This window comes from Aquarana catesbeiana, linkage group LG06 (assembly GCF_042186555.1).
Source record: "Aquarana catesbeiana isolate 2022-GZ linkage group LG06, ASM4218655v1, whole genome shotgun sequence".
Lineage (NCBI taxonomy): Eukaryota > Metazoa > Chordata > Amphibia > Anura > Ranidae > Aquarana > Aquarana catesbeiana.
This window is the reverse complement of record NC_133329.1, coordinates 178724543-178796631: the sequence shown is the minus strand read 5'-3', so window position 1 is coordinate 178796631 and position 72089 is coordinate 178724543.

The window sequence follows — 72089 nt, the reverse complement described above, 5'->3', positions numbered from 1 at the left end:
CCTTCCTTTGAGTAGGTACAACAGGAGTAGGTGTAGTGGACGCAGAAATCAAAGTAATGTCCCCTGACGAGATGACAGCAGCAGTGTTTCTTTCCGGAACATTATCATCAACAACAGGAAAAGTGGTGGCCCGTCGTTCTCTCTCCGTAGCGGTAGCAGCTTCTACTGTGGCGATACCTGTTGCCCAATCTATCCGATAAGCACAGGGTAATGTGGTAGGTTGCTCCACCACAAACAAGTACTCTCCACATTGCGAACATCGGCCAAATGGACGGAGATGTATGGCCAATCTTTCACATTGGTGGCAGATCATACCCAGTCCCTCAATATCTCCTGAGGTATACAGGACAAACCTCCCCTGCGGCTTCAAACGAACTCCAGTATCTGTAAGCAGAGTTCCAGATAGCACAGCATTCATCACGGTGCTTGTAGGGAACATTCTCGGTCCCATGATTGGCTGCATCGCCGGAAAAGACATGGCCACACTCTGATCTTCTTAGCACGATCACGAGGCCTTTCCTCTCCTCTGGCGCCAAACACATACACGCGTCCCACACGGTAACAAGTCAGGTAGGCTCCTCCCACTTGTTCTTCTGGTCACCTAGCTCCCGGGCCTTCATTGGCACCCACCGTCTACGCATTTAGAAATAAAGTCCTGCAGTTTAGCCTTTTCTCTTCCTGAAGAATTTTTTTCAAAGTCCAGCTCTCTCCGTAAACTCCCGGTAAAACACCTCTCTGGGTTGCGAGAATTGACGGTCAACAAATCCCGGATGACGCCCCCACATGTAGCACTAACTCTCGGTGGAGCTGCTGGTTTAAGCAGGCTTGTTACCTTCACTCTCCTTCCCTCTGTTTTACCGACACCGGGTCTAGGGTTCCGTTGAGTTTACTTCTGGACGATACACGCACCAAAACTTGAATACGTTTTCAATGCTTTATTAAACGATTTACAAAGGAAGTAGCAGGAAAGAGGCAGAAGGGAAACTGCAGAAGAAACTTAAATATCTTCTTATAAGACTCTTGACAAATGTCCTGGTAGAATTTGGATATTACAATAGGATGCGCTCACCTTGTGGGACACACTCTTTGCTCGCCTGGATAGGCCTCTTTCACCGGCCTAGCAGCCAGTACGCAACACGAACAAAAGTCTCTGCCACAGACTTATTTGGGATAAACCTGTACGATCCTCTGCCACGGGATGTATTGGTTATCTGAAATGAACGTCAGTCGCAGTGGTTGAATCTTTAAGCCAACCCGGCAACACCATGCTGTATAGTTATTTTTAAGGATACGTCCTCCAACTGAGTCACCAGGCCCCTCTCCAGACCAGCACGCTGCATGATCCTTCCATGACGGGTCCTCCCCTGGGATCTCCTCAGTTGTCCAGCTTCTTCCCTTCTGGATAGACAGCTTAGGACCATTCCTCGGCTGCTGTGGTAGGCCCCAGACAAGCTTCTGGGCCCACCCCTGTGCCGCAGCGGCTTGGGCCTCTGGAACGGAGGACCACGAGATTGCTCTCTAACACATACCTGTCGGCCAGGAGGGCCAGCGGGTGGCTGTAAAACGAACCCCACAATATGGCGTCTGTCCCATAAATACCCTCGCCCAGAATGCAACTCGGAGGACCACCTCCACCGAATTGTCTCCGGGACAGAAGAGCATCCATACGCTTCGACATGTTGCCTTTCCAACACTGGCCAGTGATAACAGCGACACCCACTGGTCAGTATGGAAACGCACACAACGTCAGCCAAGCTGAAACAGAGGCAAACCTAACCTATTTAACGAACAAGTTACTAAATTTACCTAACATATGGTAGATCGCAAATCTACCAGCGCTACATACAGTTGGCCCTATATTCCTGCCCAGCTGTCCAAGTATATACATCTAATGTTTTTTACATAGTTACATAGTTGGTGAGGTTGAAAAAAGACACAAATCTATCAAGTCCAACCTGTGTGTGTGCTTTTATGTCAGTATTACATTTTATATCGCTGTATGTTAAGGTCGTTTAGGTGCCTATCTAATAGTTTTTTGAAATTATCTATGCACCCTGCTGAAAATGCTGCTTGTGGAAGAGAATTCCACATTATTAGCGCTCTTACAGTAAAGAACCCTCTACGCAGTTTAAGGTTAAACCGCTTCTCTTCTAATTTTAGTGAATGGCTGCTTTTTAATTTCTCTTTCATGGATAAGTTTTATCCCTATTGTAGGGTCACCAGTACGATATTTGTACATTGAAATCATATCCCCTCTCAAGCATCTCCTCTCCAGAGAGAATAAGTTCAATGCTTGAAATCTTTCCTCATAACTAAGGTCCTTTCCCTTTATTAACTTTGTTGCCCTTCTCTGGACTCTCCAGTTCCAGCACATCCTTCCTGAGGACTGGTACCCAGAACTGAACGGCATACTCCAGGTGCGGCCAGACCAGAGTCTTGTAGAGTGGGAGAATTATTGTTTTATCTCTGGAGTTAATCCCCTTTTTAATGCATGCCAATGTTCTGTTGGCTTTGCTTGCAGCAGCCTAGTATTGCATGCCATTGCTAAAACCTGTCATCTACTAGGACCCCCAGGTCTCTTTCCATCCTAGATTCCCCCAGAGGTTCTCACCCTAATGAGTAGATTGCATTCATATTTTTGCCTCCCATATGCATATTTCACATTTTTCTATATTAAACCTCATTTGCCATGTACTTGCCATGTAGTTGCCCACCCCATTAATTTGTTACATAGTTACATAGTAGGTGAGTTTAAAAATAGACACAAGTCCATCAAGTCCAACCTTGTTCAGATCTTCTTGCAAGGTTTCCCACATCCTGCGGAGAAATTATTGCCCTGCTTAGCTTAGTATTGTCCGCAAATACCAAGACTGAGCTGTTTATCCCATCCTCCAGGTCGTTTATGAATAAATTAAGTAGGTTTGATCCCAGGACAGAACCCTGAGGGACCCCATTTTCCACACCTGACCATTCTGAGTACTCCCCATTTATCACAACCCTCTGAACTCGCCCCTGCAGCCAGTTTTCAATCCATGTACTCACCCTTTGGTCCATGCTGACAGACCTTAGTTTGTACAGTAAACATTTATGGGGAACTGTACCAAATGCCTTTGCAAAATCCAGATACACCATGTCTACAGGCCTTCCTTTATCTAGATGGCTGCTCACCTCCTCATAGAAGGTTGATAGATTGATTTAGCATGCTGATTTCTGCCAATGATAAAGTTTTCTTTACTAAAGTCTTGTATATAATCCTTGATGCCGCGTACACACGACCAGACTTTAAGGCATACTTGGTCCGGCGAACTGGAGTCCATCGGACAATTCGATCGTGTGTGGGCTCCAGCGAATTTTTTTTCCCCAAAAGTTTGACAGACCTAGAAATGAAACATGTTTCAAATCTTTTTGACAGACTCGAGTCCGGTTGAAAAGTCCGCTCGTCTGTATGCTAGTCCGAAGGACAAAAACCGACACTAAGGCAGCTATTGGCTACTGGCTATGAACTTCCTTGTTTTAGTCCGGTCATACGTCATCACGTACGAATCCGTCGTACTTTGGTTGATCGTGTGTAGGCAAGTCCGTTTATTCGGAAAGTCCGTCGTAAATTCCGTCAAAAGGTCCGTTGAAAAGTCCGCAGGACAAAGTATGCCGTAAAGTCCGGTCGTGTGTACGCAGCATTATCGTCCCTTCCAAATGCTTACAAACTATTGACGTTACACTAACTGGTCTGTAGTTCCCAGGGATATGTCTTGGTCCTGTTTTAATTATTGGTGCTACATTCTCTTTTCTCCAATCAGCTGGTACCATTCCAGTCAGTAGACTGTTCGTAAAAATTAGGAACAATGGTCTGGCAATTACTTGACTGAGTTCCTTAACCACTTCAGCCCTGGAAGGTTTTACCCCGTTCCTGACCAGAGCACTTTTTACAATTTGGCACTGCATCGCTTTAACTGCTAATTGCGCGGTCATGCAATGTTGTACCAAACAAAATTTGTGTCCTTTTTTCCCACAAATAGAGCTTTCTTTTGATGGTATTTGATCACCTCTGCGTTTTTTTTTTGCGCTATAAATGGAAAAAGACCGAAAATTTTGAAATATTTTCTACTTTTTGTTATAAAAAAAATCCAATAAGCTCAATTTTAGTCATACATTTAGGCCAAAATGTATTCAGCCACATCTCTTTGGTAAAAAAAGTCAATAAGCGTATATTTATTGGTTTGCGCAAAAGTTATAGCGTCTACAAACTAGGGTACATTTTCTGGAATTTACACAGCTTTTAGTTTATGACTGCCTATCTCATTTCTTGAGGTGCTAAAATGGCAGGGTAGTACAAACCCCCCCCCCCAAATGACCCCATTTTGGAAAGTAGACACCCCAAGGAAATTGCAGAGAGGCATGTTAAGCCCATTGAGTATTTTATTTTTTGTCCCAAGTGATTGAATAATGACAAAAAAAAAAAAAATTTACAAAAAGTTGTCACTAAATGATATATTTCTCACACATGCCATGGTTATATGAGGAATTGCACCCCAAAATACATTTTGATGCTTCTCTGGAGTACGGGGATACCACATGTGTGGGACTTTTTGGGAGCCTAGCCGCGTACGGGGCCCCCCGAAAAACCAATCACCGCCTTCAGGATTTCTAAGGGCGTAAAATTTTGATTTCATTCCTCACTACCTATCACAGTTTTGAAGGCCATAAAATGCCAAGATGGCACAAAACCCCCCAAATGACCCCATTTTGGAAAGTAGACACCCCAAGCTATTTGCTGAGAGGCATGTTGAGTCCATGGAATATTTTATATTTTGCCACAAGTTGCGGGAAAATGACAAACTTTTTTTGCACAAAGTTGTCACTAAATGATATATTGCTCGAACATGCCATGGGCATATGTGGAATTGCACCCCAAAATACATTCTGCTGCTTCTCCTGAGTAGAAAACCAAGCACCGCCTTCCGGATTTCTAAGGGCGTAAATTTTTGATTTCACTCCTTACTACCTATCACAGTTTTGAAGGCCATAAAATGCCAAGATGGCACAAAACCCCCCAAATGACCCCATTTTGGAAAGTAGACACCCCAAGCTATTTGCTGAGAGGCATGTTGAGTCCATGGAATATTTTATATTTTGCCACAAGTTGCGGGAAAATGACAAACTTTTTTTTTTCCTTGCACAAAGTTGTCACTAAATGATATATTGCTCAAACATGCCATGGGCATATGTGGAATTACACTCCAAAATACATTCTGCTGCTTCTCCTTAGTATGGGGATACCACATGTGTGAGACTTCTTGGGAGCCTAGCTGCATACGGGGCCCCAAAAACCAAGCACCGCCTTCCGGATTTCTAAGGGCGTAAATTTTTTACTTCACTCCTCACTACCTATTACAGTTTTGAAGGCCATAAAATGTTAAGATGGCACAACCCCCCCTCCCCCCCAAATGACCCCATTTTGGAAAGTAGACACCCCAAGTTATTTGCTGAGAGGCATGTTGAGTCCATGGAATATTTTAGATTTTGCCACAAGTTGCGGGAAAATTACAAACCTTTTTTTTTCTTTGCACAAAGTTGTCACTAAATGATATATTGCTCAAACATGCCATGGGCATATATGGAATTACACTCCAAAATACATTCTGCTGCTTCTCCTTAGTATGGGGATACCACATGTGTGGGACTTCTTGGGAGCCTAGCTGCATACGGGGCCCCAAAAACCAAGCACCGCCTTCCGGATTTCTAAGAGCGTAAATTTTTTATTTCACTCCTCACTACCTATCACAGTTTTGAAGGCCATAAAATGCCAAGATGGCACAAACCCCCCCAAATGACCCCATTTTGGAAAGTAGACACCCCAAGCTATTTGCTCAGAGGCATGGTGCTCTCATTTGTTTTTGAAAATGAAGAAAGAAAAGAAAAATGTATTATTTTTTCTTTTTTCAATTTTCAAAACTTTGTGATAAAAATTGAGGTCTGCAAAATACTCAAGATACCTCTCAGCAAATAGCTTGGGGTGTCTACTTTCCAAAATGGGGTCATTTGGGGGGGGTTGTGCCATCTGGGCATTCCATGGCCTCTGAAACTGTGATAGGCAGTGAGGAGTGAAATCAAAAATTTACACCCTTAGAAACCCTGAAAGTGGTGCTTGGTTTTCGGGGTCCCGTATGCGGCTAGGTTCCCAAAAAGTCTCACACATGTGGTATCCCTGTACTCAGAAGCAACAGAATGTATTTTGGGGTGTAATTTCACATATGCCCATGGCATGTTTGAGCAATATATCATTTAGTGACAACTTGTGCAAAAAAAAAAAAAAAAATTTGTCTTTTTCCCGCAACTTGTGTCACAAGATATAATATTCCATGGACTCGACATGCCTCTCAGCAAATAGCTTGGGGTGTCTACTTTCCAAAATGGGGTCATTTGGGGGTTTTGAACTGTCCTGGCATTTTATGCGCAACATTTAGAAGCTTATGTCACACATCACCCACTGTTCTAACCACTTGAAGACAAAGCCCTTTCTGACACTTTTTGTTTACATGAAAAAATATTTTTTTTTTGCAAGAAAATTACTTTGAACCCCAAAACATTATATATTTTTTAAAGCAAAGGCCCTACAGAATAAAATGGTGGGTGTTTTTTTTCACACTGTATTTGTGCAGCGATTTTTCAAACGCATTTTTTGGGCAAAAAACACACTTTTTTAAAATGTAATGCACTAAAACACACTATATTGCCCATATGTTTGATGAGATAAAAAAGATGATCTTAGGCTGAGTACATGGATACCAAACATGACATGCTTTAAAATTGCGCACAAACGTGCAGTGGCGACAAACTACATATATTTTTAAAAGCCTTTAAAAGCCTTTACAGGTTACCACTTTAGATTTACAGAGGAGGTCTACTGCTAAAATTACTTCCCTCGATCTGACTTTCGTGGCGATACCTCACATGCATGGTGCAATTGCTGTTTACATTTGACGCCAGACCGACAGAGGGGTGCTTTTTTTTTTTTTTCTTTATTATTTTTTTTACTTTTTTATCTTATTTTTAAACTGTTCCTTTCATTTTTTTTTTTTTTTAATCATTTTTATTGTTATCTCAGGGAATGTAAATATCCCCTATGATAGCAATAGGTAGTGACAGGTACTCTTTTTTGAAAAAATTGGGGTCTATTAGACCCTAGATCTCTCCTCTGCCCTCAAAGCATCTGACCACACCAAGATCGGTGTGATAAAATGCTTTCCCAATTTCCCAATGGCGCTGTTTACATCCGTGGAAATCTAAGTCATGAAACGCTCGTAGCTTCCGGTTATTTAGGCCATAGAGATGATTGGAGCCATTCTAGTCTCTGATCAGCTCTATGGTCAGCTGGCCGAATCACCGGCTGCATTCTCGGCTTCCCTGTTGGGACAGAAGAACCAGAGAAAAACATGGAAGACGGTAGGAGGGGGGGGACATTCTCTCCCACTGCTTGTAAAAGCAGTCTAGAGGCTAATTAGCCACTAGGATTGCTTTTACATGAAAGCCAACAGCTGGCTGAAAAGAATGATACCAAGATGACACCTAAACCTGCAGGCATCATTCTGGTATAACCACTCAAAGTCCAGCAACATACCAGTACGTTGCTGGTTCTTGTATAGCATATATTGTAATCTTTTTTTTTTCATGCAGCCTGTGGGCTGAACGAAAAAAAGAGATTGATTGGTTGGGTATGCCCACCATTAGAATACCTCCCTTCATCCACCCACTTCTAATGATGGGCATACATGCACCATTTATATATGCCGAAGCATGGGGGCATCCGCCCCAAAAGTTAGGAGCAAATCGCTCCTCCGCCCCTGCTGCCCCCATGCTTTGGCATATATGATTTTTTTTTTAACTGTGGTGGTGAAATCACCTCCGACGGCGCTGGAGTCACGGCTTTATGTATCGTGGGAGCAAACGCTGTTGCTGTCAAGATAAATAAATCCACGCTGCAACTGAATGGCGTACCTGCTAAGCAAATGATGGTTAACAATAAAACAAAGTAACATTACAGTATAACAGTAATGCCCTGTACACACGGTCGGATTTTCTGATGGAAAATGTGCGATCGGAGCTTGTTGTCAGAAATTCCGACTGTGTGTGGGCTCCATCAGACTTTTTCCATCTGATTTTCTGACACACAAAGTTTGAGAGCAGGCTATTAAATTTTCCGACAACAAAATCCGATAGCGTCAATTCCGACCGTGTGTGGATAATTCCGACAAAGTGCCACGCATGCTCAGAATAAATTCCAAGAAGGAACTGCGCTGTCTTTTAATTCGTTCGGAATGGATATAACACTTTCATCACGCTGCAATGTTTTAAATTGTTTAATGCAGCGCACTCTGTTCTTCTTTATAATGCTAGAAGAATGAAGTAGTTTTTCTGCTCATATTCACACAGAGTTCTCACAAACTTCTTTCTTTATTATTTCTCGTGATTTCATCAATATAATATTTTTATTTGTCACATCTCCCGAAAAAATAATCTTTTTGGGATGTTTTTAGATTTAGATTTTTTTTAGGATTTTTTTAAAGCCTGATCTTGTGTTTTATTTATCTTTTTTTTTTTTTACTCCAGAATATTTTTGGGTGTGTTTTGTGTGTCAAGTTACCACAACACCATTATTATCTTGTATTATTTATTAATCTCGAGGAGGTTGCTTGGTGTTGGTGTCTCTTGTTAATTTGACATTGTATTTTTGAAATGTACCTGCCTTCTCACAAACAAACTGTCCTTTTTGAAGGAAAATACACATAGGCGAGTATAATAAAACAAACCAAAAATTTATTAAGGGCTCATAACCAAAGAAAGAGGGAGGCAACGCTGGAGAAACAGCAGAAATTGGCAAAGTCTTTGGCCCCCAGGGGACACATCAATTATTTCCTGGCAAAATTGGTGGCCTGAGGAGTCCTTATCTAAGGGAGTACAATCCGGTCCAGAAGTCCAAGAGATCAGGAACAGCAGCAGATGACATGTATTGTCCCCAGGCTGTTGTCATACAAGAGCCTGCATCTTTTGTCACACCAGACTGAACCCAGGCCATCACTCTCTGGTCTTCCTTCCACGTTTCCTTCCACACTGTGTCTGTGGTGGTGGAGTTGTGGCAGGAGGAGGAGGAGAAGGAGGAGGAGGATGATGCAACTTACTCAGGTGGGTATTGGGTGTGATTTCTCCCCTCAACCCCTTATTTAATGTTTGATAAATGAGTTCCTCACACATGAGGCGTTGGCCCTCCTGCATGCCCTGCAGTTTGGTGGCAGCCATGCAGGCAAAGGCCTCTTCAGGAGTGGGGGTGGCTCTCAGGGACGCAGAAGCCTCCTGAATCAGCCTGAGTGCTGAATCCTGCATGGTACTCTCCTTTCTGGGTCTTTTGTTTGGAAGGCGGAGGGGAGGGACCTGCGATTCTGCCTGGCTCCTACTGGGCCCGGCCTTCTCCTGGCTGCCACTTAGCCCCGCCTCCTCCTGGCTGCCACTAACCCCCGCCTCCTCCTGTGTGCCACATTCCACAGCCTCCTCCTGTGTGCCACATTCCACAGCCTCCTCCTGGCTGAGGTCTTCCTGTGTATGAAAAAGGGACATAGTTTTAGTTTTTTCTTCATCAATCACACACAATTTTCATCTCATGACTGTTGCAAATTGAATGTTAACAAATATAACAGACTATCATTCTGAGCCCAGCATTTTTCATTCTTGTCCCAATTATTTTTGCCCACTACTGTCTATTGATATGTAAAACACTTTATTAAATCAGCAATTAGTGATCAATAATAACATCTAGGAAACATCATTAATTTCTTGACCAGAAATCTGTAGATTAATGCTATACCTGGCTCCAGCTGGGCTCCTCCACTTCTTCCTGGCTGGAAGTCCCAGGTTGGACATCAGAAGCCTCAGCTGGGGTGGAAGATTGGGTGGAAGGAAGAGTGGAAGGAAGGGTTGAGAGGGATTCCCTGACTTCACTCTGGTCTGACAGAAATCGCAGTCTCTCATAGTACCACAGCCTGGGGACATCATCTACTGCAACTCCTGATCTCTGGGAATCCTGGACCTTCTTGCGCTCCCTAAGATAAGTGCTCCTCAGGCCACCAATTTTGGCTTTTAAATAGGGGATGGTTGCTGTGGGGACCACCGGCTTCACCAACTCCAGCAGCTTCTCCAGCGCTGCCTTCCGCTTTTGTTTATGATTATACTGTGGATGTTTCACCTGCCACAGACAGGGACAGCTCCCTGTATTTGTCTATGAACAGGGGGAGGAAGTTGTGGTCATTGAAGCCATCCATTTTATCTGCAATACACAAGACAAACCCTAATGTCAGGCTAAAGTTTACTAATCTTGTCCCAATATAGGCCTCAATCTATAAGAAGTATAGGCCCAAGTTTAAATGTTACCTTCGTTATCACGATCGGCGCTTCCTATACTCTTTCCTCCGCTCACAGATCGTACGTACGACGCACGTGTGTTACGCTTTATATACACTGCGCATGCGTGAAACTCTGCCCGCCTCTGACGTTCTTTCTAGTCTATTCCCCACCCCTTCTCGTTTGGCGCAGTGGGGAACAGCACATGGCGGAGACAGAGCAGGTGCATGCTGTCACGGAACGTCCCACACTCCGTTTGAGTGCTTCCGTCAGTATACCGCTTCCTAAGTTCTGGAACACAAGCTCAATGGATCTGGCTATAGGAACCCCCAAGAACTAGACAACACCAGTCTTGGAGTACATCAGAACTGTTTTTTATTTGAGATATCACACACATTTATACACCAGGCTGACTCAAAGCTAACCTAATTAACATGAGCTAATTATCTCATCCTTTATACAGCCTAGGTGGCTGAGACATGACCTTTCGCCCAGACTTGTGGTCACCGAGCTTCACACAGGAATATAAACACAATAGCTGGAGCTAATTACAATTAACAATACAAACATAACCTAATTAACCTAATTAACATGAGCTCCAATAGGAGTCGTCCCGTCTCCTACATTGTATAGAGGACAATGTGATCAGCTCATTCAATTAACACACATTACCATAAACATCAACACAGGGTTAATTAGAACAAACAACAATGAGTTGAATACCTTTAGAACCTAGACTAAACTTATTTACATTAAACCCATTATAGCTGACATCAGACAGGTGAATGGAGATGATGACATTAGCATCTCCTCACAGGATGTGTCCCAACAGTATAATTCAGTCCTATCATTCTAATATGGCATATAACGGGTTCCAGAGTCTGTGTGTTTTGGGGGGACATGGAGCTGAATCCAAAGTAACACCAACCCCAGGGTCCCCAGGCATACAGCTCACAGAGAGCACCATTCCCCCAAATGATAGGGCCCATAATCGGTAGGCAACAGGCTTGCATACAGTCCTCTCCAACAGCCTCTGTTCTGGCTAGGTCTGTGACATTTCTCCCCTTTCGGCAGGAGACTAACACGGGAGGAGACCCCAGACGGGTTGACTCCGAAGTTAGTAAACAGCTCCAGTCCTCTACTGCCTGTACCCACACAGTACCCCAAATAAATTGTTCCAAACAAAGCATTACTCACCCAGCCAACCTCTGCCTCTCTCAGAGAACATATCTGCCGCTGGGGAGAGGCCTGGACTGGCCTTTCTCCCTGGAATCCTTTCTGCCGCTGGAGAGAGGACAGGGTGTCTGGGCTCACTCTGTCATGCTGTTGGGGATCTGGGCCCACTGCCCAGCATCCCTGGAGTATACAGGTGGAGACTGAAGTCCCATCCACCTTCACAGGAAATCCATCCTCTGTTAGTTGAGGGCAGAGTCCAGCAGTCCTCGGCCCTGTTGCCAGCCCTTCTGCTGGAAACCCCACACCATCTGTTCCGGCTAACTGTTGGAGAGGGAGGCCGACTGCCCCACCTCCCTGGAACTCTGTAGTTGTTTCCGGTGCTGGGCAGAGGTTGGTAGCACTCTGCCCTGTTGCCAGCACTTCTGCTGGGGACTCCGCATCCTCTGCTCCGGCTAACTGTTGGGGCAGGAGGCTGGCTTCCTCCGCTCCCAAACTGTGTAGCTGCCATTGGGGAGGTGAGCCGGCTGCTTCCTTTTCCATTCCCTCATCTGGCTGCTGGGACGACATGTCGATGGTACTGTCTCCCAGGTACACGGATCTTTGCTGGGGAGGAAAGCCCACTTCCTCCACCCTGGCCAACTGTTGGGGAGGGACAACACACACCTCCTCTCCCTTCTCCCCCTGTATCTGCTGCTGGGAAGTGATTGCCATCTTCTCAGCCTGAGCCTCCACAATTGCTGCAGGTGTGGGGCAGAGGTCTTGGACCCTCTGTCCGGTTGCCAGCACTTCTGCTGGGGGTTTGCCAGGTGGTTCCTCCTCTACAGAAACGTCTATTAAATCCCCAGTCTCTGGAATTGGTAAAAGTGTGGGACAGAGGTCTTGGACCCTCTGTTCAGTTACCAGATCTTCAGCTGGTATTTCCTGATAGTCCCAGGCAAAGGGAGCCCAGCCCTGGCACTGAGCAATGTCTAGCAGCCGTCTGTAGGCGATCTCTAGCTCCCATTCCTGAACGGCCAGAAACTCCAAATCTTCCTGTGCCCAGTGCACTTCCGAAATGTTCAGTAGCCCTTCTCTGAAATCCATGATTTCGTCCACCCGCCGCTCCAAATCACTCCCAAAGTTAGGGTCCCCTGTCAGCTTCACAAACAACAGTCCCAAGCCGCCATAGCTTAAGCCTTCCGTTGGGCTGTCATCCGCTATCCAGGGACATGCTTGGGATACATGCCACCGGAGGGCTCTGTAGCTCTCATCCAGCTTTATCTCTGCCCAGACCAGCCTGCTTAATTCAGCTGTCTGCTTCTTGTGTGGTTTTTCTCCCAAAAACTGCACCCGCAGTCCGTACTGTGACCAGTACCTTTCCTCGATGGAGGGGAGAACTTTTCCCTGGTGTCGCTGCTCACGGGCTAGCGCTTCCTTCCAGAGTTTGCAGCGAATAGAATCACACCATCCCAGCAGGACCTGCTCCGATACTGGTCCTCTGTGCTGTATCTGCATCTCTCGCAACCTCCTTCTGAATTTCTCATCCATGGCGGCTGGTATCTGTACCTCTCCTCTCCTGCTATCTGGATCCTGACCTTGGATCCAGATGGAAGTTTGGATGTCCCAGACTGTAGGAAGCTTTCCCGCTGCTTGCCACCAATGTCACGGAACGTCCCACACTCCGTTTGAGTGCTTCCGTCAGTATACCGCTTCCTAAGTTTTGGAACACAAGCTCAATGGATCTGGCTATAGGAACCCCCAAGAACTAGACAACACCAGTCTTGGAGTACATCAGAACTGTTTTTTATTTGAGATATCACACACATTTATACACCAGGCTGACTCAAAGCTAACCTAATTAACATGCGCTAATTATCTCATCCTTTATACAGCCTAGGTGGCTGAGACATGACCTTTCGCCCAGACTTGTGGTCACCGAGCTTCACACAGGAATATAAACACAATAGCTGGAGCTAATTACAATTAACAATACAAACATAACCTAATTAACCTAATTAACATGAGCTCCAATAGTAGTCGTCCCGTCTCCTACATTGTATAGAGGACAATGTGATCAGCTCATTCAATTAACACACATTACCATAAACATCAACACAGGGTTAATTAGAACAAACAACAATGAGTTGAATACCTTTAGAACCTAGACTAAACTTATTTACATTAAACCCATTATAGCTGACATCAGACAGGTGAGTGGAGATGATGACATTAGCATCTCCTCACAGGATGTGTCCCAACAGTATAATTCAGTCTTATCATTCTAATATGGCATATAACGGGTTCCAGAGTCTGTGTGTTTTGGGGGGACATGGAGCTGAATCCAAAGTAACACCAACCCCAGGGTCCCCAGGCATACAGCTCACAGAGAGCACCATTCCCCCAAATGCTAGGGCCCATAATCGGTGGGCAACAGGCTTGCATACAGTCCTCTCCAACAGCCTCTGTTCTGGCTAGGTCTGTGACACATGCTAATTACAGTAACGAGGAGGGGGAGTAAAGACCGGAGCCAGAAACGTCCCAATCCCGGAGGAGATGATTTAATTAATCAAATATGGCCTTTGTTGAGATGGTGGAGATGGTCGACATACTGAAGAGGGCCGACTATGATGGGAAGTATGGACCGTACCCCAACCTCAATGTCAGAAAGGCCAAGATCAAGGCAAATGTTGTGAAGATTCTGCACAGGAATGTTGGGGTACGACAATCCAAGGATCAACTGAGGAAGCGGTGGTCGGACCTCAATTTAGGGGGGCACGATCAGTACAGAAGGATCAGGAAAGTGCTGCAAAAAAGTAAGTAGTTGTCCTGTGTTCCTATTCTTTTTTTTAATTAGGTTCGTGGTGCTCCATGTGCTTTTCTTTACTGTTGTACAGTTTAAAATGGCAACTTTCATGTTCATGGACACATTATTCGTTTGTAGGGAACATTGTTCGTTCGGCCTATAAAACACCATGTTTTGTCCAGATGCAGTTCAATACATTTTTTCTGGCCTACTTCTCTTAAAATAATTTTGGTGTCTAGATGGGTTTGTAACTAGAATGAAATGCAAACTAGCTTCTGTGTAAGGAGAGGGCACTCAGCAGCTGTTTACACTTCTGAACGCTGGAGCACTAGTGTGGGACACCAGAACACCCTTTTTATTAGGGGGCCCACACAGGTGCTCCCGTGTATACTATAGGGGTGTCTCCATCTGTGAAGCTTGTACAAAACAGGTAAGTATTCAAGCTTGACAAAGGTAAACAATATTTCTTCATCTTGGAACTCTGCCAAAACAGACAATTGTACCCCACTTCCAAGCAATGTTTCATATTCCTATTTCTGCCATCATATATCTGTGTGCTAAGTATACCTATTTTTTTTACATGGGGCAAAAAGACTCAGAGGACACCACTCATCAGAGGAGACAACAGACCCCCCACCTCATGAAGAAGTGGAAATGCCACAAAGCCAACCAGAGGAGGAGGAGGAGGGAGATGTTATCGAAATTGTCACCACAACAGGTGAGTGTCTGTGACCACAGGCTCAGGTAAGAGATGGATGCTGGCATATTTTTAATACATGGTGTGTTTTTGTTTCTATACTTTAGGTGATCGTGATGTTGTGGATGAAGGTCATTTCACCAGTGAAAGTGCCCAAATCCTGATCGGGGAGATCATGGGGTGTAATAGGGACTTGGAAAACATCATGCAAAACATCAATGATGTTCAAAACAAAATGAAGAACATCATTGATGTTTTATGGAGAGTTTGAAACCACTTGAAATCCCTCATTTTTTAGGCTTTTTTCCAGAAAACTTTTTTTACATTTAACATATTCTCGAAAAGCCTAATTTTGAACATGCACACAGTGTGTCAACATGTGCTAAATGCCATCATGGGAGATCAATGTATGCATTTTGGGGGTGCAACACCTTCCTCAATAATAAAGTAGCTGAGAGGAAGGGGTTGCACCCACACAACACGTCCATTGATCCCCCATGATGGCACCTAGCACATGTTGACATTCAGCAATTTGTGTGCATCTTCAAAATTGACCTTTTCCAGGGGTGACATCACCCCATCTGAACGCAATATCAAACACAGTTTATAAATACTCATGTCTGATATTGCCTTCAATTTCTACAAAAGTTGAATTTTGTAAGTTCCAGAGTTGTGTATTTATTGTTGGTTTTAAACATGCCTGTTTTACCTTAAAAGGACATTTCTACTTTTATTAATGTGACCTAAAAATTTGTTATACAACAAACATGTTGGTTTGTTTTAAAAACCTTTTATAAATGCACATGTGATTGTGCTTGTATTAAAAAGATTGATAATCAACAATGTGTGGCTTCTTCTTTCAATGCTCATAAACATTTTTTTGTGGTAAAATTGTTGTGTTCAGTGACAATGGGGGTTATATAAGAGCAAATCCACTTTGCACTACAAGTGCAGTTTCTGTGCAGTCTCAAGTGCACTTGTAGTGCAAAGTGTCTTTGCCTTTAGTAAATAACACCCAACAATGCTTTTTAAATTTACACAATCACGCCATTTTCAGGACTCCCCAAATTGCAGTCATGGTCAGCTAAAAGAAACACAAGCAGTAAATGTAAGCAAATATTTGTTCAGTTTTAAAAAATGTTTTATTGAAAAATGTCTCAGACATTGTCTGGTATATTGATGGCCCCCCTACCCGCAAAGTATTCCATGTATCTTATACGGACCTCGCGGGCACTCTGAGGGGGCAAGCCAGGACGGCCGGCTTCTCAGGGTTGGTTCACTGAGATTAATTCCGGCTTCAGGCCCAACTGAGCCAGCATAGTTCACAGAATTTCTCCTTAAAAAGTTGTGGAGAACACAGCAAGTCAGGATGATGTGATTGAGTTTATATACCGCCATGTGTATCGTGTGTAAGGAATAGGCGGAACCGGCTGGCCATTATTCCAAACGTGTTCTCCACCACTCTTCTGGCTCTGGCCAGCCGGTAATTAAAAACCCTCTCGTCCGGGGTGAGGGTCCTCATAGGGAATGGCCGCATAAGATGGTCCCCCAGTGCAAACGCTTCATCCGCAACGAAGACTAATGGGAGTCCATCTGCATTGTCTTCTGGAGGTGGCAAGTCCAAGCTGCCATTCTGGAGATGTCTGTAGAACTCCGTGTGGGCGATGACTCCACCATCTGAAATCCGGTCATTCTTCCCCACGTCCACATACAGGAACTCGTAAGTAGCCGACACCACGAAGACGAATGGGAGTCCATCTGCATTGTCTTCTGGAGGTGGCAAGTCCAAGCTGCCATTCTGGAGATGCCTGTAGAACTCCGTGTGGGCGATGACTCCACCATCTGAAATCCGGCCATTCTTCCCCACGTCCACATACAGGAACTCGTAAGTAGCCGACACCACCGCCAACATCACAATACTATTGAACCCCTTGTAGTTGTAATAGGATGACCCCGAGTTGGGTGGTGGAATGATGTGGACGTGTTTCCCATCAATTGCCCCTCCGCAGTTAGGAAAGTCCCACCGCTGGGCAAAGTGGGAGGCCACAGTCTGCCATTCCTGTGGCGTGGTAGGAAAATGTGGAGTCAAACAAGAAAAAAAAATAATCATTTTGCACATAAATATGGAAAGCAGATTAGACACAAACATTCTTGGCCAACATCAGTATAACATTTATTTTAGGGAGTATTTAAAGACAAAGGTATAAGGTCCACCTAGCAGATTCCTCCCCCTTCCTCTCATGGGCCATTTAAAAAAATTTATGGGGGTGGATGTTTTGGACAGGTAACCCTCTCCACTTCATTGAGAGATGAATGCCTAAATAATGTGTATTCCTTTGGCCAGCCCCTCCTTACTTACACTATTGGCAGCCCACTGGACAGGTAAGAAGTGTCTGAATACAAAGATATAAATACACATTGTACACATTTGAGCACATTATTACATTCTGCTATTACCTATCAAGATAATAATAGGATACAAAAACTTTAAACAGAACCATTTGAAAGTATTCAGGCAGGCCCTTGCACTACATGCTTTGGTGAATTCATCCATAAATCTGACCACAAAAGAGGTGGGTATAGTGTGTATGGGTTTGGCAAAGTCAGCAGATAGAGGATTGGTATCAGCTGAGTTAGCAGTTGGGGGGAGGGAGGGTTCCAAAAGATTTTGGGACCCAAAAAAAAAAATCCTCTAGCACTTTGCCTGAATTTAAAGCACACAACTCAATTTTCAACATTTTAGGGGGTATTTAGGGTAAAGCACTACTATGGAGCTGACAAAATACATTGTTAAGTGACTACACGAGGTGAATATAGGCCCAGGAGTGCATGCTGGGGAGGTAAGTGAAGGCAAATATGTATGAAGGACAAAATAAAAATTACATAAAAATCCAGCATGCATGAGGACAAAGGGGACATTCACAGTATATTACAATCATGGTAATTAGGGAATGAGGAAAGAAATACAATAACATGTGATGTTAGAGGATAAAAATCTTACCTTCATATAATCCTTCTGCAGGACCTTTATGAACAGGTCTCTGGGATAATGATCCCCAGAGCCTGGGGGGAGATGCCTATTGAGAACTTAAGGTCCTGCAGGCTTCTCCCCGTCACCAAGTACAGCAGGGTGGCGACTAGCCTCTGCTCCGGAGTGATGGCTTGCCTCATGCAGGTATCCTGCCTGCTTATATAGGGGGTCAGCAAAGCCAACAAACGGTGAAATACGGGGTCCGTCATTCGGAGAATGTTCCTGAAATCATCAGGATTATTCTCACAGGTCTCACGGAGCAAAGGTATGTGACAGAACTGGTCACGCTGGAGCAACCAATTCTTGGTCTATGAACTCCTCCCCACCCTGTTCATGGACTGGGCTTGTGTCAATGTAAGAATCCCAACACCAAGCCCCCGCATAGCACAAACTCTACAATGAGTACGTATATGCAACATGGCTAGAAAACGGTCAGCTGGTCAGAACGAAGTAACAGAACGCACTGAAGAACAGCAAGGCCTGTGAAGAGCGACCTGAAAATCAGTAATGAACGAACAAGAACATAATGACAAATCAATGGTAACTCGCTGCAAGCACTGAAGACCAGATACAAACCCACAAGCACAAACTGAATACCAGAAAAATGATCTGAAAACCACGAGTCTGAAAAAGCACAAATTTTCTCTCACCAAACTTTTACTAATACGAGATTAGCAAAAGGAGCCCAAAGGGTGCCGCGCTTAGTACTGAACTGCCCTTTTATAGTCTCGTCATACGTGGTGTACGTGACCGCGTTCTTGGCGTTCAGAAATTCCGACAACTTTGTGCGACCGTGTGTATGTAAAACAAGTTTGAGCCAACATCCGTCGGAAAAAATCCATGGATTTTGTTGTCGGAATGTCCGATCAATGTCCGACCGTGTGTACGGGGCATAAGACTTACCATACCTGCAAAGCAAATAAAAAAAAATAGTAAAAAATAAAACATTTTTTAACGCAACCTGTGACTAAAATATATATATGCAGAAGCATGGGGGCAATCACCCGCAAAAGGTAGGAGCAAATCGCTCCTCCGCCCCTGCTGCCCCATGCTTCGGCATATATGCTCTTTTTTTTAACTGTGGTGGTGAAATCACCTCCGACAGTGCTGGAGTCACGGCTTTATGTATCGTGGGAGCAAACGCTGTTGCTGTCAAGATAAATAAATCCGCGCTGCAGCTGAATGGAGTACCTGAAAACAAAAAAATGGTTAACAATAAAACACAGTAAACAGTAAAGTATAAAAAAATTACATACCTGAAAAGCAAACATGATAAAATATAACAATAAAACATTGCAGAATAGAATACAGTAAAAAAGAGCAGAACAATAGAGAGAGAATAGAGAGAGAGAGAACAATAAAACAACAGCTACTTTTGTTTTTTTTAATTTATATTTTTTTGTGTATTTTTTTTTGTGTATTTTTTTTTTACATTTTTTTATAACTGTAACTTTTGTAACTGTAATAGGTTCCAGGTTCGGGTCTCAAAAAATGCAATGGCATCTTGGTAGACCCTGTGAAAGTGTGCCTAATCTGTGCAAAGCTGTACCCTATACTAAAACTCAACTAGTGTATGGTAGCGCTCAAAACATTCACCAATGCAAAGACCAGGATTGTCAGGACAGCGGATGTCACGCCTATATCCACGCTTTCTACAGACACAATATTTTCTTTGGGGGGCTCGTTGTGTAGGGGTACTCGGGAGGACATAAGGAAAATGCCTCTCATGCAGTCGGCTTACTGCATTTGGTTGGGGAAGGTGAGGTGGAGCACCGTCTGGAAACAGAAGGGCTCTGACGATCTCTTCCTGGAATTTAAGGAAGGATCCAGTCCATCCTGAAGCTCTGTATAGCACATGAGCGTTCAGCAAAGCCAATTGAAATAAGTATACAGGAGGGGGCAGGAGGCGGAGCCTAGCAGAGCAGACATGCATTGTTAGAGCTCCACACCGCTGAGGAGAGAAGAGAAGGACAAAGTGGAGCCTGCAGGCTCAAAAGGTATCCATTTGAACCTTTTTGCCCCAGGGAACAAACTGTGAAAGTTTGGGCAGGAAATATGGTACTGGGAGGAAACCGTGGCAGAAATAAAAATCACCTCACAAAGAGCTCACAGGCACTCACTGCAGCTGAAGCAGCTCCAGTCACCTCACAAGATACAGCATCAGGGCGCTCTCACAGACAGAAAATGTCACAGCAAGACTCTCCATTTGAGTCAGATACAGAACAAATCCTCTCACAAACTTCTCCACAAGCCTCCTCAACATCCCCAGTAATATTATTACAATTTGAAAAGATGCTTCATAAGGCTTTAAAACAAACCTCAGACCAAATAACAAACAGCCTAACCAAAGAAATAAGAGAGCTGGGAAACCGCACCGCAGCCTTAGAAATAAAAATGGATGAAATTGAAATTACAACCCAAGAAAATATAACAGAATTGGAACAATTAAAAAAAGAGAATTTAATACTTCAAACTAAGCTCGAAGATTACGAAAATAGAGCCAGACGTTCAAACTTGCGCATAAGGGGAATACCTGAAACTGTGACAGACCTGCAATCTACTATTACTGCTCTATTACAAGAACTAAAGCCAGATATCCCTATTGAACGTTTAGAACTGGACAGAGTACACAGAGCCCTCACAGCCAAAAAAGAAAGATGGACCCCCACGTGATATAATCACAAAATTTCATTATTACAGAACGAAAGAACAAATACTAATTGCTGCAAGAGAAAAAAAGGAACTTAATTTTCAAGGACACAATTATCAAATTTTTGCTGACCTATCCCAACTTACTATTACTAAAAGACGATCCATGAAACCCCAACTAATGGAACTGCAACGCCACAACATTATGTATCAATGGGGCTTCCCCTTTTCAGTCAGATTTAACTACCAAGGTACAATTTACAGAAGCAGATCGGCAGATGAACTACAACAAACCCTTTTAAAATTAAATCTGACAGAACCCACAAGCAGCAACACTCCCACACGCAGAAGAATGGCATCATCTACACCTTCAGGCAGCACCCAGAAAATTTCAGAACAAAATGGGAATCATCATTCTCACAAAAGAGGCCGTTATGCCACATCATCCATGGACCAAGAAGATTCAATGGACTGACATCCTAATTCCTGATATCTCTTCATTTATTATGCTAAGAGATGGTTCTCTATAAAAAACCTGTATTTATAACTGAATGTAACTGCATTCTGATAGTCACACACTGTGTGGGATCATGTTACATTCCAGTTATATTTCTTATTACTTCTGATTCATATAGCCTTAGAATATATAAGTGAAATAAGGAAATTCTTGTTCAGTTATATATTATCAGGTAATAACAATAGATTTATTACTTTTTAGGACAAATATGTTCAATAATCCAGAAGTAATGGAAGCTTTTTCTTTCTTTTCTTAAAACAAATATATTATTACCTAACTAGTTCCTAGAATTATGTTTTTGTTTATTCTAATCTGAAGCAATACAACCTCAATTTTATGAGTTAACATATCTAAACAGTTACATATGAATAAAATATGTAATTGTTTACTCTAAAAGGGTTAAAATCCCAAAATAATTCAAACTATCTTCATCAATACCAAAGTTATTAACAGTACCTTTCTATCTGAATTATTTAGCCTAGGGCAAGACTAACCATATACAACCACCCTGGAATAAATAATTTCAACAAAAACTATATTCTGCACTCCAATTAATGAAACATCATTTTGATGTCTTTTGACATAGCACTTCTCTCCTGTAAGCGGAAGATCCGTGTACCCCCATTAGCCCTCCTCATTCTCCCAACCATATTATGTGGGAGTGTGACGAAGGCACTTATTCCCCTGAGAGAGATATTTATTCTCTTTCACGGGTAAATTGTGATTACTTGCAAAAAATAATTTATACAATGTATCATCTAATCTCATATGTTTTTTGTTTACTCTTTACTCCAGAATTCACTGGTTTCTTTTCTATCTATTCATCTCTTCAGTCCACACAGGTTGATCTGCGCAGTCAGCTCTGCATAACAAAAAGTAAGTCAAAACTATTTGATCTGTTGCCATGGCACCACTGAATATACTTTCCCTGAATGTTCAGGGAATAAATGTCCCTCAAAAAAGGACCAAAGCCTTCCGTACTTTCCATAACAAGAAGGCTCACATAGTATGCCTCCAAGAAACACACTTCACCAAAGATTCTACTCCAAAATATATTTCTCCTTTTTATCAACAAATATACACGGCTTCTGCCTGTACCAAGCAAAGGGGAACTCTAATTGCATTTCACCGATCCACACCATTCACCTTATCATCAGAAATTAAAGACCCAGAAGGTAGATACCTGATACTCATGGGTTATATAATGGATACAGCAATCACAGTGATTTCCTACTACGCTCCTAACAAACAACCTACACCATTCCTCTCACATATATTACAAGTGATTAATACACACAAAATAGGAACAGTGATAATGTGTGGGGATTCGAACCAGGTCCTCCTCCCATTTCTAGATAAATCACCTTTTACACCATCCAAAATAACCTCTAGATTACCTTTTTCTCAACTTCTTTCCAAATACAAACTGGTAGATTCGTGGAGAGAAAGTAACCCAATGAAAAAGAAATTCACTTATTTCTCGCACCCTCATCAAACCTTCACCAGAATAGATCATATTTTTCTAACAATAGGAATGATACCAGAAATTATTGCATCAGATATAATTCCGATTCCGTGGTCTGACCATAATGCAGTATACACTACTATAGCCTCAGCCATACCAAAAGCGCATGACCCAACGTGGTACTTACCGGACATAATGCTCAAACACCCACTACATCAGATGGCCATTGAACAAGCTTTAAAGGAATACATATCAATTAATAATACAACAGACATCTCCCCAATAACACTGTGGGAAGCTCATAAGCCTGTCTTGCGTGGTACAATACAAAGACAAATGGCACTATTTAAACGGGAACGCAAAAATCTAGCAAAAAAACTAGAACTCAATTTTAATGCAGCCTACATATCATTTCAAGATAATCCATCTCAGAGTACAAAATCTCATCTGGAAAAATCTAGATTGGAATACGATCTATTTCTCACTGAGTCAGTTGATAAATCCCTCAAACGCTCCAAACACAATTTCTACATGAATACAAACAAACCAGGTACATATTTGGCTCGGGCATTAAATTCAACTAACAAATCTTTCAAACCAATACGTTTGAAATTATCAAAAAATGTTTACACTTGTAATCCAGTTAAAATAGTCCATAAATTTCACTCACATCTCGCAACTTTATACAAGACAAACAATGAATTTAATCCTACAGAGGTTGAATCCTTCTTCTCAAAAATAACCTTACCTGAGTTATCTCAGAATCAAAAAAGCAGTTTGGATGAGCCTATAACTATAGATGAAGTTGCTAACGCCATAAAAGACCTAAAACTTAACAAAAGACCAGGCCCAGACGGCTACTCGGCTTTATACTATAAAACATTCTCAGAAATACTCTCTCCTATTCTCACTGAAACTTTTAACAAACTTCTAGATGGACATTCTTTTCGGCAAGAAACACTAATGGCAATTGTTTGTATGATCCCAAAACCCCTTTCTGATGATACTTCCTGTGTGAATTATCGGCCTATCTCTCTGTTAAACCTCGATATTAAATTATTAGCAAAAATAATAGCAAAACGCCTCAATAGCATTATAGGAAAATTAATACATAGAGATCAAGTAGGCTTCATGCCAAATAGACAGGCAGGCGATAATATACGCAGGGCAGTGTTATTGGCACATATTGCTAAAAAACGGAAAATCCCTTTATGTTTTCTATCTCTCGATATTAAGAGCGCATTTGACACAGTATCCTGGCAATATATGCAATATTCATTACAAAAATGGGGTTTTGGACCCCACTTTTTAACATGGATCAAAGCATTATATAATAAACCCAAAGCCTATATAAAATATGCTGGATACAAATCTGAAGCCTTTAATATCGAAAGAGGTACCCGACAGGGTTGCCCATTATCTCCCTTATTATTTGCCCTTATACTCGAACCCATGGCCCAATACATCAGAACAAACCAAACTATAACTGGCATTGAAGTAGGAGGTATTACACACAAATTATGTATATTTGCAGACGATATATTACTTTTTCTATCATCACCACAGGTCTCTGGTCCTAACTTAATACCAGCTCTAGATGGATTTGCAGCCCTATCCGGCCTTATGATTAATCCTAAGAAATGCCTAGTGCTTAATATTTCACTCACAAACATGGAATTGATCCCGGCTAGGGCTGCACTCCCATTCACATGGGCAGAAAAATCAATCCCATATCTTGGAATTCATTTAACAGCATCTTATTCTGACTTATTCTCAACCAATTATCCTCCTGTATTAAGACAGATCACAAATCTAATAAAACAATGGTCGCAACTTCCTTTATCCTGGATAGGGAAGATTAATGCAATCAAAATGACTATTCTACCCAAATTGCTTTATCTATTCAGAGTCCTCCCTATTCCAATTCCTTCCTATTTTTTGAGAATAGTACAAAAAAGAGCAACTTCGTTTATATGGGGCTCTTCTAAACCACGTATACCTATACACACACTACATCTTCCCAAAAATAAAGGAGGCCTGGGATACCCTAATTTTACTAACTACTACAGAGCAGCACATTTGGCCAGTCTGTCCAAATACCATGCAAAACAGGAAATCCCATTATGGGTATTTATAGAGGCTTCAGAAAATGACCCTCTATTAATATCAAATTTATTATGGCTTGATCCTAAAGACCGCTTTAAAATTCATAATCCCATAACTAAACACTTCTTATCTCTCTGGGATAAACTAAAAACCAAATATCAGTTACAATCTCCACACAATCCTCTCCTTTCTTTTATCAGAAATCCGGCCTTTTATCCGGCATGGATCTACCCAAATTCTTTTAAAGCTTGGACAACATCAGGCATTCAGACACTAAATGACTTCATAGCATCTAAATCATTCCTTTCATTCCCATCGCTTATAGAAAAATATGATCTACCAAACTCTGAGATATTTAGATATCTCCAAATCAAAAATTTCTATACACCATTCCTAAAGGGGGATACACCATTATCCCAATTATCCATTTTTGAATCAATCTGTACAAAAGATCCATTTGCTAAAGGTACAATTTCATCACTTTATAATCAAATATATGGAGTAGCAAATCTTAATAGACCCTCTTACGTTCAGAGGTGGGAGGAGGACCTGGGACGAACTTTAGAAGACACGGACTGGTCTAACATATGGCTCACATCTAAGTCATCTTCACCCAACATCTTAGCACTGGAGACAAATTATAAAGTCCTAACTCGCTGGTACCTTGTACCCTCTAGAGTGGCAAAATATTCACCTAATACCTCAGCTCTTTGCTTTCGAGGATGCCCAGAAATAGGCACATATTTACACATATGGTGGACGTGCCCAGTAATCCAAACCTTCTGGAAGGAAGTCTTCGTGATTGCATCTAAAATATTTAAAAAAATAATACAACCAGATCCATATTTAACTTTACTTAATCTAAAACCGGAATGGTTAACACTCTCTCAATTCAAACTTATGATCCAACTAATAACGGCTGCAAAACAAACAGTGGCCAAGGCATGGAAATCTCCTACATTGGTACTAGCAGAAACAATTCACAGAATGAATAATACAATGTCCCATGCTAAGATGGTAGCCATCGATCAAAATCAAATTCCAAAATTTGAAAAACTTTGGCATCCTTGGATAAAACAACAGTTCTTGTCAAACTTCAATGACTCTGTACTGTTGCCATGGTAACAGATTAAATGACTTACAGAGACACCCATTCTAAGGCTTCAAAGAGAACTAAAAAGAATAATAAACTGACGAGCGGGACAACCTTGTGGACCATACCTCTACCTTTCAACCCTTTTTCTTCTTTCTCTTTCCTTTTCTCCACCTTACGATTAAAGCTCATTATCAGAATTTATTTGACCTATATACACTCTACTTGTAAACAATATGTATAGTAGGTATAAATCATTTAAATACCTACAAAAGTAACTAAGGAAATGATATATATCTTTAATTTAGGTTTACGTGAACCCAATGTTTAATATTTGAAATTTCATGATATTTACCTATATAAACCCTACTGTAAAACAATGAGCTTACTTTATAGATCCTTGTAAACTTACTTTATGTATCTTTATAACATTGTATACTCAATAAACTTCTTTTGACAAGGAAATAAGTATACAGACACTTTTTTATACCAGCATCTGGCCTTACGGGCAACTAGGTACGGTGCCAACTGGTCGTTGAGGTCCACCCCTCCCATATTTTGATTATATTCATGGACACAAAGAGGTTTCTCCACAACACCAGTCACCGTAGTAATTTGGACAGTCGTGTCTGCATAAAGGGAGGTAAGAACGAGAACATTCTTATTATCACTCCACTTCATAGCGAGCAAGTTATTACACTTTAAGCAGGCTCTCTCCCCCAGCCTAAGACGGGAATATACAAGCCGCTGGGGAAAGCCCCGGCGATTCGATAGCACGGTGCCACATGCTCCAATCTGATGATCACACAAGTGACTAAAAAGTGGCATGCTTGTGTAATAATTGTCCACATACAAATGGTACCCCTTTCTGAATAAGGGTGACACCAAGTCCCACACAATCTTGCCATTGCTTTCTATGTAGTCAGGGCAGTTTGTCGGCTCTACGTGACTATCTCTTCCCTCGTAAACCATAAAACTACATGTATAGCCTGTGGCCCTGTTACAGAGCTTATACACCTTGACCCCGTATCTGGCACGCTTGCTGGGAAGGTACTGTTTGAATGACAAGCGGCCAGAAAACTTAATCAGGGACTCATCAAAGCAGACAACTTAATGGGGAGTAAACAAGTCTGCAAAACGTTGGTTGAAGGGGTTTACGAGGGGCCAAATTTTGTAGAGCCGATCGTATCCAGGGTCTCCATGAGGATGACAGAGTTCATTGTTGTTGAAGTGTATGAACCGCAAAATCTGCTCGTATCATGCCCTGGCTATGGAAGCAGAGAACACGGGCATATGGTGAATTGGGTCAATGGACCAATATGACCGCAACTCACTCTTTTTGGTTATGCCCCTGAGGAGGGAAAGGACCAGAAAGATCTTAAATTCGGAAACCGTAATTGGTTTCCAATCTCTGGCAAGGGAGGACTGGGAAATAGTGGCGATGTGTTGACCAGCGTACAAATTGCTTTGGTCCAAAATAGATCTATAGAGATCTTCGGTGAAAAACAGCGAATAAAAATCAAGTGCCGTAAAATCAAGTGTTTCCACATGAATGCCGGGTTGGCCAGTGAATGGGGGAAGTACGGGTGCTGCACAAGTGGTGGGTTCCCAGTTAGGATTGGCGAATGCAGCAGGAAGGGCACTATGGGCACGATGGGCCTGTGTTCATCTTCTTGGTGGCAGCGGGACACTACTTGTGCTTGCCACCTCACCAGCTTAAACTGCACTTATGAGACTCGCCACGTCACCAAGTGTTACTACAGTGCTGGATGTACGACCAGGGTGTACTAGGCTGCTGGTGCTTGCCAGTTCACCAGAAGGAATAGCTGCGCTAGTACTTCTCTGCTCCATACGAGAGCCCTGTGGTTCTTGCACCTCAACAGCGGAGGAAGAAGATTGGGGTCTGGTATGCCTGACCTTGGCAGGGACCACAACTCCATCGTCAGAGCTATCTGTCATGGAGCCGCTGCTGTCTACGGGTTCATATTCTGAACCTGAATCTGACAGATGAGTGACTTCCTCTTCACTATCTGTCATGCTCAGAAATGTGTAGGCCTCTTCACTAGTGTACCTTTGATTTGCCATTTTGGGCTCTAAATTTAGTGGCAAACTAGAGAGACTCACAGGCAAAAAAGCTCCTGACTGTTAGTGACTGTATCAAAACGCTACCAAAAAACTGTTAGCGATCGCAGGGATCAGGCCTGACTCTGCGAGCGCTGCAGTTATGTGTGTTTAGTGTTTTGTAAGTGACAGTGATCGATCGATACTGCACTTGGGTGGGCTGGGCTGGGCGGAGGGGCAAAACACAGGTGCTAGCAGGTATTTGGGCTGATCCCGCTAACACTGCGTTTTTGGGAACCCTAAACTGCTGGGGAGGCTAGTATAGATCTGATCGGATCAGATATTGATCTGTTCAGATACTATACCACTAAGGTAGGTGTATGCTGCGTGCATGGGTGTTAGCAGAACTGGCACTAACCTGACGCTGCCTGGGGTGACGCAGACCCTATCTGACCCTAAAACCTAACATATCACGCTGGGCGATTAGGGGGTTAAACCTTTATTAGGTAATAAACGGTGGGTGCCCTCGCCAGGTGCGATCGTGAGGGGGTGGCCATGAATCAGTGTCTTCCCCCTCACCTCGGATCTCTCCTGACAGTAATCCGACTGCCGCAGTAATCCGACTGCTGAAGCCCCCGTTTCCATCGTGAAGCCCTTTCCTATAACCAATGAAACCCACCAAGGTTGTTGTTTCATGTGATGTATTTAAAGACAGCACAAGCCATTACTGCACAGAAGCCATGTTCATTGAATAATACTAAGCAGGTACAGCAAACGCCACACAGGAAGTAAATACATCAGAGATGCATCATAGAGTTGCATATAAACAAACATAACATCCATAACATCTCCCCCTTTTAGTGTTATTAAATGAACATTGTGAAATTTGGATGAGACACAGAAATAACACATTCTATAGGTTAAGTCTCATAGGTGGTTTTGAACATCTACAGTACCACTACAGATGAAGACTGGCCCTTGTACAAGGATTCCTTTAGCCCTCTCTGAAGTCACCGGGCTCCTCTCATCATGTACTGGCATGTCCTGTGCTTGACAGCTGTCTGGTATACTTGCTTGCTCAGAACTGTCATTACCATTAGTATGAGGCATCGCCACTTTACATTCCTCATTGTCAATGGGTGAGTATGTCCTTGTGATACTGGGCGAGTCTGATCTATCAACAGGATACTGTGATTCAGTCTGCTCTGCCACTCTCAAATCCACACGATTGTGGCGATAGAGAGTTCCTTAAACGTCGATAAAATAGGAGTGTGATACAACCTTTTGTAGACAAGTACCTATTCTCCAACAGCCTGTTCGATCTTTAGATAATGGATTCATATGAATTTGTTCTCCAATATTTAATTCCTGCAAACCTCTGGCCGATGTGTCATATCGTGCCTTTGACACTTGTCTCTTAAAGCAGAACTCCGGGAAAAAACTTTTTTTCATGTCCTTGTTGCTGATCTCCTACCTTCACCAACCATGCCATTCATGTTCTTCTGAGCTCTATAGTTCCTCTGTAGAAACCTGACGATTTTGCTGAAAAGTCGTTTCCTGTTTGTAAGACTGCTGGCTGCTATTCCTCCTGTATCCCCAGCCAGCGGTCTTGTAACTGCCCATCAGTAGTTCTAAAGTAAGCAGGAAATTATATTTCCGCCTTCCTGCTCACTGTAGTGGGCGGAGGGGTCTCTCAGCCCCCGGTTGGTGCCGCCCATGGAGGTGGTGTTGTCCTCCTCCTCCCTGTCAGCGCTGCCCCACTACCCTTTCCCCCTTCCACTGCCATCTCTCTCAGTAAAAAATGGGGAGAGTTACCAGAGATTATCCACATGACAGAGCAGAGATCTCGAGCTGACAGGTGTTGTACTGTATATGAAAACACTGATCGCTGTAATGTCGGATTCGCGTGATTTCAGGTAACAATCCCTGCTCTGATGGACACTGATAAGCTGCACTGGTGTGACCACACTGATGGGCACTGATAAGCTGCACTGGTGTGACCGCACAGATGGGCACAGTGTGCGACCACACTGATGGACACTGATAAGCTGCACTGGTGGGTCTCACAGCCCCCGGTCTTTGCCGCCCATGGAGGTGGTGTCATCCTCCTCCCTGCCAGCCCTGCCTCCACTCCACCCCGTTTCAATCGTCACTGCCGCCACCCACCATCTCTCTCAGTGATGAGCGAGGAGAGTGCATGACAGAGCAGAGATCTCAAGCTGACAGGTGTTGTATGTGAAAACACTGATCACTGTAATGTCCCGCCTCCCGAGTCCCGGACCGGCATTGTGATAGACAGCATGGAGCACACTGTTCCAATGCTAGTATGGAAGGCGGCACATTACAACGATCAGTGGTTTCACATACAACACCTGTCCGCTCGAGATCTGCGCTCTGTCATGTGGATGATTTCAGATAACAAGTACTGCTCTGCACTGATGGACACTGATAACCTGCACTGGTGTGATCGCACTGATGGGCACAGATAAGCTGCATTCGTGGGCACTGGTGTGACCGCACTGATGGGCACTGATAAGCTGCACTGGTGAGACCACACTGATAAGCTGCACTGGTGGGCATAGATGAGACCGCACTGGTGGGCACAGAGGAGACCACACTGGTGGGCACAGAGGAGAGCGCACTGGTGGGCGCAGAGGAGACCTCACTGGTGGGCACAGAGGAGACCGCACTGGTGGGGACTGATAAGCTGCACTGGTGAGACCGCACAGATAAGCAGCACTGGTGGGCATAGATGAGACCGCACTGGTGGGCACAGAGGAGACTGCACTGGTGGGCACAGAGAAGACCGCACTGGTGGGCACAGAGAAGACCGCACTGGTGGGCATAGAGAAGACCGCACTGGTGGGCATAGAGGAGACCGCACTTATAGGCACAGATAAGCTGCACTGGTATGACCGCACTGATGGGCACTAATAGGCTGCACTGGTGTGACCGTACTGATGGGTACAGATAAGCTGCACTGGTGTGCACTGGTGTGACTGCACTAATAAGCTGCATTGGTGGGCACTGGTGTGACTGCACGGATAGGCACAAATAAGCTGCACTGGTGTGACCGCACTGATGGGCACAGATAAGCTGAACTGGTGTGGACGCACTGATGGGCACATACAGTGGGGACGGAAAGTATTCAGACCCCCTTAAATTTTTCACTCTTTGTTATATTGCAGCCATTTACTAAAATCATTTAAGTTCATTTTTTCCCTCATTAATGTACACACAGCACCCCATATTGATAGAAAAACACAGAATTGTTGACATTTTTGCAGATTTATTAAAAAAGAAAAACTGAAATATCACATGGTCCTAAGTATTCAGACCCTTTGCTCAGTATTTAGTAGAAGCACCCTTTTGATCTAATACAGCCATGAGTCTTTTTTGGAAAGATGCAACAAGTTTTTCACACCCGGATTTGGGGATCCTCTGCCATTCCTCCTTGCAGATCCTCTCCAGTTCTGTCAGGTTGGATGGTAAACGTTGGTGGACAACTATTTTTAGGTCTCTCCAGAGATGCTCAATTGGATTTAGGTCAGGGCTCTGGCTGGGCCATTCAAGAACAGTCACTGAGTTGTTGTGAAGCCACTCCTTCGTTATTTTAGCTGTGTGCTTAGTGTCATTGTCTGTACTTGGCCACATTCATCTTTCCCTCGATTGCAACCAGTCGTCCTGTCCCTGCAGCTGAAAAACACCCCCACAGCATAATGCTGCCACCACCATGCTTCATTGTTGGGACTGTATTGGACAGGTGATGAGCAGTGCCTGGTTTTCTCCACACATACTGCTTAGAATTAAGGCCAAAAAGTTCTATCTTGGTCTCATCAGACCAGAGAATCTTATTTCTCACCATCTTGGAGTCCTTCAGAGGCTTCCGTCGGGACACTCTGCCATAAGGCCCAGACTGGTGGAGGGCTGCAGTGATGGTTGACTTTCTACAACTTTCTCCCATCTCCCGACTGCATCTCTGGACCCCAGCCACAGTGATATTTGGGTTCTTCTTTACTTCTCTCACCAAGACTCTTTTCCCCCGATAGCTTAGTTTGGCCAGACGGCCAGCTCTAGGAAGGGTTCTGGTTGTTCAAAATGTCTTCCATTTAAGAATTATGGAGGCCACTGTGCTCTTAGGAACCTTAAGTGCAGCAGAAATTTTTTTGTAACCTTGGCCAGATCTGTGCCTTGCCACAATTCTGTCTCTGAGCTCTTCAGGCAGTTCCTTTGACCTCATCAAGGTCTTATATAGACAGGTGTGTGGCTTTCCTAATCAAGTCCAATCAGTATAATCAAACACAGCTGGACTCAAATGAAGGTGTAGAACCATCTCAAGGATGATCAGAAGAAATGGACAGCACCTGAGTTAAATATATGAGTGTCACAGCAAAGGGTCTGAATACTTAGGACTATGTGATATTTCAGTTTTTCTTTTTTAATAAATCTGCAAAAATGTCAACAATTCTGTGTTTTTCTGTCAATATGGGGTACTGTGTGTACATTAATGAGGAAAAAAATGAACTTAAATGATTTCAGCAAATGGCTGCAATATAACAAAGAGTGAAAAATTGAAGGGGGTCTGAATACTTTCCGTCCCCACTGTATAAGCTGCACTGGTGAGCACAGGTATGACCGCACTGATAGGCAACAATAAGCTGCACTGGTGTGACCGCACTGATAGGCACTGGTAAGCTACACTGGTGTGACCGCACTGATGGACACTGATAAGCTGCACTGGTGTCACTGCACTGATGGGCCCAGACAAACTGCACTGGTGGGCAATAGAGTGACTGCAATGATGGGCACAGATAAGCTGCACTGGTGTAACCACACTGATGATCACAGATAAGCTGTACTGATGTGACCGCACTGATGGGCACAGATAAGCTGCACTGGTGTGACCGCACTGATGGGCCCAGATAAGCTAAACAGGTGGGCACTGGAGTGACTGCACTGATGGACACTGAAAAGTTGCACTGGTGTGACCACACTGATGGACACAGATAAGCTGCACTGGTGGGCAATGGAGTGACCGCAATGATGGGCACAGATAAGCTGCATTGGTGTGACTGCACTGATGAGCACAGATAAGATGCACTGATGTGATCACACTGATGGGCACAGATAAGCTGCACTGGTGGGCACAGATAAGCTGCACTGGTGTGACCGCACTGATGGGCACAGATAAGCTGCACTGGTGGGTACATACTCTATAAGCTGCACTGGTGTGACCGCACTGATGGGCACAGATAAGCTGCACTGGTGTTACCACACTGATGGGCACAGATAAGCTGCACTGGTGGGCACTGGTGTGACCGCACTGATGGGCACTGATAAGCTGCACTGGTGAGAATGCACTGATAAGCTGCACTGGTGGGCACTGGTAAGCCTGCACTGGTGGGCATAGATGAGACTGCACTGGTGGGCACAGATGAGACCGCACTGGTGGGTACAAATGAGACTGCACTGGTGGGCATAGAGAAGACTTATAAGCACAGATAATCTGCACTGGTATGACCACACTGATGGGCACTAATAGGCTGCACTGATGTGACCATACTGATGGGAACAGATAAGCTGCACTGGTGGGCACTGGTGACTGCACTGGTGGGCACTGATAAGCTGTATTGGTGGGCACTGGTGTGACCTCACTGATGGGCACAGATAAGCTGCACTGGTGTGACTGCACTGCTGGGCACAGATAAGCTGAACTGGTGTGACCGCACTGCTGGGCACTGATAAGCTGCACTGGTGTGACTGCACTGATTGGCACAGATAAGCTGCACTGGTGGGCAATTGAGTGACCGCAATGATGGGCACAGATAAGCTGCACTGGTGTGACTGCACTGATGAGCACAGATGAGCTGCACTGATGTGATCACACTGATGGGCACAGATAAGCTGCACTGGTGGGCACAGATAAGCTGCACTGGTGTGACCGCATTGATGGGCACAGATAAGCTGCACTGGTGTCACCACACTGATGGGCACAGATGAGCTGCACTGGTGGGCATAGAGAAGACTTATAAGCACAGATAATCTGCACTGGTATGACCACACTGATGGGCACTAATAAGCTGCACTGATGTGACCATACTGATGGGAACAGATAAGCTGCACTGGTGGGCACTGGTGACTCCACGGGTGGGCACTGATAAGCTGTATTGGTGGGCACTGGTGTGACCTCACTGATGGGCACAGACAGGGCCGGATTTGCCATAAGGCCACCGAGGCCAGGCCTCGGGGCGGCAGTGGTGCAGGGGCCCCCCCTTTCGGGCTGCTCGTTAAAGATTATTAAGGGCAGCGGTGCCCTTAGAAAAGATGGCCGCGAGCCGCCCACTACTGCGCATGCGCAGTTCTGAAGTGGCCGGGCTCGGGAAAACTCGTATGCGCTCGGCCGGGCGGCGCATGCGCAGTAGCGTGATTTCGCCGCCCGGCGCCATTTTTTAAAAGATTAAGAAGTAATGTCAGCGGTGCGGCGGCGGGGGGAGAGAGATGACATCTCTCATTGCCAGCACCGCTGTTCTGCCCTCCTTCATCTGGTGGCAGACAGGCAGCATGGCAAGTGACATCAACATCTGGTGGCAGCGTGGCAAGTGACATCCCCATCTGGTGGCAGCGTGGCAAGTGACATCAACATCTGGTGGCAGCGTGGCAAGTGACGTCTCCATCTGGTGGCAGCATGGCAAGTGACATCCCCATCTGGTGGCAGCGTGGCAAGTGACATCCCCATCTGGTGGCAGCGTGGCAAGTGACATCCCCATCTGGTGGCAGCGTGGCAAGTGACATCTCCATCTAGTGGCAGCGTGGCAAGTGACATCAACATCTGGTGGCAGCATGGCAAGTGACATCCTCATCTGGTGGCAGCGTGGCAAGTGACATCCTCATCTGGTGGCAGCGTGGCAAGTGACATCCCCATCTGGTGGCAGCGTGGCAAGTGACGTCTCCATCTGGTGGCAGCGTGGCAAGTGACATCAACATCTGGTGGCAGCATGGCAAGTGACATCCTCATCTGGTGGCAGCGTGGCAAGTGACATCCCCATCTGGTGGCAGCATGGCAAGTGACATCTCCATCTGGTGGCAGCCAGGCAGTGTGGCAGGTGACATCTCTATCTGGTGGCAGCATGGCAAGTGACATCTCCATCTGGTGGCAGCGTGGCAAGTGACATCTCCATCTGGTGGCAGCCAGGCAGTGTGGCAAGTGACATCTCCATCTGGTGGCAGCCAGGCAGTGTGGCAAGTGACATCCCCATCTGGTGGCAGGCATAGTGTCAAGTGACAAGCGATGGTGGCAAGTGACACGCTCAGGGCTCCCAATGATTCTGCATTATGGTGAGTTGAACTATTTCATTTTACATTACAATGTAATGATAGAAATAATGTGTTTCAATCATCCTGACACCATACCAACCATGGTGCCGGGGATGATTGAGGCACTAACACCAGCAATTGCCCTGAAAAATTGCCCGCGAAAAATTGTTACCCCGCGTGCTTACCCTGAAGTACAATTAAAGCCAGTTGTTTTCAGTGTTCTCGTGTGTGGAGATATGTTTTTAATTGATCTATTGTAGCAGTCATCGATAAAGGACGAGAATGGTGGTGTGTGTGTGTGTGTGTGTGTGGGGGGGGCGGCATTGAAGGACCCGGCCTTGGGGCGGCAAAGGGAGTAAATCCGGGCCTGGGCACAGATAAGCTGCACTGGTGTGACTGCACTGCTGGGCACACATAAGCTGAACTGGTGTGACCGCACTGGTGGGCACAGATAAGCTGCACTGGTGTGACCGCACTGATAGGCACAGATAAGCTGCACTGGTGTGACCACACTGATGGGCACAGATGAACTGTACTGGTGTGCACTGGTGTGGCTGCACTGTTTGGCACTGATAAGCTGCACTGGTGAGACTGCACTGATAAGCTGCACTGGTGGGCACTGTTGAGCCTGTACTGGTGGGCATAGATGAGACCACACTGGTGGGCACAGATGAGACCACACTTATAGGCACAGATAAGCTGCACTGGTATGACCGCACTGATGGGCACTAATAAGCTGCACTGATGTAATTTTTATGGACTCATTAATGACAGGAATAGTACCACTGGATTGGCGCAGGACAAACGTGGTGCCTATATTTAAAAAAGAATCAAAGTCTTTACCAAGTAACTATAGACCTGTTAGTTTAACTTCTATAGTCGGGAAGATACTGGAGCATTTAATAAAAGACCACATAGACAAGTTCTTGCTGGAAAAAAAAAATTTTAAGCAACAGACAGCATGGATTCATGAAAGACAGAAGTTGTCAGACAAACCTGATTTCTTTTTATGAAGAGGTAAGTAAAACCTTGGACAGAGGGGTGGCTGTGGACATGGTATACTGTACTTGGATTTTGCAAAAGCATTCAATACAGTTCCGCACACAAGGCTCATGTGTAAAGTAAAGTCTACAGGCTTGGAAATATCAGTTTTTAAATGGATAGAAAACTGGCTAAAAGACAGAATTCAGACAGTAGTGGTTAATGATTCTTACTCTGAATGGTCTAAGGTTATCAGTGGTGTACCCCAAGGTTCAGTGCTGGGACCCTTACTCTTTAATATCTTTATAAATGATATTGGGTCTGGGATCAAAAGTAACATTTCTGTCTTTGCAGATGACACCAAGCTATGCAGTGGAATAACGTCCTTACAGGATGTCTGCAATTTACAAGCTGACCTCAATGCACTGTCTAATTGGGCGTCTATGTAGCAGATGAGGTTTAATGTTGAGAAATGTAAAGTTATGCACTTGGGGGCTAAGAATATGCATGTATCATACATACTAGGGGGAGTACAACTGGTGGAATTTGTAGTGGAGAAGGATCTGGGGGTTTTGGTAGATCATAAGCTCAATAATAGCATGCAATGCCAAGCTGCGATTTCCAAAGTGAGCAAAGTCCTTTCTTGTATTAAGAGAGGTATGGACTCCAGAGAGAGAGATATCATTTTGCCCCTGTTCAAATCATTAGTAAGACCTCATCTGGAATATGCAGTTCAATTTTGGGCACCAGTTCTCAAAAAGGATATCAGGGAACTGGAGAAAATGCGGAGAAGGGCAACCAAACTGATAAGAGGCATGGAGGAGATCAGCTATGAGGAATGATTAGAGGAACTGAATTTATTCACTCTTGAGAAGAGGAGAATAAGGGGGGATATGATCAACATGTTCAAATATATAAGGGGTCCATATAGTGAACTTGGTGTTGAGTTATTCACTTTACGGTCAACACAGAGGACAAGGGGGCACTCTTTACGCCTAGAGGAAAAGAGATTTCATCTCCAAATACGGAGAGGTTTCTTCACAGTAAGAGCTGTGAAAATGTGGAATAGACTCCCGCCAGAGGTGGTTCTGGCCAGCTCAGTAGATTGCTTTAAGAAAGGCCTGGATACTTTCCTAAATGTACATAATATAACTGGGTACTAGCATTTATAGGTAAAGTTGATCCAGGGAAAATCTGATTGCCTCTTGGGGGATCAGGAAATAATTTTTTCCCCTGCTGTAGCAAATTGGAGCATGCTCTGCTGGGGTTTTTTGCCTTCCTCTGGATCAACTGTGGGTATAGAATTGGGTATATTGGATTGTACAATATTTTTTTTTTTTATGGTTGAACTGGATGGACTTGTGTCTTTTTTCAATCTGACTAACTATATAACTATGTAACTATGACCATACTGTTGGGTGCAGATAAGCTGCACTGGTGGGCACTGGTGTGACTGCACTGATGGGCACTGATAAGCTGCATTGGTAGGCATTGATGTGACCGCACTGATGGGCACAGATAAGCTGCACTGGTGTGACTGCACTGATGAGCACAGATAAGCTGCACTGATGTGACCACACTGATGGGCACAGATAAGCTGCACTGATGAGCACAGATAAGCTACACTGATGTGACCACACTGATAGGCACAGATAAGCTGCACTGGTGGGCACATACTCTATAAGCTGCACTGGTGTGACCGCACTGATGGGCACAGATAAGCTGCACTGGTGTTACCACACTGATGGGCACAGATAAGCTGCACTGGTGGGCACTGGTGTGACCGCACTGATGGGCACTGATAAACTGCACTGGTGAGAATGCACTGATAAGCTGCACTGGTGGGCACTGGGAAGCATGCACTGGTGGGCATAGATGAGACTGCACTGGTGGGCACAGATGAGACCGCACTGGTGGGTACAAATGAGACTGCACTGGTGGGCATAGAGAAGACTTATAAGCACAGATAATCTGCACTGGCATGACCACACTGATGGGCACTAATAAGCTGCACTGATGTGACCATACTGATGGGAACAGATAAGCTGCACTGGTGGGCACTGGTGACTCCATGGGTGGGCACTGATAAGCTGTATTGGTGGGCACTGGTGTGACCTCACTGATGGGCACAGATAAGCTGCACTGGTGTGACTGCACTGCTGGGCACAGATAAGCTGAACTGGTGTGACCGCACTGCTGGGCACTGATAAGCTGCACTGGTGTGACTGCACTGATTGGCACAGATAAGCTGCACTGGTGGGCAATTGAGTGACCGCAATGATGGGCACAGATAAGCTGCACTGGTGTGACTGCACTGATGAGCACAGATGAGCTGCACTGATGTGATCACACTGATGGGCACAGATAAGCTGCACTGGTGGGCACAGATAAGCTGCACTGGTGTGACCGCATTGATGGGCACAGATAAGCTGCACTGGTGTCACCACACTGATGGGCACAGATGAGCTGCTTTGGTGGGCATAGAGAAGACTTATAAGCACAGATAATCTGCACTGGTATGACCACACTGATGGGCACTAATAAGCTGCCCTGATGTGACCATACTGATGGGAACAGATAAGCTGCACTGGTGGGCACTGGTGACTCCATGGGTGGGCACTGATAAGCTGTATTGGTGGGCACTGGTGTGACCTCACTGATGGGCACAGATAAGCTGCACTGGTGTGACTGCACTGATTGGCACAGATAAGCTGCACTGGTGGGCAATTGAGTGACCGCAATGATGGGCACAGATAAGCTGCACTGGTGTGACTGCACTGATGAGCACAGATAAGCTGCACTGATGTGATCACACTGATGGGCACAGATAAGCTGCACTGGTGGGCACAGATAAGCTGCACTGGTATGACCGCATTGATGGGCACAGATAAGCTGCACTGGTGTCACCACACTGATGGGCACAGATGAGCTGCACTGGTGGGAACTGGTGTGGCCGCACTGTTTGGCACTGATAAGCTGCACTGGTGAGACTGCACTGAGACCGCACTGGTGAGCACAGATGAGACCGCACTGGTAGGCACAGATGAGACCGCACTTATAGGCACAGATAAGCTGCACTGGTATGACCGCGCTGATGGGCACTAATAAGCTGCACTGATGTGACCATACTGTTGGGTGCAGATAAGCTGCACTGGTGGGCATTGGTGTGACTGCACTAATGGGCACTGATAAGCTGCATTGGTAGGCACTGGTGTGACCGCACTGATGGGCACAGATAAGCTGCACTGGTGTGACTGCACTGATGAGCACAGATAAGCTGCACCGATGTGACCACACTGATGGGCACAGATAAGCTGCACTGATGAGCACAGATAAGCTACACTGATGTGACCACACTGATGGGGACAGATAAGCTGCACTGGTGGGCACATATAAGCTGCACTGGTGTGACCGCACTGATGGGCACAGATAAGCTGCACTGGTGTTACCACACTGATGGGCACAGATAAGCTGCACTGGTGGGCACTGGTGTGACCGCGCTGATGGACACTGATAAGCTGCACTGGTGAGACTGCACTGATAAGCTGCACTGGTAGGCACTGGTGAGCCTGCACTGGTGGGCATAGATAAGACCTCAATGGTGGGCACAGATGAGACCACACTGGTGGGCACAGATGAGACTGTACTGGTGTGACCGCACTGATGGACACTAATAAGCTGCACTGATGTGACCATATTGATGGGAACAGATAAGCTGCACAGGTGGGTACTGGTGACTGCATTGATGGGCACTGATAAGCTGCATTGGTGGGCACTGGTGTGACCGCACTGATTGGCACAGATAAGCTGCACTGGTGTGACCGCACTGCTGGGCACAGATAAGCTGAACTGGTGTGACCGCACTGCTGGGCACTGATAAGCTGCACTGGTGTGACCGCACTGATGGGCACAGATAAGCTGCACTGGTGGGCAATGGAGTGACCGCAATGATGGGCACAGATAAGCTGCACTGGTGTGACTGCACTGATGAGCATAGATAAGCTGCACTGATGTGATCCCACTGATGGGCACAGATAAGCTGCACTGGTGGTCACAGATAAGCTGCACTGCCGTGACCGCACTGATGGGCACAGATAAGCTGCACTGGTGTCACCGCACTGATGGGCACAGATAAGCTGCACTGGTGGGCACTGGTGTGACCGCACTGATGGGCACTGATACGCTGCACTGGTGAGACCGCACTGATAAGCTGCACTGGTGGGCACTGGTGAGCCTGCACTGGTGGGCATAGTTGAGACCGCACTGGTGGGCACAGATGAGACCGCACTGGTGGGCACAGATGAGACCGCGCTGGTGGGCACTGATGAAGACTTATAAGCACAGATAAGCTGCACTGGTATGACCGCACTGATGGGCACTAATAAGCTGCACTGATGTGACCATACTGATGGGAACAGAGAAGCTGCACTGGTGGGCACTGGTGACTGCACTGATGGGCACTGATAAGCTGCATTGGTGGGCACTGGTGTGACCACACTGATGGGCACAGATAAGCTGCACTGGTGTGACCGCACTGCTGGGCACAGATAAGCTGAATTGGTGTGATCGCACTGTTGGGCACTGATAAGCTGCACTGGTGTGACCGCACTGATGGGCACATATAATCTGCACTGGTGAGCACAGGTATGACCACACTGATGGGCACTAATAAGTTGCACTGGTGTGACCGCACTGATGGGCACAGATAAGCTGCACTGGTGGGCACTGGTGTGACAGCACTGATGGGGACTGGTAAGCTGAACTGGTGTGACCGCACTGTTGGGCACTGATAAGCTGCACTGGTGTGACCGCACTGATGGGCGCATATAAGCTGCACTGGTGAGCACAGGTATGACCACACTGGTGGGCACTAATAAGCTGCACTGGGGTGAGACTGCACTGATAAGCTGCACTGGTGGACACTGGTGAGCCTGCACTGGTGGGCATAGATGAGACAGCACAGGTGAGCATACAGAAGACTTATAAGCACAGATAAGCTGCACTGGTTTGACTGCACTGATGGGCTTTAATAAGCTGCACTGATGTGACCATACTGTTGGGTGCAGATAAGCTGAACTGGTGGGCACTGGTGTGACTGCACTGATGGGCACTGATAAGCTGCATTGGTAGGCACTGGTGTGACCGCACTGCTGGGCACAGATAAGCTGAACTGGTGTGATCGCACTGTTGGGCACTGATAAGCTGCACTGGTGTGACCGCACTGATGGGCACATATAATCTGCACTGGTGAGCACAGGTATGACCACACTGATGGGCACTAATAAGTTGCACTGGTGTGACCGCACTGATGGGCACAGATAAGCTGCACTGGTGGGCACTGGTGTGACCGCACTGATGGGCACTGGTAAGCTGAACTGGTGTGACCGCACTGTTGGGCACTGATAAGCTGCACTGGTGTGACCGCACTGATGGGCACATATAAGCTGCACTGGTGAGCACAGGTATGACCACACTGGTGGGCACTAATAAGCTGCACTGGGGTGAGACTGCACTGATAAGCTGCACTGGTGGACACTGGTGAGCCTGCACTGGTGGGCATAGATGAGACAGCACAGGTGAGCATACAGAAGACTTATAAGCACAGATAAGCTGCACTGGTTTGACTGCACTGATGGGCTTTAATAAGCTGCACTGATGTGACCATACTGTTGGGTGCAGATAAGCTGCACTGGTGGGCACTGGTGTGACTGCACTGATGGGCACTGATAAGCTGCATTGGTAGGCACTGGTGTGACCGCACTGATGGGCACAGATAAGCTGCACTGGTGTGACTGCACTGATGAGCACAGATAAGCTGCACTGATGTGACTACACTGATGGGCACAGATAAGCTGCACTGATGAGCACAGATAAGCTACACTGATGTGATCACACTGATGGGCACAAATAAGCTGCACTGGTGGGCACATATAAGCTGCACTGGTGTGACCGCACTGATGGGCACAGATAAGCTGCACTGGTGTTACCACACTGATGGGCACAGATAAGCTGCACTGGTGGGCACTGGTGTGACCGCACTGATGGGCACTGATAAGCTGCACCGGTGGAAACTGGTGAGCCTGCACTGGTGGTCATAGATGAGACCGCACTGGTGGGCATAGATAAGCTGCACTGGTGTTACCACACTGATGGGCACTGATAAGCTGCACTGGTGGGAACTGGTGAGCCTGCACTGGTGGTCATAGTTGAGACCGCACTGGTGGGCACAGATGAGACCACACTGGTGGGCATAGAGAAGACTTATAAACACAGATAAGCTGCACTGGTATGACCGCACTGATGGGCACTAATAAGCTGCACTGATGTGACCATACTGATGGGAACAGATAAGCTGCACTGGTGGGCACTGGTGACTGCACTGATGGGCAATGATAAGCTGCATTGGTGGGCACAGATAAGCTGCACTGGTGTGACCGCACTGCTGGGCACTGATAAGCTGCACTGGTGTGACCTCACTGATGGGCACAAATAAGCTGCACTGGTGGGCACTGGTGTGACCGCACTGATGGGCACTGGTAAGCTGCACTGTTGTGACCGCACTGTTGGGCACTGATAAGCTGCGCTGGTGTTATCGCACTAATGGGCACAGACAAGCTGTACTGGTGGGCAATAGAGTGCCTGCACTGATGAGCACAGATAAGCTGCACTGGTGTGGCTGCACTGATGTGACCACACTGATGGGCACAGATAAGCTGCACTGATGAGCACAGATAAGCTACACTGATGTGATCACACTGATGGGCACAAATAAGCTGCACTGGTGGGCACATATAAGCTGCACTGGTGTGACCGCACTGATGGGCACAGATAAGCTGCACTGGTGTTACCACACTGATGGGCACAGATAAGCTGCACTGGTGGGCACTGGTGTGACCGCACTGATGGGCACTGATAAGCTGCACCGGTGGGAACTGGTGAGCCTGCACTGGTGGTCATAGATGAGACCGCACTGGTGGGCACAGATGAGACCACACTGGTGGGCACAGATGAGACCGCACTGATGGGCATAGAGAAGACTTATAAACACAGATAATCTGCACTGGTATGACCGCACTGATGGGCACTAATAAGCTGCACTGATGTGACCATACTGATGGGAACAGATAAGCTGCACTGGTGGGCACTGGTGACTGCACTGATGGGCAATGATAAGCTGCATTGGTGGGCACAGATAAGCTGCACTGGTGTGACCGCACTGCTGGGCACTGATAAGCTGCACTGGTGTGACCTCACTGATGGGCACAAATAAGCTGCACTGGTCGGCACTGATGTGACCGCACTAATGGGCTCTGGTAAGCTGCACTGTTGTGACCGCACTGTTGGGCACTGATAAGCTGCGCTGGTGTTATCGCACTAATGGGCACAGACAAGCTGTACTGGTGGGCAATAGAGTGACCGCACTGATGAGCACAGATAAGCTGCACTGATGTGACCGCACTTATGGGCACAGATAAGCTGCACTGGTGAGACTGCACTGATAAGCTGCACTGGTGGGCATAGATGAGACAGCACTGGTGGGCATAGATGAGACAGCACTGGTGGGCATAGAGAAGACTTATCAGCACAGATAAGCTGCACTGGTATGACCACACTGATGGGCACTAATAAGCTGCACTGATGTGACCATACTGTTGGGTGCAGATAAGCTGCACTGGTGGGCACTGGTGTGACTGCACTGATGGGCACTGATATAAGCTGCACTGGTGTGACTGCACTGATGAGCACAGATAAGCTGCACTGATGTGACCACACTGATGGGCACAGATAAGCTGCACTGATGAGCACAGATAAGCTACACTGATGTGACCACACCGATGGGCACAGATAAGCTGCACTGGTGGGCACATATATGCTGCAGTGGTGTGACCGCACTGATGGGCACTGATACGCTGCACTGGTGAGACCACACTGATAAGCTGCACTGGTGGGCACTGGTGAGCCTGCACTAGTGGGCATAGATGAGACCGCACTGGTGGGCACAGATGAGACCGCACTGGTGGGCACAGATGAGACCGCACTGGTGGGCATAGAGAAGACTTATAAGCACAGATAAGCTGCACTGGTATAACTGCATTGATGGGCACTAATAAGCTGCACTGATGTGACCATACTGACTGGTGGGCACTGGTGACTGCACTGATAAGCTGCATTGGTGGGCACTGGTGTGACCTCACTGATTGGCACAGATAAGCTGAACTGGTGTGACCGCACTGCTGGGCACTGATAAGCTGCACTGGTGTGACCGCACTGATGGGCACATAAAAGCTAGTCCCCGGACTGATTACACTCTCCCTGGAACAAATCTGTCCCCGGAATTGTCCCCGGATTGCAGGGGCGGCGTCAGGCAGGGCCACTTTTAAGCCAATACAATACCCTTAATGAACGGGCACCAGATCCATGGGGGGGCCTGCACCTTCCCTGTCCTTGCATTTTGTAAAAAGTCGATCGGGATAGCAGAGAGTCCAGCGATATGGGGGAGGCTGTCTGTAACACTCCCCTGTTGTATAATCAGCTTAGGCTGTCCCTCGGGGATGTTCGCTATCTCCTGAGGCAGCCGGAGTTGGTGGGCGGGGTCAGGGTGTGGCTACGTCCTCCACTCCTCCTACAGACTCCTCAGCTCAGGCTGATCCTGCAGCTAAAGAAGAAAAAGGAGGAGAGAGCACAGCTGCCCAGAAAACTCCATCACCTGCCATGCTGTAAGTGACTGAGCACACTGTCACTACATACAGACCTAACATTTCACTATTTAACCCTACACTGCCCTAACCTGCCTTATACTGTCACTACATACTGAACTAACCTGCCGTATACTGTCACTACATATTGAATGAGCCTGCCGTATACTGTCACTACATACTGAACTAGCCTGCCGTATACTGTCACTACATACTAAACTAGCCTGCCGTATACTGTCACTACATACTGAACGAGCCTGCCTTATGCTGTCACTACATACTGAACTTGTAACGAGCCCCTTGCTCGCTCGGTTCCACTCTCCCGACACTCCTATTGAATCAGATTGCAGATCGCAACATCTGATTGCTCGGTCATCCAATGTTCCGGTATTAGAACTACAGCTATGTGCCGTTCTAACCCAGTTGTGATAGTTCAGAACAAACACCAGGCAGGCTGTATGTAAGTTCAAACAGGAATATCCTTTATTGCAAAATACAGGCTTTTATACACTCAAAGTGGAGGTGCAGACCTCCTGCTCATATTACTCTAACAATACAGCTGTAACCAGGGGCGGACTGACCATTGAGCGATTAGGGCACTGCCCGAGAGCCCTGGGCCACTAGGGGGCCCCATCAGGGTTGCCAGCCTCAGTAAAACCAGGGACAGTATGTATAAATCTGTGTTTTTTTTAAATCTGTCTGTGTATACTGTGTGTACATGTATGTGTATACTGTGTGATTGTATACTGTGTGTGTGTATACTGTGTGGCCCCATAATCTCTGATTGCCTGGGGGCCCCATAATATCCTATTTCCCGGGGGCCCCATGAGTTATCAGTCCGCCCCTGGCTGTAACCTAATTAACCTAATTAACATGAGCTAATTAACTAATCCCTTTAGACAGCCTAGATGACTCAGACATGACCGTTAGGCCAGACTGGCTGTCTTGTAGTTCAGAAAATCCAATCAACATTATCACAATCAACATAGACTCTTCTTCACACAATAGCAGAGTTAATTAACACAAATAACAATGGGGATCTAATCACTCTTAGATCACATAGTAGACTTATTTACAATACACATTTTAGCAGACAAAAGACAGAAAGGTGTTGGAATTTACATCAGCATCTCCTAACAGTATCTGTCCCAGCATTATGAATCAGCCACTATTCCAATATGGCAAATCCAGGGTCCCCAGAGTCTGTGTGTCCTGGGGACCAGGACCCAAATCCACAGTAATACCACCTCAAGGGTCCCCAGGCATACAGCTCACAAAGAGCACCGTTCCCCCAAATGCAAGGGCCCCCGATCGATCGGCAAGAGGCTAGCATACAGTCCCCTCCAAAAGTCTCTTTCCTGGCTAGGTCTGTCACAGAACTAACCTGCCGTATACTGTCACTACATACTGAACGAGCCTGCCTTATACTGTCACTACATACTGAATGAGCCTGCCTTATACTGTCACTACATACTGAACGAGCCTGCCTTATACTGTCACTACATACTGAACTAGCCTGCCGCATACTGTCACTACATACTGAACAAGCCTGCCTTAAACTGTCACTACATACTGAACTAGCCTGCCGTATACTTTCACTACATACTAAACTAGCCTGCCGTATACTATCATTACATACTGAACGAGCCTGCCTTATACTGTCACTACATACTGAACGAGCCTGCCTTATACTGTCACTACATACTGAACTAACCTGCCGTATACTGTCACTACATACTGAACTAGCCTGTCGTATACTGTCACTACATACTGAACTAGCCTGCCGTATACTGTCACTACATACTGAATGAGCCTGCCTTATACTGTCACTACATACTGAACTAACCTGCCGTATACTGTCACTACACACTGAACGAGCCTGCCTTATACTGTCACTACATACAGAACTAGCCTGCCTTATACTGTCACTACATACTGAACTAACCTGCCGTATACTGTCACTACATACTGAATAAGCCTGCCGTATACTGTCACTACATCTTGAACGAGCTTGCCGTATACAGTCACTACATACTGAACAAGCCTGCCTTAAACTGTCACTACATACTGAACTAGCCTGCCATATACTGTCACTACATACTGAACGAGCCTGCCTTATACTGTCACTACATACTGAACGAGCCTGCCTTATACTGTCACTACATACTGAACTAACCTGCCGTATACTGTCACTACATACTGAACTAGCCTGCCGTATACTGTCACTACATACTGAACTAGCCTGCCGTATACTGTCACTACATACTGAATGAGCCTGCCTTATACTGTCACTACATACTGAACTAACCTGCCGTATACTGTCACTACACACTGAACGAGCCTGCCTTATACTGTCACTACATACTGAACTAGCCTGCCTTATACTATCACTACATACTGAACTAGCCTGCCGTATACTGTCACTACATATTGAATGAGCCTGCCTTATACTGTCACTACATACTGAACTAACTTGCCGTATGCTGTCACTACACACTGAACGAGCCTGCCTTATACTGTCACTACATACTGAACTAGCCTGCCTTATACTGTCACTACAAACTGAACGTGCCTGCCTTATACTGTCACTACATACTGAACGAGCCTGCCTTATACTGTCACTACATACTGAACGAGCCTGCCGTATACTGTCACTACATACTGAACTGACCTGCCGTATACTGTCACTACATACTGAATGAGCCTGCCTTATACTGTCACTACATACTGAACTAACTTGCCGTATACTGTCACTGTACTGTCCTGACCTGCCGTATACTGTCACTGTACTGCCCTAACCTTTCTTATCTGATGGGTGCAGATAAGCTGCACTGGTGTGACCGCACAGCTGGGCACAGATAAGCTGAACTGGTGTGACCACACTGCTGGGCACTGATAAGTTGCACTGGTGTGACCGCACTGATGGGCACATATAAGCTGCACTGGTGAGCACAGGTATCACCACACTGATGGGCACTAATAAGCTGCACTGGTGTGACTGCACTGATGGGCACAGATAAGCTGCACTGGTGGGCACTGGTGTGACCGCACTGATGGGCACTGGTAAGCTGCACTGGTGTGACCACACTGTGGGACACTGATAAGCTGCACTGGTGTTACCGCACTGATGGGCACAGACAAGCAGCACTGGTGGGTAATAAAGTGACCGCAATGATGGGCACAGATAAGCTGCACTGGTGTGACAGCACTGATGAGCACAGATAAGCTGCACTGGTGTGACCGCACTGATGGGCACAGATAAGATGCACTGGTGGGCACTGGTATGACTGCACTGATGGGCACAGATAAGCTGCACTGGTGGGCAGTGGTGAGACCGCACTGATGGGCATAGATGAGACCGCACTGGTGGGAATAGATGAGCCTGCACTGGTGGGCACCGATGAGACCGCACTGGTGGGCACCGATGAGATTGCACTGGTGGGAATAGATGAGACTGCACTGGTGGGAATAGATGAGACCGCACTGGTGGGAATAGATGAGACCGCACTGGTGGGCACCGATGAAACCTCACTTGTGGGCACCGATGAGACCACACTTATGGGCACAGATAAACTGCACTGGTATGACCGCACTGATGGGCACTGATAAGCTGAACTGGTGGGCACTCGTGTGACCGCACTGATGGGCACCGATAAGATGCAATGGTGAGACCGCACTAATAAGCTGCACTGGTGAGACCGCACTGATAAGCTGCACTGGTGGGCACTGGTGAGACTGCGCTGATGGGCAGAGATAAGACTGCACTGGAGGGCACAGATGAGACCGCACTGGGGAGAACAGATGAGACCACACTTATGGGCCTGGAAGAGACCGCACTTATGGGCACAGATTAGTTTTTTTCTCATGCCGACATTTACTTATACCACATACTGATGTAAAGAGGAGTATTCCCTTACAATTGCAGGTACTGCAATTCATCTGGCCACCCTCTCAAAACAATAGACTTCAAACCTTGTAAAGTTGCATCACTGTCGGTGTGTTGTATGAGTTGATGTAGTCGCTGATTTGTGACATTAAGATAGTCCGCTTGATTGATATCGGAAAATACATTTTGTTCCTGTTGCAGCAGACAGATTGCATGATGCTCATGCTCACCTCCAGGTGCCACATTATCCGACGTAGCTCTGCTCAGGGTATCACTGATATACATTTCACATCCAGGCTTGTAAACAACATTGAGGTATACTGCAATGTAAGCATCATGATCTGCAAACACTTGGGAGCACACAAAAGGGGCTTTTTGAATATGGCTATCAGAGGTTTATGATCAGTTTCAGCTGTAATTGAATCCCATCCATAAAGATAATGATGGAAACGTTGGAAAGCAAATACAATACTTAAACATTCCTTCTCGATTTGAGCATAATTTTGCTTAGCTGATGAAACAGCTCTGGATGCCTGTGCATTTGGCTGACTTTCCTGCAAAAGGCTATAACCTAGGCTATTTTTAATGGAGTCACTTTGTATCATAACAGGCTTCTCAACATCATCATCATAGTAGTTCAACACTGGAGCAGAAGTGACCAAGCGTTTTATATCCTCTACTGGCTGGTCATGCTTGGGAAGCCAGTGACAAACTGCATCTTTGTCCAGAAGTCCACTTAATGGCTCACACACCTCAGATAAGTGTGGCAGGAATTTTGCTAGGTATGTAACAAAGCCAATAAATCTCTGTACGTTTGGCATCTCCACAATGGCTTTAATCTTATCCGGGTCAGCTTTTAAGCCTTGTGAAGACAGGATATGTTCATGGAAACTCACCTTGAACTGCAATTACTCTACACTAATGCCCCGTACACACGGTCGGACATTGATCGGACATTCCGACAACAAAATCCTAGGATTTTTTCTGACAGATGTTGGCTCAAACTTGCCTTGCATACACACGGTCACACAAAGTTGTTGGAAAATCCGATCATTCTGAACGTGGTGACGTAAAACACGTACGTCGGGACTATAAACGGGGCAGTAGCCAATAGCTTTCATCTCTTTATTTATTCTGAGCATGCGTGGCACTTTGTGCTTCGGATTTGTGTACACACGATCGGAAATTCCGACAACGGATTTTGTTGTCGGAAAATTTTATAGCCTGCTCTCAAACTTTGTGTGTCGGAAAATCCGATGGAAAATGTGTGATGGAGCCTACACACAGTCGGAATTTCCCACAACAAGGTCCTATCACACATTTTCCGTCGGAAAATCCGACAGTATGTACGGAGCATAAGCCTCAGCATCACCTGTCTCATCTGCATTACAGGTTGAATGGTAGGATCAAGTTCAAAACTAATCTCTCCTGGAACAGAGACTATTGGGCCCACAAACACATCACTGTAGACATTTTGCTGTTTCGTCAGCGGCCTAGTCAGAGATTTTGCAGGCTGATTATCAACATTGTGTAGCTCAGCAGGAATGGTCAGTCCAAGGTGCTCACACGTAGAACCCGATAATAGAGGTTTCTGATTGGCTTCAACAATCTCTGCATCAAAACTATAGGGATGAGCTTCGAGTTCGAGTCGAACTCATGTTCGACTCGAACATTGGCTGTTCGCAAGTTCACCGAACAGCGAACAATTTGGGGTGTTCGCGGCAAATTCGAATGCCGGGGAACACCCTTTAAAAGTCTATGGGAGAAATCAAAAGTGCTAATTTTAAAGGCTAAAATGCAAGTTATTGTCATAAAAAGTGTTTGGGGACCTGGGTCCTGCCCCAGGGGACATGGATCAATGCAAAAAAAAGTTTTAAAAACGGCCGTTTTTTCAGGAGCAGTGATTTTAATAATGCTTAAAGTCAATCAATAAAAGTGTAATATCCCTTTAAATTTCATACCTGGGGGGTGTCTATAGTGTGCCTGTAAAGGGGCGCATGTTTCCTGTGTTTAGAACAGTCTGACAGCAAAATGACATTTTGAAGGAAAAAACTCATTTAAAACTACCCGCGGCTATTGCATTGCCGACAATACACATAGAAGTTCATTGATAAAAACGGCATAGGAATTCCCCAAAGGGGAACCCCGAACCAAAATTAAAAAAAAAAAATGACGTGGGAGTCCCCCTAAATTCCATACCAGGCCCTTCAGGTCTGGTATGGATATTAAGGGGAACCCCTGCCAAAATTTAAAAAAAAAAATGACGTGGGGTTCCCCCTAAATTCCATACCAGACCCTTCAGGTCTGGTATGGATTTTAAGGGGAACCCCGCGCCAAAAAAAAAAAAAAAACGGCGTGGGGTCCCCCCAAAAATCCATACCAGACCCTTATCTGAGCACGCAACCTGGCAGGCCGCAGGAAAAGAGTTGGGGACGAGAGTGCGGCCCCCCTCCCTCCTGAACCGTACCAGGCCACATGCCCTCAACATTGGGAGGGTGCTTTGGGGTAGCCCCCCAAAACACCTTGTCCCCATGTTGATGAGGACAAGGGCCTCATCCCCACAACCCTGGCCGGTGGTTGTGGGGGTCTGCGGGCGGGGGGCTTATCGGAATCTGGAAGCCCCCTTTAACAAGGTGACCCCCAGATCCCGGCCCCCCCCAATGTGAAATGGTAAGGGGGTACATAAGTACCCCTACCATTTCACGAAAAAAGTGTCAAAAATGTTAAAAATGACAAGAGACAGTTTTTGACAATTCCTTTATTTAAATGCTTCTTCTTTCTTCTATCTTCCTTCATCTTCTGGTTCTTCTGGTTCTTCTGGCTCTTCTGGTTCTTCCTCCGGCGTTCTCGTCCAGCATCTCCTCCGCGGCGTCTTCTATCTTCTTCTCCTCGGGCCGCTCCGCACCCATGGCATGGGGGGGAGGCTCCCGCTCTTCTCTTCTTCTTTTCTTCTCTTCTTCTCTTCTTCATTTTCTTCTCCGGGCCGCTCCGCAATGGCTCCCGCTGTGTGACGGCGCTCCTCGTCTGACAGTTCTTAAATAACGGGGGGCGGGGCCACCCGGTGACCCCGCCCCCCTCTGACGCACGGTGACTTGACGGGACTTCCCTGTGATGTCACAGGGAATGCCACAGGGAAGTCCCGTCAAGTCACCGTGCGTCAGAGGGGGGCGGGGTCACTGGGTGGCCCCGCCCCCCTTATTTAAGAACTGTCAGACGAGGAGCGCCGTCACACAGCGGGAGCCTCCCTCCATGCCAGCATGGATTGCGGAGCGGCCCGGAGAAGAAAATGAAGAAGAGAAGAAGAGAAGAAAAGAAGAAGAGAAGAGCGGGAGCCTCCCCCCCATGCCATGGGTGCGGAGCGGCCCGAGGAGAAGAAGACAGAAGACGCCGCGGAGGAGATGCTGGACGAGAACGCCGGAGGAAGAACCAGAAGAGCCAGAAGAACCAGAAGATGAAGGAAGATAGAAGAAAGAAGAAGCATTTAAATAAAGGAATTGTCAAAAACTGTCTCTTGTCATTTTTAACATTTTTGACACTTTTTTCATGAAATGGTAGGGGTACTTATGTACCCCCTTACCATTTCACACAGGGGGGGGGCCGGGATCTGGGGGTCACCTTGTTAAAGGGGGCTTCCAGATTCCGATAAGCCCCCCGCCCGCAGACCCCCACAACCACCGGCCAGGGTTGTGGGGATGAGGCCCTTGTCCTCATCAACATGGGGACAAGGTGTTTTGGGGGGCTACCCCAAAGCACCCTCCCAATGTTGAGGGCATGTGGCCTGGTACGGTTCAGGAGGGAGGGGGGGCCGCACTCTCGTCCCCCCCTCTTTTCCTGCGGCCTGCCAGGTTGCGTGCTCGGATAAGGGTCTGGTATGGATTTTTGGGGGGACCCCACGCCGTTTTTTTTTTTTTTTTTGGCGCGGGGTTCCCCTTAAAATCCATACCAGACCTTTCAGGTCTGGTATGGAATTTAGGGGGAACCCCACGTCATTTTTTTTTTTAAATTTTGGCCGGGGTTCCCCTTAATATCCATACCAGACCTGAAGGGCCTGGTATGGAATTTAGGAGGACTCCCACGTCATTTTTTTTTTTATTTTGGTTCGGGGTTCCCCTTTGGGGAATTCCCATGCCGTTTTTATCAATGAACTTCTATGTGTATTGTCGGCAATGCAATAGCCGCGAGTAGTTTTAAATGAGTTTTTTCCTTCAAAATGTCATTTTGCTGTCAGACTGTTCTAAACACAGGAAACATGCGCCCCTTTACAGGCATACTATAGACACCCCCCAGGTACGAAATTTAAAGGGATATTACACTTTTATTGTTTGACTTTAAGCATTATTAAAATCACTGCTCCTGAAAAAACGGCCGTTTTTAAAACTTTTTTTTGCATTGATCCATGTCCCCTGGGGCAGGACCCAGGTCCCCAAACACTTTTTATGACAATAACTTGCATATAAGCCTTTAAAATTAGCACTTTTGATTATTCATGTTCGTGTCCCATAGACTTTAACGGTGTTCGCGTGTTCGAACGAACATTTTTCCTGTTCGCATGTTCTGGTGCAAACCGAACAGGGGGGTGTTCGGCTCATCCCTACAAAACTATATTTATTGTACAATTATGGGACCCTGAGCATAGCATTTAGTAAAAAAGTAACATTTATTTTATTCAGTTGAATTTAGACAATATTAGTCCATACAGTAGCAGATTATACTAAAATATACTACATAAAACAATGGATCCCAAATACTGTAACAGTATTTTTCTACTAAATGCTATGCCTCAAAAGTCCCATAATGATACTGTAAATATAGTTTTGATGCATCAAATTCAGGGATGCGGCATATCAATTAAATTTTTTTTTTTTTTTTTGATTAATCTCAGAGTTTAGTTGGTGTATACAATCACGTATGCTGCACTCTGTTTGGAAAAGCCCCAATGATTCCATTAGTTCTCCTGAATACAACTTTAGTTTGGTGCTATTAGGCTGAAGGGGTGCTCTGGATGCCAGTTTAAATTTGTCCTTTAAACTCATGACATCACACGTTGCATCCGAGTCCAGCTGGCATGTTTGGATTATATTGTTTAACCTGAGGTTTACAAACCATTTTTTGCCCTTTGTGTTTACAGCACCAATGCATTCTGATGAGTAAATTATATCAGTGCTAAGCAGGTGTGCATCATCTGGATCTGACAGTTGCTCAGTTGTGTGCAGCTTCCTTGCTTCCATGTTACTGGAGAGACACACTCTTGCAAAGTGGTTTGGTTTAGCACATATACGTCTTTTTCCCAAAGACAACCTCTGGATATGACGCTGAGCATGTGCACTCAACTTTGGTTGACCATGGTGAGGCCTGTTCTGAGTGGAACCTGTAGTGTTAAACCTCTGTATGGTCTTTGCCACCATGCTGCAGCTCAGTTTTAGGGTCTTGGCAATCTTCTTAAAGCCTAGGCCATTTTAATGTAGAGCAACAATTCTTTTTTTTCAGATCCTCAGAGAGTTCTTTGCCATGAGGTGCCATGTTGAACTTCAAGTGACCATTATGAGAGAGTGATAGCTATAACACCAAATTTAACACACCTGCTCCCCATTCACACCTGAGACCTTGTAACACTAACGAGTCACATGACATTGGGGAGGAAAAATGGCTAATTGGGCCCAATTTGGACATTTTCACTTAGGGGTGTACTCACTTTTGTTGCCAGGGGTTTAGACATTAATGGCTGTGTACTGAGCTATTTTGAGGGGACAGCAAATTTACACTGTTATACAAGCTATACTCTCACTACTTTACATTGTAGCAAAGTGTCACTTTTTCAGTGTTGAAAAGATTCACATGAAAAGATATAATAAAATATTTACAAAAATGTGAGGGGTGTACTCACTTTTGTGAGATACTGTACTTCTGATATCATGTTTCATGTGATGTATTTGAAGACAGCATAAGCCATTACTGCACAGAAGCCATGCTCATTGAATAATATCCAGCAGGGACAGGAAACACCACACAGGAAGTAAGTAACAGAATGCATCATAGAGTTGGATATAAACAAACATAACATCCATAACAGTTGTCCACTCTCCCTTTTAATTTTCAATCTCCTCATAGAGCCTTTGGCAGTGTCTATTTAATCCCATCCTGAGAGCAATGTCTTCACATTTAAAACAAACAGCATAAAATAAACCTTTTTGCAGGTGATCTCATCTTAACGCTTACAAACTCAGCCACCTTCCTGGCTGTAGCTCACCGTATCCTAAATTTGTTTAGTAGTTTTTCTTATCATGAATTCCATGAATTCTTACATCTTTCGATAAACTCCTGAATCTGCGAAGAATCCTTCAGAATATCTCTACAAAAGTAAGGCTCGGTTCACACAGGGACGACTTGTCAGGCGACCTAGTCGCCTGACAAGTCGCCTCCCGTTCTGTGCTATGGAACCGTTCTAAGGGGAGCGACGCAAGTCGCTCCAACTTAGAAAAAGGTTCCTGTACGACTTTGGGGGCGACTTGGGGCGACTTGCATAGACTTCTATACAGAAGTCGTTTTGCAAGTCGCCCGGGCAGTCGTGTGCAGGTCGCCTCGGTGAGGCGACCTGCAAGTCGCGCCGCCTCTGGTGTGAACCGAGGCTCAGTCTTTCAGTTTATGCACCAGCACCTGCACATCCACTCAGCACAGAAGACTTTATCTCCAGCTCACCTCCAAACTAGCAGCTCTAACTAAACCCATCTATATATTTCCACCTTTATCGCTGAGAACCCGACACCTACAGCATGCCTATCCAAAAATGACATCGCTTAATGTAAAGGGCTTAAACCACCTGGAGAAGAAGTACTCCCTCTGGTCCGAGGCCCACAAACTCCAAAGCGACATATTGTGTATCCAAGAGACTCACTTTTAATCAGGATATTCCATGTTTTACGTTCCATAAAAACTTCCTGCATATTTTTTTTTCGCTAACTCCCACAACAAAACAAAAGTGCTAATAGCGATCAAAGACACATTGGATCCGCAGGGGGTACCTTATCCTAGTTTGTGGAATTAATAACACAACCTTACCATCGTCAATGTTTACTCACCAAATACAGGCCAAATACGTTTCTGTGTATACTATTGAAAAAAGTACATAAAAAGAGAAAACAAGGCCGTATGCTTCTCTGCGGGGATTTCAATCTATCTCTGTATTCAATCTACATACTCTGCAGAAAATTGGGCCTTAGGTTTTGGTGGTGCCAGAATACTGTAAACCCTTACAGTTACTCTTGTTGGGTGCAGGAATGGGCCCTGCTGTGAAATATTATATCAAAAATTCTAATTACATGCCCCTGTTAAACAGGGCAGAAAAATTGGGCCTTTGGCTTTGGTGGTGCCACAACACTGTAACCCCTCTCAATTACTCTTGTTGGGTGCAGGAACAGGTCCTGCTGTGAGATATTATATCAAAAATATATCAATTTGGCCAAGCTAGCATTTAGACGCTGAGCATGTGGATGGCTGGGACTGAATTTCTTTTTATGGTTCAGCAACTGGGGTATTTGCTTGCTAAAATCAATTGGTGGTGTACTGCTAGCAGATTGGCTGCAAGTACCTGGGACACTTATTGTTATATCTTCATTCCTCTTAGTGCAGGTTTTTGAGAGGACTGGAGGTATAGTGGGGTTGGAGATCCCAGATGAGGAGCAAGGAGAAGTCCGCCTTTTTCTTTGATGTGGGTCTTTCAAGTGCTGTTGCCAACAGACTGCATGGGAGGTCATCATATGTGTGGTCAAGCATGTGGTGCCCAAGCGGCTGCTGTTCTGACCACACTTAATCCGCTTCAGACATAGGTTGCAAACAGCAACGGTGTGATCTGCTGCACATGTGTCGAAAAAGGCCCACACCAAGGAACTTCTAAAAGTCAGCGTGGAGTCAGCAGCTGTGGAGCTCTGCCGTGTGATGCAATAGGGTGGCTGCCCTTAAGCTGCCCCCTAGAGGACATCCTGCCTCGCTAGAGTTGTGCCTCCTCTTTACTTTACTTTTCTCTTCTCTTCGGCACCCAAGTGCAGTCAGTGACCTCATCATCCCCTCCCTCCTCATCACTGGAGCAAACTTGGCAGTATGCTGCAGCTGGGGGAACATGACTGCCAGTTTCTTGTCCTTCTTGGGCACCCCCTCTCTCTAGGCTCATGTTACTCCCTTCCTCAACCTGTGAATCAACATTGGAGCCTTCAAATCCTTGTGCATCCTCCAGCAGCATATAACTGACCCTGTGGTCGAATAATTCTGGGGACTCCTCCATGCATGATGGTGGGGCTACAGAAGGAGTGACTGTGGACAAGGAGTAGGTGGAATAGGCCACTTTGGCAACTGCATTGGAAGGCAAACTACTCTGAGCCTGGGTGACAGAGGATGAGGAGGATGAGGACGGCTTTGTTATCCACCCCACTAACTCTTCTGCATGTTGTGGCTCAATAACACGGCCAGTAGCAGAAAAAAAAAGGACAAGCGTGCCCCACAGCCACCTGCAGAGGATGCACAATGTCCATGACCACCACTGTTGACTGTAGACACAGAAGCTGCTTGCCCTCTTTTAGTGGCCTGTGAGCGTCTGCCTCTCCTTGGTGGCCTTCTGGACATGATGGCCAATTACAGGTCAGGTGCATGCTTTGGCCAAACATCATACAGCAATGCACTGCAATCTAGCAGTGCATTATGGGGCGGCCCACGGCACTCGAATTTCCTGCAAATGCCCCATATGTTTGGTTCGTTTTAGAACAAACACCCGATGTTGCTCATCATGTGGCTCATCCCTAGTGTTTAGGCATGGATTAACATTAAGGTTAAAGTCACCATACATTAGAAGGTTATCATACCGAATTGCAGATAATTTCTTAAACACTTGATGAAGAAATTGTAGCTGATGAGAGTTGGGATGTTCAATGTTCACCACCGTATAAGGCTTATTATTAATATCACACATTAAAATGATATTTCTGCCATCCTTATCAAGGACTGAAGGATGCAGAGTAAATTACACATTCTTCCTGATCGCCAGCATTTAGGAGTGGCTGTGGATTGGAAGTGCGTCTCTTGGACAGCAGTGATATCGGGGCTTCTTGACAGAGAGAAAATTCTTTGGCTGGGTGGTCAAGGCCTCAGGTGTTAAAATAGACACTATTTTAAGCACCAACAGAACAGAGTGAGGAGTAAAGAAAAAGTTACTCAATTAACAATGGGAGAAAGACACTTAACAGTAAACACATAACACCTTAATAAACAGATTACAGTAGGAGACCACCAGCATCAGATTGTTTTGAGCCGATTGTATTAACATGTGCTTTGATTCTCTGAGTCTAGGAGGGGGTTAAAGCAGTCAATGCTGGTTTGGACTGTCTATACCCCAACAACACACAGAGGCCTGAAAATCTGTATCCAGGTCCTCCAGTTCTCAGAATCTGTGTGTTTCAGGGAGACATGGACTTGAATCCACAATAAAACTACTCCAAAAGATCCCTCAGGCACACCCCCCCCAAAGAATAGAGCCCCCTCAAAAGTCAGGGCCCAAAGTTAGTAAGCAAGAGGTTAGCCTGCAGTCCTCTTCAAAAGCCCCTGTCCTGGTTGGGTTTGTCACATCCCTCCCCCAAGGCAAACTAACCAGGTCCCAGACCTTCAACTGGTCTGGAAATGAATTAGTTGGGCAGACTGAACCACATAGTCGATCCACATGATCTCCTGTCTTGGTCGCTGACTACCCTGACTCCCTGGAGCCATGAAGACATGGTAAATGCTAGACAGAGGCCATTGACACTCTGCCCTGTTGCCAGCGTTTCAGCTGGGGACCCCACATCCTCCGTTCTGGCTGGCTGTTGGGGTGGGAGGATGACTTTCTCTTCTCTCGAGACTCTTAACAGCCGCTGGAGAGGGAGAACTACCTTCTTTCCCTGGTCTTAGGCCTGCCTCTGAGGAAGGGGAATGGCATCCTTCTCTCCCTGCATCTCAGACTGATGTTGATGAGTAAGCATGGCTTCCTCCCCTCCCTGCATTTCGGACTGCCACTGGGGAATGCGTACAGCTTTCTCCTCTCCCTTCACATTGGACTGACGCTCTGGGAGCGAGGAGAGCTTTCACCCCTCCCTGCATCTTGTATTTCTGCTGGGGAGGGGGAATGGCTTCCTCCCCTCCCTGCATCTCCTAAAAGTCCTTCTTTGGAGTGGGGCTGCACCTCCACTGCAAGGGCTAAGTACTTTATGTTTACGGGACTTCGAAAATCTGTTTTAGTTACCTGATCCTCCACTCCCTCAGTCTTTCCCTAATTCTGTTAGACAGTTTTTTTTTTTTTTTTTCCACATCAGCAATCTTTTTAGAGAGTTTTTAAGTCAGCTGCGTCATTTACGCTGCGCCCCCTCTCTTTTTCGCATCATTGTGGCTTAAAGAGCGTTATACTAATTTTAATACAAAAACTTTAAGGTGCATTTTCTCTTTCCCTTATAACCCCTAAAAATACCAATATTTACTTATATTTACTTATCTATTTTTCTCCCCTCGTCCCCCCTCCCCCACAAAAAAAAAAAAAAAAAAAAGAGGGGGGAGAACAAGATTAAGATTTGTCCTCCCTCTCCTCATCCCTCTCTCTCTTCCCCTCAAGCATCCATAATTATCACGTATCTTTCTGTATTCCTATACTCATGCCATTTTGCCCACGTCTTAATATATTTATCTCGTCATCCTTCCATCGAGTGTCTTGCTTCTTCCATTCCTCTAACCCATTCTACTCTTGTTATCCAATCCTTCATCCTTGGGGTTTCTATGTCCTTCCAGTGACACGGGATCAGTGCTTTGGCTGCGTTTAAGAGGAATGGGGTTGCTGACTTTGTGTATTGGGGAATCTCTCTTTCCGTGTCATGAAACATGCACGTCCAGGGGTTTTTATTAACCTGCTCCCCCGTTATCTGTTGTATTTCATCTAAGACTTCTCCCCAATATTTCTGGACTTTAGGGCATTCCCACCATAAGTGGGCAAGAGTGCCAACTTTTCCACATCCCTTCCAACAGGTTCGAGGGGTCTCCTTATCGTATTTATGTACCTTTTGGGGTGTCCTATGCCATCTTGCTATCATTTTATAGGCCATTTCATATGTCCGAGAGTCTTTTGCCGTTAAGTACACCATCTTTAGGATCTTGTTTCTGCGATCTACACCTTCTAGCCCCCCTATTTCCTTTTCCCACTTCTCCAGAAAGGTGGGATAACCTTTACTCGCTTCCCTCCTTATAATGTTGTATAATTTTGAGATACTTCCTTTCACGCACATTGGGGAGCTTAATAATTTTTCTATGGGCCTTAGCTGATCTTTTCTTCTCAGTGGTTGTGGTAGTGAACGTGTAAAGTGCTGCATCTGGGCGTACCTCCATTTGTCTAGTGGTTTGTTCCCCCAGGCCTGTGTGATTTCAGTGTAAGTGTATAATTTATTTCCTCTCATTACATCTTGAAGTTGTATTGTATCTTTTTTTGCCCATCTCGTGAAATATATATATTCCTCCTTCCCCGGTAAAAAATAATCCGTGTTTAATAGTGATAATAAAGGTGAGTTAAATTTCCAGTGGCAACTCTTGCCTACCCTATCCCATATTCTAAAAGTGTTTCTAGTCAAAAAATTAGCTCTTTCCCCCAAATCCCTATATTGTGGTGGGTTCCATATTAATTTTTCTATATCCGCCCCACTCAGTGTTACTTCTATGTTCACCCAACTTTTCTCCTGTTTATTGTGTAACCAGTCAATTATCCTAGCCATCACAACCGACTGGTAATATTTTTTTAAATCCGGTGCACCTAACCCTCCCATTTCTTTATCCTTCGTTAAAGTGTCATATGCTATCCTAGGGTGCCTACGTACCCATATAAATCTCACCATTAAGGATTGCAGTTTGGCAAAAAAATTAGGGGGGATTTCTATTGGGACCATTTGGAAGGTATATAATAACATGGGTAGCACAAACATTTTAATTGAATTTATCCTGCCGATCCATGACAGGGCTTTGTATCTCATCCTGCCTAATAGGTCTTTAATTTTGTTAAGTAGGGGTATATAGTTAGCGACAAATAGATCCCTCGGTGAGGGTGGTATTTTTATACCTAAGTAGACCAGTTCCCTCTCACACCATGCAAATGGGAGCCCAGTTTGCAGTGCTATCTGCTCTCGCTTTGGGATTGTTATATTTAGGAGCTCTGACTTATTCATGTTTATTTTGAAGTTTGTCAGGCCCCCATACCGCTCCAATTCCTTTAGCACCACGGGAATTGTTGTTCTAGGGCTAGTAATAAAGCATAACAAATCATCAGCAAATGCTGCTATCTTGTATTCCTTTGATCCAACCTTGATTCCCTGGATGTCCCCATTCCCACGAAAGGCCGCTAGGAGTGGCTCTAGGGATAAAACAAACAGAATTGGGGAGAGGGGGCAACCCTGTCTTGTCCCGTTGAAAAGTTCAAGGGGACAAGACAGGGCTCCGTTTACTCTAATCCTTGCCTTGGGGTGTCTATATAATGAGAGTATCCATTTCATCATCCTCTCTCCTAGTCCTAGATATTTCAGGGTTTCCGTCATAAATCCCCAATCCACTCTATCGAATGCCTTTTCGGCATCGATTGATAACAGAGCTGCTGGGGTATTGCTCCTAATTACTTCCTGCATGAGGAGAAGTGTTTTTAAGGAATTGTCTCTCCCCTCCCTGCCCGGGACAAATCCTACCTGGTCATTGTGTGTTCATTGTTTTAAACCCATTTTCAACCTGTCTGCAAGTATTCTAGAGAAAATTTTTGTATCTACATTCAAGAGTGAGATTGGTCTGTAGCTTCCAGGGGAGGATGGGTCCTTTCCTTCTTTCAGGATCAGGGTGATATACGCTAATAGAGATTCTTCTCGGGACTCTTCATTCTCTCCGAGGGCATTCAAATAATCACATAGTTTGGGTGCAAGTATTTCAGAAAATTTTTTATAATAAGCTACGGAGAATCCGTCGGGGCCTGGGCTCTTCCCCAGGGCAGTGTTTTTTATTGCCTTTTCTACCTCCTCTTGGGACATGGGAGCATCCAGACGCTCGACCATATCCTTCTCTGCCCTGGGGAGGTCCAGTACCCGAAGGTACTCCCTTATTCTTTCCTTCCTCTTATCACTCCCCCTCTCTCTCTGGCCTACTTTGTAGAGGGCACTGTAATAAGAGTGGAATATCTTAGCGATTTTTGGCGTAGAGAATTCTAAGTTCCCCTCCTCATCTCTTATTTTAGGTATAAAAGTCCTATTCTTTTTTTCTCTGACCCTTCTGGCCATCCACTTTCCTGGTTTGTTCCCTTCTCTATATACGTCTCTGTTTATCATGTCAAAAGCACACTTCCTTTCCTTCTCCAGCAACTCAATCAGGTCTCTTCTTTTCTTGATTAATTCACGCTTTTCTGGTAGCCCCCTAGGTCTTGTACTCTGTTCCGCTTCCTGAATCTCTCTATATAATCGTGTCAAGTTTTCCCCTCTCTCTTTTTTTTTCCTTGTTCCCATAGCAATCCAAATCCCTCTTATGTAGATTTTGTGTGCTTCCCAAAGAGTGGATCTAGATATATCCTCTGTATCGTTGATCTTAAAGTAACTTTTTAATTCCTGCTCTATTTTCTCAACTACATCTGGGTACTGCATCAGTGAATCATTAAGTTTCCAGTTTGTCCTAGGCCGATCTGCACCGGCGATCTCCACTTGGATTTTCACCGGTGCATGGTCGGATAGGGTAATAGCCTTTATTTCTGCTACCTTCAAGAAAGGGACCAACTGATGTTCTATTAAAATATAGTCAAGTCTCGAAAATGATTTGTGTACCTGGGAAAAGAAAGTGTAGTCTCGATCTTTTAAGTGACTTATCCTCCATGCATAAATCAATTGCATGCGATTTAACATTTTCTTAAGTGTCCCTCCCTGTGTGCCTGATCTTAACTCACTCCTTGATGTATCCACCTCCGGGTCCATACACAAGTTCAAATCTCCTGCGACTATTAGCATCCCTTTTTTAAAAGATTCTAGTTTCACCAAGACTCTCTTTAGGAAGTTCTCCGAGTTTCTATTAGGAGCATAGATGTTTGCCAATGTGATCCATGTCTCAAACATCTTCCCTTTCACAAACAAAAACCTGCCCCTAGGATCGGCCAGTCGCTCCTCTTCTTCAAACATTATTGTTCTATCGAACCCAATAGCCACTCCCCCTGAGTGTACTGAGCTAGTGTCCCCATAGCGCCATTCTGGTAACCAATAAGATGCAAGTCCCCTACTTGAGTGTGTTACATAGGTCTCTTGTAGGAACACCACGTTTGCACCTAAAAGGTGCAATTCTTGATTGATTTTATACCTTTTTTTTTCCGTATTCAGCCCCCTCACATTATAGGTGACAAGATTTATTACTCCCATTTTATATTACTGGAAGGAACGTCTGGCCAATCCCGTGCGGCATAGTAGGGGAGAGAGAGAGGGAGAGAGAACACACAAAAAAAAAAAAAAAAAAAAAGGGGGGGGGAACCACCCAGACACCCCCCCCGCCCCTACCTTCCCCTCCCACCCCCCTCCCTCCCCCCCCCCGCCCTCCCTCTGGAACAGGTCGCCTATTCTGGCAGGGCAGATTCCTCTGTTCAAAACATGGGTCAGGTGGTCGTCCTCAATCAGATGCCATCCCGCATCCATCTTCCCCATAGGGCTTATGTCGTGAGGATTCCCTGTATCGCCCCAGCGCCTTCCCCCCTCCCCCCGCACCGCTCATATCGGCACTGCCCTTTTCCCCTTGGCTATACCTCTTGGATACTAGCTTGCGTTAACCATTATGCCCCTACCCTTCCTCCGCCATGTTTTATCTTGCGCTGGGGTTAAAGTCTCCTCCACGCCCCAGCCAGGGATACTTGGAGGGGTAATATCTAGCTTGCAGCAAAAGTCCTCGAGGTCTTCTGGGAATCTGAGCACTGCCGTTCATCCATTCTTTCTTCCAATTAAGCAAGCCGGGAACCCCCATTGGTATGGTATTTCTATCGTTTTCAGCATGCTTGTCAGTGGTTTTAGTAGCCTCCTTCTTGTGAGGGTCTCTGCCGAGAGGTCTGGGTAGACCTGTATCTCTGCCCCTTCAAAGCTTAAGCTTGGCTGATGTCATAGCTTTCCCAAGATTTTAACTTTTTCCTCCTCATAGTGGAACTTCACTATCACATCTCTTGGGTTCTCCGATGTATTTCTGGGGTATCGTGCAACCCTATGGGCTCTGTCCACTTTCAAGAGGTCCGTAACTTCTCTATCTAGCAATGGGTTTAGCAATTTTTGTAGTACCGGCACCAGCTCTTCCTTCCCGGCTTTCTCTGGGAGGCCCTTGAATCGCAGATTTTTGCGTCGGCTGCGATTCTCCTGATCTTCTAATATATAGAGGAGGCTTCTATTCGCTCTTTGCAGCTCCCTTATTTGCGTGTTCATGCCTTCCAGCCTCCGCTCATGTTCTTCCAGTCTGTCTTCCGTCTCTTCCACCCTTTTCAACACATGCCCAATATCTACCCTTACGGTCGCGATCTCTTTTTTAAGGGAGGTCTCCAGTTTCATTAGTAGTTCAGTGAGCATTTCTCTGATCAGTGGGGCCTCTTCCTGTGTGGGCTGGGGTGATGGTTTGTTCCCCCCTGTGGGATCCTCCTCCTCATATCTCCCATGAGGGCCTTCCTGTATCTCGAAGCCATGCATCTGCTGGCTTCTGCTGATCCTTGCTCTTGCACTTTTACTTCTATTCTCTTCTGGTGCCCCTTTCTGTTTGTTTATCCCTGGTCGTGAGGGTGCTCCCAATCTGGGGCTCCCCTGGGGTTCTTCCAACATGCTGGCCTCAGTTGACATATATCGCTGAATCCCACCTGGGCTGGGGGCGGTTATAGTTCCTTTACTACCCTTATTTGCCTTCCCCCTCATCTCCCCGGACCTCAGAATACTCCGCCCTGCCCCAAAAAATTAGTGCGAGCCCAGATGTGGGTAGCGGCAGCTGTGCCCAAATTACTCCTTTGCGGGGTCAGGAGCCAACTACCTTGGTTCCCTCTCCTGGCCCTCCAATATAAGTGGGCCAATCGCCCACACTCGCTCACACCCTAGCTCCTGTGCTGGTTCCACAAGAAATCCCCTCGATCCACTTGGGTCTATGGGGGGGTCCTGCGTAGAGGCTATGCTCGCCACCGACCCTATACGTCAGATCTGGGCGGGTGTGTTTACCTCCCAGCAATATCACAGGGCGGCTATCTAATCCTTTCTAGACTCTATCTAGCGGGGAGACAAGTGAATTTAACCGCCAGCCCCCAATTTAGAGTAGGATATATGTTTCTTTTTGAGCTAATCTTACCCCTGCCTCTCTACCCTTCTGTCCCTATGTCGGGTATTCACTTATATAGTCCAGGTAGCCCCGAGTGGCCAGTGTCCCTACCAAGTACCTTGTCCTCTTAGTCTTTGGCTATCAAGAGGGGGGTCAAAAAGATGTTCCCCGCGTTTAAAAATAGGAAAAAGGAGCGAAGGCAACCCAGCCTTCTATTTTAGATCATCTGTAGTCTACTATATGCGTCCTAAAGGGTTAACACTGTTAGCGCTATTGTAAAGAATGTCACTTTAAAGTTGAAATCCTTATTTCTTCCGCTCAGACTATTCCTCTAGGTATGAAGCCAACTCAGTTCTTTTTGAGGTTTATAACATCGCAAAAATGGATGAGTGCAAAAAAAAAAAACGAACAGGTGTTCACATTAGATAAATAGGTAAATCAGGTAGTATGTAAATCAGATAGTAGGTAATCAGTTCATCTGCCCCGGATATCTGTATGTAAATAAATACATCCCAAACACTTCTACTACTATTCGCTGCTGTTCTGGGGATATTTCCCTCAACCTTTACTATGAGTCCTGGGTCCAGGTAACTCCACTGTGCCAAGAAGGGTTAATTTCCAGGGAATATATATGCAGAGTAAAGTTTAAATTCTTACCCTGTTTTCCAGCTGCTTCTCTAGAGACTTCACAGGGGGGGCCGGGGGGACACAGAAGGGGATATCAGCCTACACGGAGCCTTTCCTCAGCTCTCGCCTCTCCCAGCTCCTATTCCCGTGTGTCTCCCTGCAGGCTACCCCCCTCCAGCTGCGGCGTTACCTTATTGTTTGTTTAGCAGCTCCAACTCCCGGGGCTCTCTCTCCCCTCCGTTGCTTCGGAGCTCCCGCTCCAGGTATCCGTGTTGGTTGCGGTGTTGAGGGCTTATCCCAGCAGCAGGAGCGGCAGCAGTAAGGATTAGCGGCTATCCCTCTCTTCTCACCCCCCGCGCCGTACCGGTATCATCACTCTGTGCCGGCGTCTTTGCGGCTTCCCAGCTTCCTCCTCTCTGTTTGAGCGGATATGCGGGGAGGGCGGTGGTGCCAGGCCTCCCACGGAGCGCTCCTACGTAGTGACGCTCCGCCCCATCTCCCTCCTCTTAGACAGTTTCTGGCTGCCTCCTTTCCTATGCACTCCAGTGGTCTAAGGTCCTCTAATGTCATCAAGATTGACACAGGGCCCATATCTCTGCATTATATGTGAAGAAATTGAGAAGAGTCCACCCTAGAAGCATAGAGGAGCACTGCCTGAAGTGAAAGCAGAGAGTCAGGTAAGTAAAACTGCTTTTTGTCCACTAGATGTGGGATAGTGGGATAAAATCTTAAGAACAAAGAACACGGAGGAGAGATGGGTTTGCTTTAAGAGCATATTAAATAAGGGCATTAGCCAATGCATCCCATTGGGTAATACATTTAAGAGCGAACAAAAGTCCTGGATGGCTTAACTCCAATATAAAAATGCATATATAAGCAAAGTAGAGGGCCTTCAAAAAATACTAGGTTGAGGGATCATCATCAGAATTCAGACTTTATAAAGAATGCAACAAGAAATGTAAGGGTGCAATAAGGACGGCTAAGATAGAACATGAAAAACACATAGCGGAGGAGAGCAAAAAAAAATCCCAAGAAATTCTTTAAGTATGTAAACGGTAAAAAAGGGAGGACAGACCATATTGGTCCCATAAAAAATGAGGAAGGACATCTGGTTACAAAGGATGGGGAGATGGCGAAGGTATTGAATTTATTCTTCTCCTCAGTCTTCATGAGGGAATCAAGGGGCTTCAGTAACCAAAACTGCAGTGTTTATCCTCATGACACATCACAGGAAGCACCTCCATGGTTAACAGAGGACAGAATTAAAATTAGACTTAGGAAAATTAACATTAATAAATCATCGGGACCAGATGGCTTGCAACCGAGGGTACTTAGGGAATTCAGTCAAATAATTACCAAACCATTGATCCTAATTTTTACTGACAGTCTACTAACTGGAAGGGTACCAGCTGATTGGAGAAAAGCCAATGTAGCACCAATATTTAAAAAGGGCCCAAAATACATCCCTGGGAATTACAGACCAGTTAGCCTAACATCAATAGTATGTAAACTCTTGGAGGGGATGATAAGGGACTATATACAAGATTTTAGTAATGAGAACAGTTTCATTGGCAGTAATCAGTATGGATTCATGAAGAATTGATCCTGCTCCGAATCCCGTTCGAGAGACGCTGCTCCCTCCCCCTCAGGAGCTTCAGGGAGATCTAAAATGGCTGCTGCAGCATCTGCCTCTCCTCTCACACAGAACGTTCTGCAGCCACAACACACAGGTAACCCCTGTAAGGGAGACAATCACAGTGAAAATATGGATGCAAGTGGGACAGGGAACCAGGAGTCTATAGACTCCTATGACAAAATAGCCCAAGCAGTAGCAGCCCTGCTTTCCCCCACAATCACAGACGCAGTGGAAAGAGCAGTATCTGCAGGCATCCTGCAGCTCTGCAAAGACCTGGGTGATCATTCTCAGAGGATAATGGAGGCTGAGCAATGTATATATTAATTGGAAGATGACCAATATACCATGAATGCGACTTCAGAAAAATTCACTCAAGCCCAGCAGCATTTGCATGAACCAATGGAGGATCTGGAAAATCGTTCCAGAAGGAACAACCTCTGGAGTCATTCAAGCATGGCTCACTCCTTGATATTTGCACCTCTGCCCTACCAGAAGCCCTCGGCTTACACCGCAGATGCTCTGTGGAAAGGGCTCATTGGATCGGGGCCCCAGCGAATGAACAAAATCGCTCAAGGCCAATCATTGTGAAATATCTGAATTATGGAGACCGCACAGATATTTTACAGAGCTTTCGCAAGGCGCGATCTGTGGTGATAGAGGGTCATAAGCTCCTCATCTTCGCAGATTTTTCTGCTGGGGTATCCCAAAAACGCAAGGATTTCCAACCTGTGTGTGCAGAGCTATTCAAATGCAACGTTAATTTCACGTTAGCCTACCCTGCAGTCCTTTGTTTACAAGCCCTGGATGGGGAACAGCTCACTTTTCAATCCCCTGACAAGGCAACTGCTTTCCTGTGCATACTCTTATCACTGACCAAGCCCCCGTCTTCTGACACATACGCAGAAAAAGTGAAAAGTGGGCTCAGGGAGCAAAGGAGCCCCAGGAAGGATCTGCCAAAACACCTAAAACACACCTACTCATTGCTGAAAGAGAGTCCATAACCAATTGAAGTGACAGACATATCCTTTCTATTGGAGTCATGATCCGTCAGGAACCAACCACCTCTAGGTTAATACACAGAGTGCAAACCTCAAAATGTCACACGTTACTCTCCATTTAGGTTTCCCTCGTTGATTTACTGTTCCTATGTTCCGAGTTCCATCTATTTCATATGCAGTCTTCTAAATGTTTGTTCTTTGTTATGCTCCTCGCCGCCAGAACCCACTATGTGTCTTCTCTCTGGTGAGGCCACTATGCTCCTTAGCCTTTTAGCCCATTGAACAGGAAAATCCTGTAAGCCAGGGAATGGTGGAGAACTTCTCCCAGATCTAATTTACTTTCTGGGGAGGGATGCCTTACCTTAACAACACATTTCTCTGGCTTGTGGAATTATCAGGTGGTGTAATGAGCATATACGGAAAAAAGTGAAATCACAAAAATGTTTGTGTCTCAAGTTTACTCTATTTTACTTTTCTTTCCTTTTCTATTCCTTTATGCATCACTCTCTCAAGAAGGGATGGTTCCCCCGATGAAGAATCCGGAAATTGCAACACCTCGCCATCCCCCTTTTGCGGATCATACCACACAGGTAATTTGCACACTCTACCTCTTATGCCCCGTACACACGGTCAAATTTTCCGACGGAAAATGTGCGATCGGAGCGTGTTGTTGGAAAATCCGACCGTGTGTGGGCTCCATCGGACTTTTTCCATCGGATTTTCCGACACACAAAGTTTGAGAGCAGGCTATAAAATTTTCCGACAACAAAATCCGATCGTGTCAATTCCGACCTTGTGTGGACAATTCCGAAGCACAAAGTGCTACGCATGCTCAGAAGAAATTCCAAGACGGAACAGCTCGTTCTGGTAAAATTAGCGTTCGGAATGCATAGAAATTAGCGTTCGGAATGGATAGAGCACTTTCATCAGGCTGTAATGTTAAAAATTGTTTAATGCAGCACACTCTCTTCTTCTTTATAATGCTAGAAGAATGAAGTAGTTTTGCTGCTCATATTCACACAGAGTTCTTACAAACGTATTTCTTTATTATTTATCGTGATCCCCTCAATATATTTTGATTTGTCACATCTGAAAAAATAATTTTTTGGTTATTTTTTTTGGTTTTGTATTTTTTTCAAGGCTGATTTTTATTTTTTATTTTTTGTTGGGTTTGTATTTGTTTCAAGGCTGATGTTATTTTTTTTTTTTTTTTTCGTTTTACTCCAGAATATTTTTGTGTGCGTTTTCTGTGTGTGGTTACCATAACACCATTATTATCTTGTATTATTTAATCTCAAGAAGATTGTTTGGTGTTGGTGTCCCTTGTTAATTTCACATTGTATTTTTGAAATGTACCTGAATCCTGACAAACAAACTGTCCTTTTTGAAAGGAAACACACATAGGCGAGTATAATTGAAACAAAAATTCCTTTATTAAGGGCTCAGAACCAAAGAAAGAGTGAAGCAACGCTAGAGAAACAGCAGAAATTGGTGAAGCCTTGGACCCCAGGGCAGACATCAATTATTTTACGGCAAAATTGGTGGCCTGAGGAGTCCATATCTAAGGGAGTGCAGTCTGGTCCAGAAGTCTCAGAGATCCGGAAAGCAGCAGATGACATCTATATCCCCAGGCTGTGGTACTACAAGAGCCTGCATATTTTGCCAGACCAGACTGAACCCAGGTCATCACTCTCTGGTCTTCCTTCCACGCTTCCTTCCCGGCTGTGGCTCTGGTGTTGGAGATGTGGCAGGAGGAGGAGTAGGACCTGGAGGAGGAGGAGGAGGAGTAGTAGGACCTGGAGGAGGAGGAGGACCATGGGTGAGGTGACAAATGTGGGTTGCACATGTGAGTTGGCCCCTCAACCCCTTATTTAGAGCTTCCAAAATTAAAAACTCACATAGGAGTCATTGGCCCTCCTCCATCTACATCATTTTGCATGCAGTTATGCCAGCAAAGTCCTCCTCCACACTGTGGGGTGTTCTGAGGGCCTCAGTAGCCTTCCAAAAGAGACCTATGGCAGCCTCCTCCAGGTTACTCCTCTTCCTGCCACTTTTCTTTGAAGGTGTAGGGTAGGGACCTGGGTATCGGGCAGCCTGCTTGGCCCGGCCACCTCCTGGCTGAGACTTCCCTGTGTATGAAAAAGGGACATGGTTTTAGTTTTTGCCTCATCAATCACAATCATAAATTAGTACTCCTAACTAACATCTATTTAACATCATTGATTGGACAACCAGAAATATTTAGAAGAATGCTATACCTGGCTCAAGCTGGACTCCTCCACATGTTGCTGCCTGGAAGGCCCAGGTTGGGCGTCAGAAGCCTCAGCTGGGGGGGAAGGAAGCGTGGAAGGAAGAGTGGAGAGTGCTGGCCTGGGTTCAGTCTGACCTGCCAGAAAATGCAGCCTGTCATAGTACCACAGCCTGGGGAGATAAATGTCATCTGCTGCTCCTGATCTCTGGGAATCCTGGACCTTCTTGCGCTCCCTTAGATATGTACTCCTCAGGCCACCAATTAGGATCTTCAAATAGATGATGTCTGCCGTGGGGATCACCGACTTCACGAATTGCATCAACTTATCCAGCGCTGCCTTCCTCTTTGTTTGGTTCTTATATTCAGGGTGGTTTATCTGCCACAGACAGGGCAGCTCCCTGAACATATCAATGAAGATTGGCCTAAAGTCCTGATCCTTCAAGATATCCATTTTCACTGCAAGACATAACATAAGACAGACCCTAATGTCAGCCTAAAGTCTTCTAAACTTGTGCAAATACAGGCCTCAATCTAGAAGCAGTATAGGCCCAATGTTAAATCTTACCTTCGCTATCACGATCGGCGCCTCCGTTAGTCCTTCCTCCACTCACAGATCGTACGTACTACGCACGCGTGTTACGCTTTATAGACACTGCACATGCGTGAAACTCCACCCGCCCCTGACGTTCTTTCTAGTCTATTCCCCACCCCTTCTCATTCGGCGCAGTGGGGGAAGAGCACATGGCGGAGACACAGCAGGTTTCAGATAATTACAGCAACGAGGAGGAGGAGGAGGAAAGCCCGAAGCCAGAAACGTCCCGATCCAGAAGGAGACGATTTAAGGCATCGAATATGTCCTTTGGGGAGATGTTGGAGATGGTGGACATCCTGAAGAAGGCCGACTATGATGGGAAGTATGGACCTTACCCCAACCCCAATGTCAGAAAGGCCAAGATAATGGCGATAGTGGTCAAAAGTCTGCACCGGAATTTTGGGGTACGACGATCGAAAGACATGCTCAGGAAGCAGTGGTCGGACCTCAAATTAAGGGAGCATGAGCAGTACAGAAGGATCCGGAGAGTGCTGCAAAAAAGTGAGTAGTTGTCCTGTGTTCCTATTCTTTATGTTTATTACGTTTGTGCTGCTCCATATGCTTTTATTTACTGTTGTACAGTTTAAAAAAGGCAACTTTCATGTTCATGGGCACATTATTCGTTCGTATGAAACATTGTTCGTTCAGCCTAGAACACACCATTGTTTTGGCCATATGCATTTTAAAACATTTTTTATGGCCTACTTGTCTGAAAATAATTTTGTTGTGTAGATGGGTTTGTAACTAGAATGAAATGCAAACTAGATTCTGTGTAAGAAGAGGACACTCAACAGCAGTTTTCACATCTGGACACTGGAG